Below are 72089 nucleotides of genomic sequence, written 5' to 3'. Positions count from 1 at the left end.
AGATACCCTTAATAGGCATGGACATACCGGCCTATGTAAAAAAGAATACATAAATGCCTATAGCAATCGCGTCACTGGATGCCATTGTTTAGCTGGTTTAGTCACTTGGGGTGGTGAATTTCCATGAACAAGATAAGAGTAACTTTCGGTTTCACTCCAACCTTAAGGGGGGAGGGGGGTCTCGCCCAATGTTAAATGTTTGGTAACACTTTACAATAACCATAGTTTATAAATGGTAAATAGACCATTTATAAATGGTTAATAGACCATTTATAATGATAGTTAAATATTAATAAATGGTCTATTTACCATTTATGATTGGTCTTGCTGTTTATAAATGATGATTAAACATTAGTAAACTTAGTAAACTATCTGTTTACCTATTATAAATGGTCTATTTAACCATTTATAAATGGTCTATTTACCATTATAATTGGTCTATAAGCTGTTAACCATTTATAAATGGTCTATTAACCATTTATAAATGGTCTATTTACCATTTATAAACTATGGTTATTGTAAAGTGTTACCAAATGTTTGTTTTTTTTAACAGCTTTTCCCTCTCCAGCATAAAAACTTCAAAGGAGGGGGTCTCGCCCAATGTAGATAATTGGCACTTTGGGCAGAAATACATTGATTATTTTAGCTCTTCTTGTTGCAGGAGGCTGGGTATCTGTATATCTGTTTGTCTGTCCTTTACTCATCTTTCCTGTGAATTGTTCAGGGGCAGAAATATTTTGAGAGCCATGAGCCGCTGAGGGTACAGGAACCAAACTTGCGTGTGTGACTCACGCCTCCTGACTCCCCGGCGTAAAGCGGTGGCTCAAGTGAAATCAACAGAGTGCCGCCACCAGCGGATTAAAGTGAAAGACCTCTGGTCGGAACCAGTGTCTCAGTCCCAGGACTACGCACGTGGTGAAGGTCAGTGTGTGTGTGTGTGTGTGTGTGTGTGTGTGTGTGTGTGTGTGTGTGTGTGTGTGTGTGTGTGTGTGTGTGTGTGTGTGTGTGTGTGTGTGTGTGTGTGTGTGTGTCTTCCTCATCTCATCATTTGGATCTCACAGAGTGCAGTTGGAGTGTTTGGAGGGATGTGGGGGTGTGGGAGATTCAATTGTTTACCCTGCAAAGGAGCGCCCCTCTCATCATCAGATAGGGCGCGTTTCACGTTTTGCGAAAGATCAATCCCTTCCCTTCCAGTAGATTGTATTAGATCGATGGCACAAGCACAAGTACAAAGGCACATCACGCACGGACATATGAGCAACTGCATGAAGTATTCCGCACTCGAACGCGCATGCAGATAAAAACACAACACACATGCAAATCTACTCATAGTGTCACAATGTTGGACTTTTTTTTTACCACTAGATGTCGCCAATTCCTACTGTCTGCTCCCTGTGCTTTTCCGGCCTAATCGTCTCTGCTCATCACTCACCTGCCCCCTGTTAACTAATCATCTGAGTTGTTTGCCTCACAGTATTTAAGCCTGGTCATTTCATTCTGTCTCTTCACTGAACACTGCTAACTATGTACAGATCTTTGTTCATTCTACCCGATTTGATCTTGTTGACAACCTTTGCATGTGACCTGATTCTGGATTACCCTTTTGACAAACTGTTTTTTGACCTGTTTGATTTATGGACTGAGTTTTTGTTTTTGAGCTTTATGGAAAGTATAATTTTTTCCCTCTGTGGACTAAAAACCTTAACTTAAAATCCTGTTTTTTGCTTTGCATTTGAGTCACCCTCAGTTCCTGGATTCCGCAAACCCTGACACATAACCTACACTAAGATATGTGTCAAACATTTTGTGAAGAAAAACAGTATATAATTAATGCTGCGAGCAGCATTTTACGGTGCCAAGCATAGGCCGACCAATAAACCATCAAACCTAACCCTAACCCTACCGACCATCAAACCTAACCCTAACCCTACCGACCAATAAACCATCAAACCTAACCCTAACCATTAAGACCATAGACTAACCCTAACCTAACCATAACCTAACCCTAACCAATAAGACCATACGCAGACCATAAACCTAACAATTAAGTCTAACCTAACCTATAACCTAACCAAAAATGGCCAAATTGACGGGACGCCACGAACACTCCCTTCAACGTACAGTAACAAAAAGCACGGTGTTCATTCAAGACCACACAATTCAAAATGGCCAACTTTGATGGCATGCCACAGACACGCCCTTCAACGTACAGTCACAAATAGAACGGTGTTGATTCAGCAACATTTTTTGACTGTACTGACCAAATTTGAAGCAGATCCGATAAAACCTGTAGGAGGAGTTAATTAAAATGGAACCCTGAAATGCCAAAAATGGCATCACTGTGAAATTCCATTCAAAGTGGCCAAATTTGACGTCACGCCACGGACACTCCCTTCAACGTACAGTCACAAATTGTACAGCGTTCATTCAGCACAATTTTTTGACTGTACTGACCAATTTTGAAGCAGATCCGATAAATTCCCTAGGAGGAGTTCATTCAAATACAAGGCGAAAAAGTGAAAATGACCACAAAATGGCGATGACGATTTTTGCATTTTTGGACTGTTGCTATAGCGCCACCTTTAGGCCGATTTAGATACAATTTGGATATTTTCATCTTGACCCATGTGCCTTGGACTTTCCCAAGTTTGATGACGATTGGGTTAAGTTAACCCTGCCTTTTGGCATTAAGTTAAAATTTGACAATTTTTAGCCTTGTTGTTTTGCCAATCGCCTTCATTTCACTTGAGCAGTTGGAACTTTGGGCCCCAACGGCCACTAATGCCGCTTTTCCACAGACCGTACCAGCTCGACTCGCCTCGACTTGGCCCGCCTTTTTTTGCGTTTCCATTGGCAAAAAATACCTGGTACCTAGTACCGGGTACTTTTTTTAGTACTACCTCCGTCAAGGTTCCAAGCGAGCAGAGTAGGTACTTTGTGTGACGTAAACAGGCTGCTGGCAACTGATTGACCAGCGGCTGTAAATGGGAATAATCACTCAAAGTTAAGTTGTGTCCGGTGTGGTTGGAGTCCACGGACCCACTCCCGAAGGGGACACCTTGTATTTTGAATGAATCAGCGTTTCGCCGTGTGTCGCTCCTTTCCCGGGGCTAGAGTTAAACTGTGCGTGGTTGTCCGACCGTGTGTGTCCGGCGTGGTTGTGTGTGTCCAGCGTGGCTGGAGTCCACAAACCCACTCCTGAGGATCAGCGTTTCGCTGTTTCGTTTTAGTGTCGTTTCTTTCCCAGGGCTCGAGTTTCGCATCCATCAACGTTACCATATGACAACAATAGACGCGCTTTTTATTTTATTTTATTTCCCATCATAACCTTTCCCGGGAATCAGGAAATAGTCTTGATCAGATTCAGATTTCCCAGGAATCGTGTCTCCCGTGATTAAAACCTAATGACGACCCGCCCATGTTGGAGAGGTTATTTTCTACGACCCGCCCACATTGAGGAGGTACTTATTTAGATGGAAACGCAACATGCCTGGAACCAAACCGAGGCAAGTCGAGTCGAGTTGAGCTGGTACTGACTGGTGGAAAAGCGGCATAAGTCGGTCCCGCTTAAATCAAACATTGCCTCTATGAACTGTGGCGATTTTAGTGACAGGCCACGCCCATTTCGATGCCACACTTATTTGAAAATATGTTGACTTTAACTTGTTCAGAATTTGATTCTGAACAACTTTTGTATTGGAGTCAACATCATAGGAGTCCAACTTGATGTTGATATGAGCATTTAACATTTATTATTAATTTAATATTTATGTCAGATTGAAGCTAATGGTCCATAGATGTTATGGGCTAAAGGATTTTTGTCAAAGTCAAAAAACGTGGGATCCTTAGGCAATCTACTGTTTTTAACTAAATTCAAAATGGCGGCAAATCTGGAAACCGGAAGTCATAGGTTCTTGAGGCATATTTGTTCAGCATGTGGATATGCATGTGTGAACAGAGTTTCATGAGTGTAGGTCAAACCGGTTACAAGATATGCTTGTGCAAAGTTTGCATTTTTGGACAGTTGGTATAGCGCCACCTTTGGGCCAATCATTGTAATATTTGCTGTCTGCTAATCTTGGGTCAACCTCTACAAGTCTAGAAAGTTTCATAAAAAGCATGCGAGCGGTTTAGGCTGTGTAAGTCAAACGTGTCAGAATAATAATAATAAAAAATAAGGTACACACACACACACACACACACACACACACACACACACACACACACACACACACACACACACACACACACACACACACACACACACACACACACACACACACACACACACACACACACACACACACACACACAGTCTGAAAATTCTTCCGAAGGCTAATCAATAAAATAACGCGCAGGAGGGATGGAAAAGGAACAAGAGAGAGAGACAGAGAGAGAGCGCGACTGTAGTGGTAATCAGAGCCACTCTTTTTTTATTCCTCTGATTTGTCCTGATGAGCTGATTCCAACGAGGACTTCCAAATGAAGTGCGTCATCAGCCATGCAGCAGTTTGTGTGCTCCCCCAGGGGACATCTGGGATGGGATGCTATCCGTGCTACCGATGCCGGCTCTTATCTATGGAGAGCTTTGACATCATTGTGGAAGGTTTTGGTGCTTGTGGCTGTAGAGAGATAAGCATGTTTGTGAGATGCTCTGAAAATACACCATCTCACACATTTCTTTGTTGAAAGGAATATAAATCACAAAAAGTAAAGAACATTTTATTAAAATACATATTTTCATTATTCAACCAAAAAAGTAAAAAATTCATGGCCGTATTTAGTGGAGTTGGAACATCTAAAAATGTGCCTCACATTGTTGTATCTATAAAACCCAAAGAAGAGAGCTTTGGCCTTTAATGGAGAGACCTCCCCCTGAATTTTAAAGTAAACTACTCATCCCTGCAGGAGCCATCAATGTTTCCGTCGGCATGGACACTCTGCCATAATAATTACTGGAAGGTGCTCAGGGTCAATGTAAAGATTAGTGTTTTTTTAACTGTCCCCCTGTGTGGAGCTGATATAACCATCTATAATATTTGTTTAGCTAGTCCGGGCCGGTGAGTATGATCGTTGTAATGAGCGATCTTTCCTTAACAACACTCTCAATGCAGCAGACAACATTGAGTGCTCCCCAGACTGAGCTCCACTCAACCACACATCCTCTCATCCACACATCGTGGCGGTACTCTCTCAGCCTCAGCGTCACTTTGTCGTGACATCAAAGGGAATCCGAAGAAGAGTCATCGTGAAAAGAAGGAGTTCTCGGGTACGTTGTCTATAAATGGAAGGTTTGAACCCCAAAAGCATGACAAGGAGACAGGCAGGATTGCATTGTAAGTTTAGTTTACTTAGTAAACTGGAAAGGTTGAAACCGGGAGACCAATCGAAAGACCGGAGAACAGGGGTCAAAACGGGCGGGTCAGAGAGAAACAAGACGGCTGAATGCAGTGACGCTTGGTGTGACATTCAGGCCGGGAACAAAGGGAAGTTGACTGGTATCTGACGGGCTAATGAGGAATGAACTGCAGTTGAGGAAGGGTGTGGGGAGAGAGACCAGGTAAAGGGGGTGAGATGATTGCATAGCAAAAGGGAGTGGTCGCATTCAAAATGAAAGGAGATTGTCATTCAAACATTATTTTGAGAGTGCCAGTCACATAAGTGACTGGGCAACAGCGCAAAGGAGAAAATTACTATAGGGGAATTCATGATCACTGGATCTACCTGCTGAGAACAGAAACCGGCTCTCGTGTGTGTGTGTGTGTGTGTGTGTGTGTGTGTGTGTGTGTGTGTGTGTGTGTGTGTGTGTGTGTGTGTGTGTGTGTGTGTGTGTGTGTGTGTGTGTGTGTGTGTGTGTGTGTGGGGGGGGGGGGGGGGGGGGGGTTTCTGAGAGTGAGAGAGCGAGTCCACCACTCCATCATTGCCCAGGGTGCAGCAATTACCTAGCAGGGAGCCTGCCAGTTATTACTGGCGTCTGTTGTGAGGAATTAGGCTAAAACGGCAAATAAATAGACAGAGGATGGGAGGTGGGCACCTCCAGACGCCCTTCTCCTCTTCCTCCTCCTCCTCCTGTCTGGATGGGAGGCAGCTTCTGCTTGTGCTGCCTTTCTGTTATCGGATAATTTTCGCTGCCCTTCGACGTGTTTCCTCACTAATTAAATGTGTTGCGCCCCGTCCGAAAAATGTCACAATTGATTTGTCTACTCTCTGCAAGGAGCCATTTTATTTCAGACACCAGGGGTGGGTCTTTCTCTCGGTCACACTCGCCCGCACACACAAATAACTGTGTCTACTGCTAATAATAATGATTTAAATATAATACCTGCACAGATGGTTAATGTGTGTCAAGTCAATTGCGCGTATTGTTTGCACATCAAATTAAAAACAATACATTTACTACTGATTCCATTAACTCCCTTTATGAGGAATAATGTATGCCATACAAATACACATAGAATCCAATACATACACAATGAATCCAAAATCCAAAAAATAAAGTTTCAAATGTGAAAACGTGAAAAGGGGAAGTGGGAAGGGAAGGGAAGTTTGGTTACTGCGACAGACAAAGACGTATAGGAGGACTATTGATTACGCTGACGGCCAAGCCTGTTACCCACACACACGATACCCCATAGGACTTCCATCAGTCCACCTCCTGTCTCATCAAGTAGAATGGTAACCTAGTTCTTTAAGCCGTCTTTTCAGTGTTAGAAAGAGAGCAATATTCAGGTCAATTTCTTCTCAATCGATTTGACTCTTTCCCCCTGCTCTCTGTATAGTACAAAATATGTATTATTTTTCGAGTCCTTCTATTTATTCCATTTAGTCCATTCTATTTATAAACTCAAGCCGCGATGACGGGATGAGGGGGGTCATTATCCCACAGAACAAAGGTCTGACCAGGCCCCTCAGCCCCCTCTCCCATGTCCCTGGGCTTTGACCCAGACAAGGAGCAGGGAGGCAGAGAGGGACCACCCAATTAAGGGGTCCCTCCCATTTCCATTAAAATCTTCTATACTGTACTATTATGATATAGTATGGTAATATACTATTACAGTATGAAGTATAGTCTACTTTCATAACATACTACACCAGAGCTATTATAGAGTAAAGGCTCAGTTATGGTTCCACGTCAACGCAACACAATGACCACGCAGTCTGCTGCAATGCCTCAACGCATGGTTAACATTTTTGGGATGTGCACGTCATGCCCTTGAGGTGGACGCAAGGAGGGTCTGCAAGGATGTAATGGGTCCGTAAACCTGTATGTATTTGCTTGTATAACGTTTACATTTATAACGCTGCATTGACTCTCATTCGCTCAACATTGTCTATGCTCAATATGGTGTCCACTTTACATAATTCAGCCTACCGCCGTATGTACAGCTTAATTCGTGTTGTACATATTGTATTGGTTTAAATTGTATTCATTCTAAAAATTCTAATTCAAATGATGTCATATTTATTTATTATTTTATCATTATTCTAGTTGCAGACATAGAAACACTAACCCATTGCACATTGAAAGCGATACATTTCATGACAGAGAAAATCCTATCAAAACATGCTAGATATATCTATTTAAAAAAAAAATTAAATCCAATCAGCCTTCATTGATCTCAACTGTTGAGGAGCATGCCGCTACCACCCTTGTGGATCTCTAAGTGACACCTCTGATGAAATACACGCCTGGAACGTGCTGAGCTGAGGAATAATGAGACGCGGGTCTTACAAGAATGGCTTCATTTATTGTTAGTGAGTGGACATTCAACAAGGACACTTTCATGGTGTCCTTATAGTTTGTTAACCCCACCCCCCCACCCTCTACCTGCACTCCTGAGTCAACCGTGCCTGTCAGATCACAAACACTTGTGTCCATCCCCCCCCCGACCCCCCACCCCCCCAACACACATACACACCCACCTACCCAACGCCTGTCAGAGAGCATCGTCGGGTGGTGGGTGACACGCAAGCATGTGCCATGTGACACGTTCTACAGGCCCCCCCCCCCCCAACCAAAGTCTATCCCCCCTCCCCCCTTCAGACCAATCTCTCCCACCTCCCCTCTCTTTATTAGCTGGCTGTGGCCCTCGCCTCTGATGTGATCAGCTTTGACAAGTGCCGTGCAACTATTTGTGGAGGAGGTGATGGTGGGGGTGGGGGTGGGGGGTGGGGGGGGATGTGATCCACTTGGCTCGCTGCTGATCAAATCTCCCAGAGAAGAGACTATTAACTCCGAGCAAATTGTGCCAAGTAGCTTAAAGGGCCCTTGTCTGTTCTAATATCACTGATATCTCCATTTGTTGTCAGGGTGTAGACGCACACAACATCTCTGTTTAAGTGGGTCTCTCTCTCTCGATCTCTCTCTCTCTCTTGACAGATGGAGGAAAAGGGAAGAGGAGTGAATGCGTGTCTAGCAGAGGAGGGGGGGCGGGGGGGGTTTGTTGTAAGAAAGTAAAGGGCTGATTCCACGTTGACGCAACACAATGACCACGCAGTCGCTTTTGGTTCTGCGTCGGGTTTACGTGTCGCTATGCATGTCTGTGGTAAAGAGAGAACAAATAGTTGGTCTTTGTCTGTGCATGCTATTACTTTACAAATGGTCCACTACTAGAAGTTTGGATTATGGTATGGTATGGATTCTAGCAACTTGAAAGCTGAATACTCAAACAATATGCAACAAACACAGAAGTTGGTCGTCGTTGTCCAGTCTGGTCATTACATTCAAAGTCTATGATGACCGAAAACAAAACGTCTGCACTTTCAACAGATTATTAGTGAGTAAAATAACAGTTCACGGCTATGAAGGCAAAAGTTACATGTTTTGCATTCGATTTTCTTACCAATCACAGCCCCTGCGGCTGCGTCACCTCGACGCAAGGTTACAATTTCTGGGAGGTGCAGGTAAGGCCTTGCGGTGGACGCAAGGAAGGTCCGCAAGGACAAAAGGAGTCCGTAAACCCCCTTGCGTTGCATCAACGTGGAACCAAGCCTTAACGTTGAGAACGTTTTATTTTTGTCCACATCACTTTTTGAGATTGGGCGGGGTTTGGAAAGAGTAGGGAGAGGAGCTATGGTTTGTTTCTAAATTTAGCCTGAATTCACAGATATTACATATTGTAGCTTTAATTGAATAAACCTTTGTTGAACTTCTCCTTGCACCTTAAGGCTAGAGCTAAAGCTCCCTTCCTCTCTCCAATTCAAAGCTGTTGGTTTGCATTTGTTTGCATTTTTATTTTTACACCTGTCGTGCTGTGTTACAGGTCAAATCAATAGCAGAGCTCATTACTCTAGTCATTGTGATGAGGCGTGTTTCCTTTACGCATGTCTAGGTGTGCTGTTAAGCTATTGATCATGTTCTAAACGTCTAGTTGACCAATCAGGAAGCTTGGTCGGTCAGAAACATATATATTGCTGCACCCAAACGCATTCACACACACACACACACACACACACACACACACACACACACACACACACACACACACACACACACACACACACACACACACACACACACACACACACACACACACACACACACACACACACAAACATGCATCCCCATTACAAGAAGAAAAAAAAATGCAATCCATTTAGTGTGTTAGTCCGCAGGCCGCATTCTGTTCAAAGTGTGTGACGCAGCGATTCTGTTCCCTTCCGTCCCGCCGGCCTCGGGCTAAACTCATCTGATCCCAGCCACCGTATCCCCCACCTCAGGTGAGGAGAGGGAGACGGCGGAGTGGAGAGGAATGTCACTACCGCTTTCGTCTGGCTAAACGGTTGTTATAGCAACCGAAAACGCCTAACTCGTCGAGTGTGTGGCAGCCCTCTCAGAGACCCCAGGTGTTTCTCAAAGACTCCTTTCAAGCCGGTTGTAGGAAATCACAAGAGAGGGGAAGAAAGGAAATGAAGAACAGGGACCCCGCAGTGAGATTAGCTCTTGTGCTCCGTTCAGTTAAAGGGTTAGTGCTTCGAAAATAATGGAAAAAATAGATAACTTATAGAACGCTTGTTAGGTCTATACCATCCATGAGTCTATATATAGATATATAAGCATTTTTTGTATGTTATTATAGTATATCTCTCTATCAAAAAGTCCCAAGTGCCCCCCCCCCTCCCTGTCCTGTCACTAGTGACATGACTGCTTTCCTTCCGATATATCTCCTCGGCCGTCTCATTGGCTGTCTGGACAATTTCGTTCCCGTGGTGATGGATGCCCCTGGCGTGCGTGGGAGACAGGGAGGACATTAGGCAGGTCCCAGTGGAGTATGTGTGTGTGTGTGTGTGTGTGTGTGTGTGTGTGTTTTGTTTTTGTGTGTGTAAGGATATATTTGGATCGAGAGAACCTGTCACAGGACTTTTCTGTATACTCTGATAAGTATCGTAAACCTACTGAACACAAGAATATGACAGTACAGTACACTGACACTATGCTACAAATTCACACAATGACAATACACATTCATTCTGCCGCTCGTTTTTATACACCTTCTGACTTCTCCCTTGAAATCAATATGGAATATATTTTTTTAAATACTTTACTACTTTACATAAAAAGAAGAGTTGATGAAATGAAAACATCTCAAGTTTCTTTCTCTTCCATAACCGCTGCCCCCCCCCCTCCCTCTGTAAATATCTCCGTCATTGGGCAGTGTTGCATTCACGCACCTGTGATTGACAGGCATGATTTTTCCCCTAACCAATCAGGGAAGAAATAAGCCAGGAACAGTCTACAAACTAAATGACATCATACAGAGGAGGGCGTAGAACCAGGGCAGATTCCCACAACGCATCTCACACACTAAACATATTACACTCAATGACAATCTCTCTGCTACTTACATCTATTGCCGTCAATAAATCAACAGCACCAAACTTCCAGAGGAACATTTCTTGAATGTCCATGAATGAGATCAAGGCAATTTAAAAATAAATCACTTAAAATGAAGGATAACTTTAAACTAGAATCTTTAAACTAAAACTCAAAACGTAATGAAAAAAAGTGAAAGAAATTACAGAAAATATTAATACTGCTTCATTATTAATTTAGCTATACTTTTGGTTTTAAACATATTATTAGCAGAACAATAGTATTTTGGTTTTGGCACTTTTATTTTTGGCACAACATAGCAAGGTTTTTCTAGCCTACTACTCGTACTCACCTCTAGTTGATTCTTTGTTTTGCCTCCAGCCGCCGCTGTGATCAAGTAATCATGACCTCGACTGACCCGTCTGGCTGCATGTGCTCGTTGTGTTTGTTGTGGAGAGACCTTACAGGTGTGTGAGTGATCAGCTATAATGACAATTGGAGGGCGGAGTTACTTGTGATTGGCTCTTGTGAGGTTACATACAAGGACCATAAGGGTTATGTACAAATAATCAGAATAACAAAATTCAAATTAGGTCCCTGGGTTATGTATGGTCAAATTAAAACATTGATCCTCCCAGGTAACTTTGCCCCCCCCCCCCAACCCAGTTCTCTCTATCTCTCTCTCTCTCTCTCTCTCTCTCTCTCTCTCTCTCTCTCTCTCTCTCTCTTTCTCTCTCTTCTCTCTTCTTCTGTGTGAGTTAAGCAGACCAACATGTCAGAGTTATGGATACCCCCTCAGGGGTAATTGTGCCCAAAAATATAAATGGGTGGTGAGGGGAGGTGTTGGGTATCGATTTCATTTCTCCTCTCCCCCCCCCCCCCCGCCACACACTTCTCTGCCCACCCTCCCAATATACATGAGCAGTCGTCCCTGCAGATAGATGATGCATGATACACTTCCCCCTCCTTCTGTTTTTATCAATATTTGTTTTATTCCTCTGCAGCTCGCCTGCCTGCCTTAATGACACCCCTGAGCTCCTAGAAGAGGACTCTGTGTGTGTATGTATGTGTGCCCGCATCTGTGTATGTAGGTGTTTGTATGGGGGGGGGGGTGATTGTCTCTGTGTGTGTGTGTGTGTGTGTGTGTGTGTGTGTGTGTGTGCGTGTGTGTGTGTGTGTGTGTGTGTGTGAATTTGTGAGTGTGTGTATGACCGCGAATGTAGGTGAGTGTGTGTGTGTTTGTGTGTGTGTTTGTGCGTGTGTGTGTGTGTGTGTGTGTGTGTGTGTGTGTGTGTGTGTGTATGGGGGGTCGCTTGTGTGTGTGTGTGTGTGTGTGTGTGTGTGTGTGTGTGTGTGTGTGTGTCTGTCTGTCTGTACAGGTTTGTAGGGGTGTGTGTGTGTGATTGTGTATGGAGGTTGATTGAGGGTGTTTGTGTGTATATGTAAGTGTGAGTATGTGTTTATATTGGTTTGTAGGGGTGTGTGTGTTTATAAGTGGGTGTGCCTGTGTGTTGTGTGTGTTGTATGCTAATATGTGTCTGATTGGATATTCATTCATAGTATGTATTATTTAACAATTTAAGGACCTGTAAACTTTAAACTTGTATGTATTAGTTAGCATGTGTACTTTGACCTTAAACATAGTAATCAATGCTATTTTTTGGAGTTACTCATACAATTACTCATACAATTGTGCTAATGCAGAAATAGCAGGTGTAAAGTCCCATTGCCGGTCTCTGCCAACAAGCTTGTGAATGTCCTACTCTGCTCCCATCTCAGTTAGCTTTCAACATCTTTTCGTGATGTTGAAGTGCATTCACATCATGAAAGTACATTCTGTCAACAAGGCCTACATTGTTTTTTTTGTGCTAATTGATATTTCATGATCATCATAATTCATAACCTATAAGTCCTCTGATCCGATGTGGAATGAGGCCAGCATGTGTCTGTGTGTTATTTCTCTTAAGCTCATACAAGACAAGTGAGGAAGTGGTACGCGACTCTATGCTAAGACCCGGGCCCGGTAACCCGGGGAACATCCCGGTGTGTGTGTACTGCTAGACAGCTAGGTGTCAGCAGCATATGACAGAGTGGCGATAACCTCTTTATCTGATGTTATTTATACACTTGGAGGAGCCCCGTAAAGTTAAGGGGGGTGGGGGGGGGGGGCATCTGAGTTCAGGAATCGGGGCTAGCATTGGTGCAGCTAACATAGCCTTAGGCCTGTGCCCAAAGCGCGCACACACACACACACACACACACACACACACACACACACACACACACACACAGAGTGCACGCACTCACACTGATTGAGTGACAGTCCTGGGGTATCATGCATCAAAGCAGAGAGGTGGAGGCGCTGGGAGAACGAGGTGCTGGATCAAGTTGATTCTCCATCGATGTCCTGTCTGACCCCAATTGGACTTCAAACTCCTTTCACTTCTGATGTTTCTTTAGATTCATATGAGATGCCAGTTGCTTTCATATGGATGTTTCTGTCTTCTGATATGGAGATTGATTAATACTAATGTTAATAATATTATTGTAGTTATTATTCGTATTAGTTGTAGTGAGTAGCAATAATAGTATTTAATATATATAGTAATACGTAGTAGTTCCATAGTAGTTCCAGTAATAGATTTGGTGTACATTTGCAATGTAAATTTTCAGGTAATAAAAAGCATTGATCTATTGTTTTTCTTCACTGATTAAATTTGTCTATTACGTGTGTGTGTGTGTGTGTTTACGAGCACGTGTTTGCGTGCATGCCTGCATACGTGCGTGTGTTTGGGCGTGTGTGCATGAATGCATGTGTGTGTTTGGGTGTGCATGTATGCGTGTGTGTCTGTGCGTGTTGCTCTGTTAAACAGGTGTCTGTAGGTGATGGACGACCCAACAATAATAACCCCAATCGCATTATCGTCATTAACGTGAGAATGAATAGTTGTGAAGACTAACCGAGAGGCCTGGTAGTATAGACTTGCATTATGATTGGACAGCCCCCAGTTTGTTTACATCCCTGGCTGGGAGAGTGCTTAGTGATGGGGCAAAGGTGCAAAGCAATTAGTGCGCCACGGTCAAATTAATAGATACCCGGCGATTGATTGGTCTATTTATGTGTCTTTGTAGTTGTATTAAGAAGCCATGGATTTCTGGGTAATGTGTTGAAATTAATTGTGCTCACGTTCTTGGTTGACGACTGACTTAATGCTTTTTGTATGGAAAGCCAGACATAAAGACAGAGGGGGGGTGGGGGGTGAGAGAGAGAGAGAGAGAGAGAGAGAGAGAGAGAGAGAGAGAGAGAGAGAGAGAGAGAGAGAGAGAGAGAGAGAGAGCAATGGAGAGAGAAAGAAAGACTGAGTTTTCAGAATGTTCAAATGTATCCTGTGTGTTTGTATATCCGTGTGTGTGTGTGTGTGTGTGTGTGTGTGTGTGTGTGTGTGTGTGTGTGTGTGTGTGTGTGGCTGCTTGCGTGCATGTTTTGGCGCGTCTCTGTTCCTTAAACTCCAAATGTGTCCTACTGAAAAAACACTAATACACCATCCAGAAAACACTGGACTTATTTTGAATTGCAGCCCTATAAAACCCAATCTAATCAAGTGAATATGTTCACACCGAACATCAAGTTGTGACAATATTGTATATTCATAGTATTATTATATGATTTTCTCCCTGCCTCAAATACCTTTCTGCTGTTAATGAAACAAGTTTGGTCTCCAGTCGTGGACCTGTGCTATGTTTGTCCCAAACAGGCTGCCGTAGTGCAGCAGGGGTCCCTGTGCTCCAGCTGTTGCCTCTGCAAGTGTGAACATGTCTCAGTGTCCTTCATTGTTCCATATAACAGCTGGCACGCAGGCTGCTCACACTGGTTATATACAATATCATAATAACATAGGCTTCATTAAAACCTGTGAAACATAATGAGAGGCAATAATGTATTTTTCCTTAGCTTCCTCTTACTGAGAAAAAAAGAAAAAGCCTGAGTCCTGAAGTGAAGCTGGAACCTTTGTCATGTGACCCGGGCAGCACTTCCAACTCTTTCTTCAACCATGCTGAGTAATGGGTTACCTCAAGCTCCCATACAGCACATTATCCCCACTCTTATCCAGGTGGCCTGTCAAGTCCCGCATCAACTACCAAGACCCACCTTCTCACCTCCAAACCCTCCTGTTCCTCAGTGCCTCACGAGCTCCACAGCACCTACACCCCCCCCCCCCCCCCCCCCCCCCCCGTCCCTCGCACCAGGTTGTGGACCTTTGGGGACAGATCTTCTGGGGTGGTTGCTCACACCCTAACAAACTCACACGCTGCAGAGATCCTCATATCTTGGTCCATCGCCTACTTAAAAAAAGAGGCTGACGACTCACCTCTTCAACTAAGTCTTTGGACAACCCCCCTCCGAGTCACTCATTTTGTTACTTCTCTCACTGTAAAGTGCCTTGGGGTCATTGAAAATGTGCTTCTGCTGATTATTAGAATAATTAGCAAACAAAAAACACAAACACAAAAGTTAATTTCCTATTGGCTAATAATAACAATTATAAAAATAACAATATAATAGTAACAATATTATTATTATGGTAATAATAATCATAATCCTATCACAAGCATAATAATATTAATATTAATATTAATAATAATAAGGAAGGCTCATTTGGCGTGAGATTGAGAAAGGAATGGACCCTATATATTCACCAAGCAGCCATCTTGCTTGGTGTTTTCATGTGGCCCGTGGAGTACATATGGAGTACTCTTCTCTGTTCTGACAAATACGTTGTTACTCATAAAGTGCATATAATCACACTGTGTTTCTGAGCAACAGAATGTACCGATACAGAAGAAAGACGACACCGTTAAGTGAGGGGCTCTCTTCAGGCCCGGGATGGTCACCAGTCAAAGAGTGTTCAGCGCTACAGATAGAAATATACCTTACTAAACTGTACTTAGAATACTAAAAATGGAATGGAATGTTATGTAATGTGCTGAAACTGTGGACAGACTCATATATATGTGCCCGTTTTCATATATAGTGTCTGAAATCACACAGGTTTATCCCAAACCAAATGAGAGCGAACCAAATACGAATGACGGGATGCAATGCACTGGATGTAAAAATAAAGCTGGGGCACCAGGAAGACACACAGACATACTCAATTCTCTGCATAATAAATGAAGCCAGAGTACAGAGACAACCAATAGGTTTTGTCCATTTAATGGAAAATATTTTTGGAGTCAACAGCAAACAGCTGGACCACCGCCTCCTTCCCCTGAAAAAAAGGATAATCGTGCATGTTTCTCATTGATGCCACACACACACACACACACACACACACACACACACACACACACACACACATGCGTGTGCGCCTGACATACGCATACGTACACGCACACACACACACACACACACACACACACACACACACACACACACACACACACACATACACACACACACACACACACACACACACACGTCTACAAACATCTCCATCACTGGTAACAATTCAATGTCAAGACATTTGGGTGAGTAATGCATAAATGTGCTATTGAATAAGAGGCTATATAATAAGAGTTTCTCATTTGCTATTTGCAACATATACATCAAGAAGGGTTGGGGATTATAATATATATCACTACAATATTTACACATGATTCCAGTAATGTTCGCTCCACAATTGTCATAAACTATCTGTAAGATTATTGTACATTGATACATAGTGTTCTGTGATCTCTACTTCGGTGTAGTGAATTTATCCTTACATTGCAAGACATCACACTGTTATTCGAAGAGCAACATGGAGACTTAGGCTATAACCACCATGCTTGCATGTTGTTTTTTAATTATTACAGAAATAAATAAAGAACTTGTAAAAAATGCTGGCAAAGAAAATATGGTGGGTTCAATATGTGCTACATCTGTTGGTGGCAGCTATAAGTTATTTATTTATTTATGTATACTATATTTATTTATATAATAATAATACAAATGTATTTTTCACCCCACCAGACATCTGGGGCTGATACACATATGGTTTGATTGAAATATTGGGACAGGGCAATAAAGGAAGCAAAGCAATATGAAAATAATGCCAAACAAATCATTATTATCAAGTATTCCTATTCCAAATCCCTCAAATATTCCTGCACTCATACAGTGAGAGATCTCTGGGCATTTTTATCATCAATGATCCAACCTACAAGACTAAAATGGACCCAAATGACCCTGCCACCGCAGCCAAACAAACATCAGAATAATTAAACACACAGGTAAGTTGTGGGTTTGGCAAATAGGGGATTGCTACGCATCAAAACAAATCGAATGTTGAGCTGAGAGAGAGTTGAACAAACCAAAGTGTCGCACACAACACTAATCAGGGGTCTGTGCCTTTCATTTCAAAGGGTGCATTCGTAGTAGACTCATCTCCACTAGATGAGTCTACTACCGCTGCTCTGGTCCATAGAAGGAGCAGACACATCGTCAGTGTTATGAGCGGCACGTGTTCGTCCTACGATGACGCCTCTGTGAGATGGGTCTGTTGGATGGGTGCTGGGTTCAAAGGTGACCCAGGGCATGCGTAGGGCTGAATGACTGGAACAGGGTGCTGAAGCAGTGTCAGACTTAAGGACTCCTTTCTGGGGCCGTGGCTGTAGCTCTCGGATTAGGGCTGATGTAAACTGAGACGAGGGCTGAGACGCGGCGTCAGGAGTGGAGCTTGTTCAGGTGGGGGTGGAGCTTTCATTGTTTCTTTCTTATGGATTATTTTAGTGGAGTGTATTGTTTCAGTTTGGTTCTGTATATATTATTCAAGGTTTTGGGGTTCCTCTTTGACCCTGTTCAGAACTAAAAATGTCTCAGTCGATGATCAATCAATGATCCGATAAATTCTTGGAGTTACGTCTGGAATAATGTGCAGGCCAGGACAATCGTATGATTCATTGTCATGTAAACCGGCTGTTACACAATGGATACAATAGATTGAATGTATAAATCATTTCCTGTAACATCTACAAGTACCCAACTTTCCTTTCAAGATGAAATACGATGGTACTTTATTGATCAGCCGGGACATTGGGGGAAAACCACCCTGTGCATGACTACATAAGTGTAGTGTGCACGTTTGTTTTATTGAACAGGGATTGTACATAGGATCACAAGCGGTCACCGCAGCCGAGTGTTAAATGGCAGATCTGTTACCAACTCTATCTGTGATCGTACGGCCTCCCTTACGCTCCTTAGGTCTGAACAGGGCCCTCACTGTGATGGTAGGTTTGTGTGCCATCGCTACGGGCAAAGGCTTACGGTGGGATGGGTAAGCCAGTGTGTGTGAGTTCCTGTGTGTCTGTATGTGTGTGTGTGTGTGTGTGTGTGTGTGTGTGTGTGTGTGTGTGTGTTTTGTCTGTGCCTGTGTGTTTGTGAGTTTGTGGAGTGGACTATGGCTGGTGGGCTCATGAAAGCCGTCATGACCAGTCAGACCCCCCCAAAAAAAGGATGATGAGGTTCTTGTCACGAGTGAGACTGAGTCCATATGGCCCCTCCCTTCCCCTTCCCAAAGAAATAATCATCTTCTTTTAATATTACACCGGTTTAGTGGCTGGAGAGACGGGCTTGGAGCCGGGTGTGTGTGCGGATATTTTGGCTTCTGAATATGAGGGGGGATGGGGGGACAGGGGGGACGGGGGATGGGGGTTAAATAAGTTCCAGAGCTCGGGCGGCGCCGTCCACTAATCGGCGTAGAGGATGAATCCAGAGAAGGTGCTGTACTTGTTGTTGTTCCCGCCGTGGGCCTTGCCTCCGTCCAGTTTGATGTAGACCTCGTCGCCTGGCTCCAGGTGGAGCACCACGCTGTTGCTGGCATAGTCGTAGTTCTGGTCGGCGTCCTGGGCGATGGCGCTGGCCCGTACCTGCAGGCGGGCGAAAGGGGGTTTAAGGGGGGGGGTGGGGGGGGCGAGCGGCGAGTGGAGACGAACCGCACACCGCAGAGGAGACGATGATGCATGGATGAGCAAAGGCATTCGGGCCTTTGACGTAAACGTGCGCACACACGTAGATAGCATGGATGGCAGCACCAGATTTAGGGAGCATATAGTTACCAAACTTTAGAGCATGAGCATTTCACATTTAAATCATCCCTGAAATTCTTTCCCAAGTTATAAGACACCCTTTGCCCAATGTTCTCATTATGTTTCCATGTGTCCTCATTAAATAAATAAATAAAGGCATATCTATGTAAATCAGTGCCTGATTGAATCTGTTTATTCAAATGATATGCATGGGTCTAAAATTATTACTCACATCAGGCTTTGCTGGGTTTAAATATATTATTACTGTATTATAAAGGTCATATGTTAGCATGTATGTATGTATATTTGGTTACAAAATAAATCTAATAATAATATATAAAGGAAACCGTTGGCTTTTTCCAAAAAATGTAACCGGCTTACTGACATTTGAAAAACGCATGTGTCATTCTTTTAAACATCTTACATTGTTGATCTAAAAAAATGAATAATTGTTGTGATGTGAATCGATTTTTGTGCGGTGTGTTTTCGGAACAAGGCCCCTATAGAAGGCCCCGTGGCTGGCTCACTGCTGGTGGGACTGCGATCGGCGATCCATTACATTTTATATGTGAGGCTGATGGACAGGGAGGAGACGCGCTTGGTGAAGCCGCTCTGTGAGTCGTGGGAGCTAACAGTGCCTCAGAGTGACACCGGGTATAGCCCCGGGGGATACAGATTAGATCTGATGTCTGACAGCCCCGCCATGTAGCCTTTGATCAAGAGACTGGCTGCCGAATCGTACGGGGGGGGGGGGGATAAATGTCCCCCCCCCACCAAAAACAGTGACAAGCGCGGATTAGTGTGTGTGTGTGTGTGTGTGTGTGTGTGTGTGTGTGTGTGTGTGTGTGTGTGTGTGTGTGTGTGTGTGTGTGTGTGTGTGTGTGTGTGATTGTGTACTTTTGTGTGTGTATCTGTTGGGATTGGAATAATTATTATAATTATTATTATTTTATTCATTATATTCATTATTGATGTGCTATATATATATTGATAATTATTATATTATGAGCCTAATCCTCATTTAATATTTTCTATATGTTCTATACAAAATAGATGCAAATGCGATTACGTTGGTCGTAATATTATCTTTTCATTGTGTTTTGCTACTAAATAAAAGTGGGATGAAGGATGACGTGTGACTGCCTTACGACCCGTCGGGGTTTCCGCCTCGCTCGCGCTCCCCTCGTCAATCAATCCCCAACGAGGGACGTCACGCGCCACTCCACTTTCGCTGTTCTCGATCCAGTTCGAATGACGTCCACGTGCACTGTGTGTGACTTTAAAAAATAAGTTACGGAATGGGACACCCTAATTTTTCCTATCATCAGGCGCAGTGTATTAGTGCGTGCCGTGTGTGTGCGCGTATGTGTGTGCGCGTAAACAGACAGAACGAGCGTGAGGGTGTGCGCGCGGCATGCTCCTACCTGGTTGTTCTTACACAGGTCTGCCCACATGCTCGTGCCGTCGCCCCCGCGCATCAGGACGTGGTAGGTGAAGAAATAAATCCCCGGGATCGAGCAGGTGAACTTCCCGGTCGTGGGGTCGTAGTGGTTCCCCAAATTCGTCACCACGTCGTCAAACTTCAGCACTTCGTATCCTTCGTGCTGCTTTTTGAGACCCGCGTAAAAGGCGATCTTGGGCACGGTGCTGTAGGTGGCGGCGCTGATGGCACCGGCAGCGGTGTTCGGTCCTTGCGGTCCCGGTAGACCGGGCCGTCCCGGTTCTCCCTTATCCCCCGGTGGTCCGGGAGGACCGGGTGGTCCATGCTCACCCGGGAAACCCCTCGGACCCATCTTCCCGGGCCGCCCCGTTTCCCCCTTCGGTCCTTGGATGAACGTGGGTAAGGACTCCGCGAGGCTGTTATCACGCACGGTGTCCGCCGTGGCGGTGCTCGTGGGCGACTTGGTGCCATAAGGGTCGCACACCATCCGGCACGTGCCGAGCATCTCGTAGTGCGCCGAGGTTCCCGCGGAATTAACCAGAACCGGGATGAGAATGACCAGTAGCAGCACCATGACTACCCCCAGGACCCCCGCCGCGACCAGCCGCTTCCTGCCGACCAGCCGAGTCAGCGCAGGGCGATCCGGCTGTCTGCTTTTGGGTGAAATGTTGCCGGCTGTTGAGGTATCCTTTCAGATGGAAATAAAAGTAGACCAGCTACCAAGCCGACTTTAGTCGGGGATGTCAATTAACTTTTTAAGGGCAGAACCCCTTACGTTTTGTTTTGGTCCAGATGTCTCTGTCTCTCCCTCCAATCTCTTTCCCCACCTGTCTCTCTCTCTCTCTCTCTCTCTCTCTCTCTCTCTCTCTCTCTCTCTCTCTCTCTCTCTCTCTCTCTCTCGCTCTCTCGCTCTCCCTCTATGTGTCTCGGTTTCTCCACACTTTTTAAGTGCTGATGTTTGATTATCCAACTCTCCCTGTGAGAAAGTTCAGCCCTTTTTCAGGCTGCCGTGTTTTCAGTCGTCACTGGTTTCCAAAAGGCACCGGACTCAGCATGTCTCGCGCCTTGGTAGCGGCGCTTTAAATCCGGTCCACGTGCGGGCAGAGAGACACGGCGCGCGAATGTCCAGCAACAGAACAATCCCCCTTTTGATCCAAATGTAAACCTCGGCACTGTAGCTCCAAAACAACAACAACAATAACAACAACAACAACAACAACAACAACAACCCCACTGAACACTGAACCGCAACACGTCCTTCAACACATGGACCTATGAGTCTTGACTAGTTGGCTTAAGGAGCAATAGAAAAAAGGGCTCATATCTGATGACGATCGTTGTGGGGAAAAAAAAATAAAAAATGCAATGTGTCTTTGGAGAGAGCGCAGAGGCATCTGCGCTGTGCAACACTGGTTAGAAAGGCTGAGGCGAAATGAAGGGGAGGGCAAGATAACGGCACGTCTTATAGAAGATGGAAATCTCGCAGTGCCGGTGACACCACCCACTGGCTTAATAGCTGCCCCTGAACCGTTAGACACACATGGGTGATGATGTCTGTCTCTAAAAGTGGCCAATGGTATAGGCTACATCAAACCATTTCACAACGCCAATTTAAAGACAATTGAGTGGGTTACGTTTTTGTACTGAACAAAACACCCCATCAATAAATAAATAAATAGATAAAAATAGTTTAAAGTAATATCGGTAATCGTTTGGATTTACACAGATTCGATCGGTTCGAACTACATCCAGGGCCGGTTCTACACTGAATTGCGCCCTAGGCGAGACCCCCTCCGAGCGCCCCCCTCCTGGTACGGAATTGCGGGTTTGCGTAATTGTTGAGGGGGGGGGGGGGGGGGGTTGCGGGCTGGCGTGTTGACGGGGGGCGCCCTAGGATGTTCATGTTTAATAGAAATGTTTCATTTCGCTTCTTCTTCTAATTCTATGATTAGTGGGAATTAAGGGCGCCACTAGTGGGCGCCCCCAACACACTATGGCAATCGCCGGGCCTGGCTACATCGATACGTGGGCCCCTGAATCGATTTAAAATGACCAAGAATCGGTTGATGCACCGATTTAAACATTGATTTAAACATCAGTTGAATGAATGAATAAATGAAAACTTTATTTCAGACTCAGAATAAATAGCACAAGACAAATAGCACAAGACAAGTACAATACAAAAATATAAAAAGTCAGTTCATATACATAAACATTTCAGCCAGTGCACCCTCAGGCTGGAGGTATAACAAGCACAGCTCAGAGTGGGATTTACAAATACCACAATGATACTATTCCGAGATTCCTCCAATCGTTTCGTAAATTTAAACATAAGATTTCTTAAAAGTGCATGGAATGTGCTCACTCCTGCAGTGACAAACATCTGGCTGGCACTGCCCCCTCTGGGTATTTTTAAATGGATGCGCATAGCATCATTGTACGCAACTTTCAGCCACTGCATGCTAGATTTTTTGTAGCTTGACCATAATTTAGCTCAGTAAAGCGGTGTACAATATGCTTTGAACAGGGCTACTACAGTTTGCAGCATTGTCTGTACACATCATCGTCATCATTCAACTGATCATTTATAAAATGTCCAAGGTATTTAATCCTTCTACATACATCAAGAATATTGCCAGACAGTTTGAATGCAGGGAAATTGAGCCTTTTATCCTGTTTGGTTCTACATATTAAAACAGCACTCTTGCTAGCATTGTATTTAATGTCATGTTTTAATCCATACTCAGTGCAGATATTAAGGAGTTGCTGTAGTCCAGCACTACTTGGGCTAATAATGACCAAATCATCTGCATACATAAGGTGGTTCACCAACATTTCACCAGTCATACACCCTGTGTTACAGGCTCTCAATTGCATGGACAATTCATTGACATACAAGTTGAATAAAATTGGAGACAAGATTCCTCCCTGCCTAACGCCATTCCCAACTCCAAAGGGGGCTGATATACTACCTCCCCATTTAATCTGCATCTTCTGCTGAGCATACCAGTAGATCAGAACCCTTACAATATACCCAGGCACGCCCCTTTGTGTTAGCTTCATGAATAGTTTCCTGTGGTTAACTCTATAAAATGCTTTGGAGGCATCAATAAATAAGTACAGATTAATTTTTGGCCCTGTACAGGTTCACTATTTCCTTGAGTGCATATATACACATGCCTGTCCCATGCTTTGGTTTAAAACCAAACTGATTGTCACAGGAAGAAGGATACCCAGTTACTCTATCAAGTAGGATTCTTTCCACAACTTTTGATAGTATGCTGGCTAGCGCTATTGGCCTATGATTATCCATGCAACTTACTCTCCCAGCTTTGTCCTTAAGCACTGGGACAAGCAAGATGGATAACATTGAATCCGGTAGTATGCCATGGATCATAAAACCAGTGAGGCTGAGAGCTAGGAGAGGAGCTAGCCTCAAACTGGCACTTTTTAGATGTTCAGCTGAAATAAGGTCCAACCCACATGCTTTATTGTTTGGCAGTGTATGCATGGCATCAAAAACCGCATGAGTACTTATTGTTTCAACACTCATATCAGAGTCATCCACATATGGATCACTATTTATGCAGTTAAACAAGGAGCTGTAGTGCTGTCTCCATAATGCTGCAATGTTCTCTGTACCAGAAATGCCTTCAATATTACATGGCAGGGATTACATTTGTTAAGAGCTCTCACCTCTTTCCAAAAATCAGTGGCATTATTACACATCATTTTGTTAGCCATAGAATCAGCCCTCATAACTTGCTCATTTATGGTTATGAAACACACAGCATACTTGAATCTGGCATTGGCAAGCTTTTTATGCTCAAGCTCAGGGCCTTGACTAGGTTTTCCAGCCATGTCCCAGAGTTTATAAGCTTCACGAGCCTCAGTATGATACATCGCTACATGCTCATTCCAGCTGGGTCTAATGTTAGATTTCTTGTTCTGTGTCTCATGTTTATAAAAAGGTTTACCACCATCATACAGGGCCGACACCACATTTTACCACTCTTATGCGAGTTGAGTGAAGCTTTAGCCTGATATCAACACAGCATTGTCAACTAATTTCATTCTATTTCATACAGATAGGAAGTGGGCGGATCCATGTGTGTGTGTTTATAGGACGATCCATATGTATCTAGAAACATGCGCTACGATATAGATTCAGGGACGATACATTTTTATATGGAACTATGGTATCGGTCGAAAAACATTTTTCTTTCAAACAATATGATTGGTCCAAAAAGATTTTTGCAAGCGTTCTGATTGGTCAAAAAAAGTAATTTATTTTAAGCATTCTGATTGGTCTGATTTTTTTTTTATTTTGAGTGATCTGGTTAGATTTTTCCCTCAAAATATATATATTTTTTTCAACCAATCACATCGCTCCAAATAAAGTTTTAGTTCTTTTGCCGAATCAGATCGCTCGCAAAAAATATATTTTTTCAGACCAATCAGAAGTATCTAGATACAAGGGGTGTAAAGATACGCGTATTGGTACCGACATTTTTCGGTATGGGTCTAACTGTTCAATGCACGTTTCATTTCGGTACTTACCTACTTACTTTAAATCTTTTTGGATTATCACACACTCTGTGACTGTTTTGTCTTGTCCTGATGTTTTGTGTTGAGGACCACAATGGAAATAAGTCCTGGACTTTATTGTGTTTTTATCCTCAATTATATTTGATGTCTTTTCACTTATGTTAGGCATTTGTTTGATACAATTTAATAAATCAAATCAAAATCAAATCAAATCAAATGTTTAATAAAAAAATAAAAAAACTGCTGTACTGAAAAACATACCGAACCGTGACTTAAAAACCGAGGTACGTACCGAATCGTGACTTTTGTGTATCGTTACACCCCTACTAGATACGTATTGGATCATCCTATAAAGGAGAGATGCACAATAGGTAAAAGGCTAAATTTCACAGCGGTGGTAATTGATGAATCGCTTACACTCATAAAGTGAGCCAGCCATTCGTCTTGACCGTTCAAGACAGGTGTCTGGGGAATGATCGCGCATAAGACATTGAAATCCAAGTGACCGCACGCCCGGGTTCATTAGGCTTCCAGATGTACACATATTGAGCGCGTGATGTATCGCGGGCTATGAAAATAAGCTATGAAAGTAGCGGGCCGATCATTGAAACGGCACTTCCGTCAATAATGGAGCCGCACATGATTAATTGCTGGAGAGGTCTTTAAGGGAAGCCAAAAACAAGTTGAATCTCGTCCCCACGATTAAAGGGAGACGAGACATGCACATTGTGTCTCTGTCCTATCAGGAAAATAAAGTTGCTGATACTGAATAGAATTTACCAAATTAAAGAGTCATCAAGATGCTTCAGAAGGGATGACTTGACACACATCACATACTCGCAAGTGCACGTCCCCCCTGCCCCATCACTCACTCGCACACGCACATGCACACACACACACACACACACACACACACACACACACACACACACACACTAACACATACTTAGGAAACCAGAGCAGGTTTCAACTTACTTTTGGAAAAACTAAACAAAGAATACTTGAAGGGTGTACACACACACACACACACACACACACACACACACACACACACACACACACACACACACACACACACACACACACACACACATACACATACACCTGTGTGGCACCTGTCATGATCCATTACAGCAGGGTGTGGGGTTGTGTTGGGTCTCACCAGTATCTCGGCACCCCCCCCATTAAGGTGTCAAAGTGCAGCCCCCTTAAAGACAACCAGAACCGCCCCAACACACATCCCACCCATAAATCAAGCCGGGGAGAAATCAATGGGCTTTGGTTAGCCCAGGACCTACCGTGTCCTTGGAAGGCGTGAGATGAATCCAAAGAAGAAGCGTGGGCGGATTAAAAAAAAAAAACTGTGATGGGAGAACGTAAACTTATAATTAGAAGTACAACCTAACAAAGAAAACAAGACTAAATTCACCCGAGGTGAACCTCGGTTGGAGACTATCAATTGGCGGCTATTTTTTATTCGATTCCGTTTTCAATGTTTGCATTGTTGTTATTGTTGGTGAGCAGCTAAAGTAAACAGGGCTAGTTGGAAAAGGTCACGGGCGGGCTTGTCCCTCCCTACACGCCCACTCTGGGTAATGACAGATTCCCACCAGCAGGGGCTTTTATCAGCCGGAGCTTAGCTTTTTTAATAGACCCCGACTGAATTGCGATAGAGTCTGGGTCAGATTGCCATTACTCTAGATCTCCTCGCTGATGTATGGCCCACTATGGGATTAGGTAGCAAACAGGGCTTTGTTACTTTCTTTGTCTCTTCCTTCACAACTTTAGGAAGAAAAGGATGGCAGCGAAGCAGTTTGTGAGGAACGTCATGATGGGCCCTGTTTTAGGCTTATAAAAGATGCTTCAGAACAACAGGAACACCAGGACCTCTTGCCTACCTCATCAAAACAAATGCCATCTTGAATCATGTAATGCCCTTTAAAGGTGTACATTGTAAGACTGGGCCGAATTAATCCTACACCCTCAAAGTGGTATTACGAGACATTACAGGCTGCTGCTAGCCGGGCAAAATGTATAACTTTAGTAAATATCTCAGCAACACAAGACATGGTCTTCTTTGACACAACGTCAAAACAATTCTTTACATTCTGTTGATAACTGTAAGAAGTTGTGAAAAAATGTGCTTTATTTATAGTCACTCTGCGATCATATAATATATATACACACAACTGCCTACATACTAGCACAACTCTGCCAGAAATTTATATTGGCAAGAAAACCCACATATGGTGTTTGTAAACCAAACAAGCAATTGATGAATGAGGTAGTATACTCCAATACCAGTTGCCAGAGGTATCCCTAAATCAAATGCAGCATTGCACATATTTGTCTCTGCCACTGGCTTTTAAAAATATCCAACTGAAAAAATCCCATGCCTCCCTCTAAAATCCATTTCCCCAAAACACATAACTAGTTCAGTAGCCTAGTGTTATTGAAGATTCCGGTCAATCAATTAATTTGGATCAAATTATTGGACAGGTTAATTAAAGACCTGTGACAACCACAAATACTGCTGTCAGGATGTTAAGAGAATTTCAACAAAAATGAGAAAAAAGTTGCATATGAAATATATTGCCTACCCTAGCTTTAAAACCAGTAGTCAGTAATCAAACTCAAATGTAGGTTTAACTGCCTGATTGTACACCACAATCAAGGCTTACAAAACATTCCCAACATATCCCAAAACAAGGGATAGGCCTACTTAACATTGCTGGAATATTTGATGTTGAATGCAATCGTGGACACTACAGTTGTTATAATTGAACATCTAATTAAGAATAAGATGAAGTGGGATCAGTTTTCAGATGTTCATGACAAGATAAAATGCAACATCAAACATTCTTTCTTGAGTTAACAATGTGGTCTTCATTCTATCGTCTATAGCCATCGAACTGAATGTGTAATCCGGGGGTCCAATTCAGTGGGCTGGCAAGACAAGATGGCACGAGCTTGTGTCTCTCTTTCTATGTCCCATTAGATGAGATCCACATTTCAACATTTCAACCTGGTTCATAAATGGTATAATAAATAAAGTTGTCTAACTCGCAGCCTAAAGACACTGGGTTCCATCCCCTAAGTCTGCGGCCTACCCGGAGGCATCTCCACGCAAGACTCCTTAACCCCTACCGGCTCATGAATGACCTGTATCTTAATGCAAAGTAAGATGCTTTGGATGGAAAATATAAATAATGCATGTGGAGGGGCTGTTGGCTGGGCAAGCTGTACATTGCAGTTATCAACAGAAGATGGTCCTTAGGATCATAATGACTGTAACTATTATTATTATTGTGAATGAGGCAGTGGGTAATGAGGCATTAGTAGATATCTGTATTTACTGTTGTTTGTTTACCCCTGTCATGCAAATGAGTGTCGGGTGGTGAGGTGGGGATGAGGTTGGGTAAAGGTTAAATATGGATTATCAATTTCAGGTGCAACAATACGCAATTCCCCATCCACTTGTGGATGGTGTTCTGAAGGGTAAGCATTTTAACTGAATATATGCCGGTGAACCACCATCACCTTCCTAGCCAATGGCCATGCGTCAGTTCTCGTGCATGCGTCATATTTGCATTTATCCGCCGGGAAATGCAGAGCCTGCCACTGCCAGCGGAGCAGTGAAGGGGCATACATTATGCAAATCCAATGAATTGCGCAATTAAATGACACCTAGAAAAATAAATTTTTCATTATACGTATAGGATGACCAACGATACAAAAATGGCTGCCACAAGTTTGACCCTAAAACGATGTACAGTCTTACAGGACCTCAAAAACTGCCGGGCTGGGATACGTTTGTAAGGAGCTGGCTGTGCGTGGAAGCACTGTGGTGTTATTCATGTTTGCATACACTGACCCTGATACGAAACGCTTATGCTATTTTCTCAGCGGTTCTCTGTATGATTCTCCATGTGTTTCTTCCCCACGCCGCCTCCCCCTCATTAGTCTCTGACCCTGGTGTGTGATACAGTATGTACAAGTATGTACAACTGTTGACCACAGTGAATAGCTTACAGTCTAAAATGAAGGCTACGTTGCAAAGAGGAAGCTGGGGAGTATGTAATGGTGATGATGACGATGATGGTGGTGACGTGAGAAAGGGAAAGTTAGACTGAAATGTGTGGAGAGGAGAGTGTGAGAGCCGCGTGTATGTGTTACTGTGTGTGTGTGTGTGTGTGTGTGTGTGTGTGTGGACAGGAGCCCCGTGGTGCGTATGCACTGCTCTGATGGCCAAACAGATGTGCCTGCTGTGCCCGTGATTGTGTGCGGTGTGTGAATAGGCAGGCAGGGCGGATACACACACACACACACACACGCACGCACACACGCACTTGAAAGCAGTAGCAAACATGCACATAGGGTTCTGTACTAATATACTTTGTTTTGAAATCTTTTGTCTTCACTTGCTTTGTTTCCTCTTATACCCCTTACGCCCAAAGACACACGCACTCTTGCACGCACACAGCACTCACTCACACACACACACACACACACACCAGTGACAGTGACAGTGAGAGTGAGACACAGACGTGTGAAAAGTGATTTTCGATGTAGACTGTAACAAACAAAGTTTACTGTACGGGTTGTTCCAAGAGTAAATTTATATCGGTAAGACGTCTCCAATCTGTTCTGTAGGTCTCCTACAGAACAGCAGAAATGCAATAGGAATTGCATTTGTCTTGTACCGGACACATCTGCCCTTCAGCTGGTTGTACCTGCTCCGTTAAAAGCCTACTATGCATCTCATCAAGTGGAAAATAAATATGAATTGTTGAAAATGATTGTGGGAATAGTGCCCAGCAGAATAAGGCCAGACAACGTTATGCGAACAATAATAATGCTTTATTCCAAATGATTGATACACAGAGCAAATGGTACATGTAACAGTGTATAGTGGCACGAGAGAAAAGCATGATAAATATTAATACAAAAGAATTGCAGTGATTACATTTGTTCATTTTGCAAAAAGCTTTCATGTGACGTCCGGCACAATTCAACTTCTTCTGTATTCGGTATTAATGCAAAAGAATTGCAGTGATTACAACTGTTCATTTTACAACAAGTTCTACTGTGACGGACGGTTGGGTGAGAGCGTGCGATTCTTTCTTCTTCTGCGTGCTCTTTAAAAATAACTTGTTCCCGTGAATCGAGGCTAATGTTGGGTTCCGGGTTTGTCCCAGATAGGAGGGAAAACACTCACACGCAAAAGAGAAATAGAACAATTGATATCAGTCTTTCTTACAGGAGCACACACACACACACACACACACACTCACATACACACACACACACACAGTGAAAGGAACGCTATGAAAGGAGCCGTAATTGAGTCCAGTTGGAGTAATTGAGGGGCTACAAGTGGGTATTGTATTTCAAAGATTGTAGTTCAGTACATTAAGAAATGGCATATTGGGCCAAGATGTCAGCCAGAAGGCAAAGACAGTAGAAAGAAAGTCAGCGAGAGACAATTGAACGGCAGACAATGACAAACAAAGCGACTAAACTAAAAAGGCACTAGGTTTGTGTGTGTGTGTGTGTGTGTGTGTGTGTGTGTGTGTGTGTGTGTGTGTGTGTGTGTGTGTGTGTGTGAGTGAGAGAGAGAGATTCTTCTACCCTCGTGGTCGTGACCCGACAGTTTTTGGGGGAGCTAACAACCTCTCTAAATCATGCCAAAAACATAGCTATGACACACACACAACCCACAAATGTGTGTGGGTCTGGTGGTCTCCCCGGGTAGTTAGAGCCCTCTTCCTGACATGGGCCCCGGGGTTAATCAGCCGCTGGTTGGGCCCCATGGCAGCTTGTTCCCAGCCAGACCTGAGTCAGTGCGGGCTCCGCAAGACACAGTAAGGGGCCGGCTTACAAAAGGACAACCAAGTCAAGTGTGGTCTCTGCAGTCTCTGCAACCTTCATGAAATGGATTTGCGATTTGGTTGTTTGCTCGATATGAAGTGTAGTTTGAACCAAGGCAAAGGGCAGATAGGCGTCGACTGGCTTGTGGCTATGTCTGGTAACATCAGACACTGACAGTAAAATTAAACCATGCCAAGGAATACAGCATGCTGTACAGGATATGCACGGTTAAAGAGTTGAAAATAAGAAATGGGAAACGGTGATTTACAAAATAGCGGCAGACCGGCAGAGAACAGCGACTGGTCCTTGGACCCCACGCACAGCCGGAGTACGACGACTCAAGGAGGCACCGCTGCTACAAGGACTTCAGAAAAACAAGGCAGTATAAAATGAACGATAAATAAGGACACCAAAAAAAAAAAAATTAAACAGGGAAAATTCAAAGGAAATCAAAGGGGGTGTTAAAAGGCACATGCAGTGAGATCAGGTCTAGCCTCTCCTCCTCCTCCATCCCTCCCTCATCACTTGTTCTTGGCGGCCAGCGGTTTGCGGCTGATCTTCTTGCTCTTGTCCGTGTTCTTCTTGGGGGGCTCCGGATTGGCCTGCAGGTTCCGACCGTACAGGCTGGGGGGGGGGGGGAGGGGGGGGGGGGGGGGGAGAGACAGAGGGATACGGTAAGCATACAATTAGACACACACAGACAGAGACAGAGACAGAGAGAGAGAGAGAATGATTGAGAGAGAGACTTAACAAATGTGCTTTTGATATCAAAGCCCCCTCCCTGAGAAAAATGGTATACAACATTACCAACAAGCAAATCTATGTATATATGTTTGAAAGAGTGTGTTTTTATGAGCAAGAAGCTCCCCGCCCTCTCTCTTCTACCCAGCTGAGGGCCAGAGAGAAGCCAAAAAACAAAATCAAGGATGCACACAAAGAGACAATTATTTCTAAACTGAGCCGTTCCAGAGAGGGAGAGCAGAGCAGGAGAGGAAGTGTGTGTCTGTGTGTGTGCACGCGCCGCTGCTGCGTGTGCGTGTGCGTGTGTGTGTGTGTACACGTGCTGCTTGTGTGTGTGTGTTTTGGGAAAGAGCGAGCGAGCGAGATAGAGAAAGAGAGAGGGGGTTAACACAGAGACAGAAGCACAAGGAACGGCCCTTTCCACTTCACTGAGCTCTCTCCTCTCTCTCTCTCTCTGTGAGCCAAAGCCACCCAAGGGGGGGGGTAGTGACAGAGATAGAATGAGAAAAAGAAAAGGGTGGTTGTGGTGATGGTGGTTGTCCGCCCGGGTACTGCGGTGGTAACTGACACTAATAGGGCGATCACAGTGAATGTTGACTAAGCGCCTGATCATTACCCAGCCCAACGCCAACCCTGTGCACCTGACCACACATCAGGGTCTGTATGAATGTCCCCGTGTGCGTGTGTGTGTGTGTGTGTGTATGAGCACAGATTATCTTTTTGTGGCCAGGGCCAAACCGAAAACAAGTGGGTCATTGACATCCATGCTTTATTTCAAATGGAAAGGAAAGATGATAAATACATGAAGACAAATGAGCCGTGCCCTTTGAGATCTTGAGGTCGAATTGCAGAGCTAAATGTCATGAGTTCCTTCACTTGATTTGAGAGAGCATTCAATATTTACTAAAGGAACATATGGGATGCATGCACGCACACACACACAAGTAAAGTAAATACACACAAAATCTTTTTCTGATTAGTTTTGTGCTAGATATGAAGATCTGGGGATGGGTTGAGAGAATATTAATACTAAGGTTTGAGCCGAATGCGTCACAGTTTAAATGTATAACTTCAGTGTGTGGGTCAAACCAGATGTGATGGGTGTAATTTTAGTTTATTTTTGTAAAATTAATGAGAACCACAAAAATGGTCTAATGACAAACATAACTATTTCATTTCTGGATAGGCAGCCCATCTTTGATCCTCAAGCAAACATCTATAGTCCATGGTGAGGACAGATTCCACTAGAACAGGAAGTGTACGTCTCTTACACACAGGCAGGCAGACCCAAAACCCGATAGACCTAAACCCTTTTGTTTCACCCCTGCTAACAGAATGGAGCAGTAGATGGAGTGTGGGGGGAGGGCCTGCTGTCCTCCGATGGCTCCCCAGCAGTAGGTTGTCCCTCTTGGGGAATAGGAAAAGGCCAACTCCTCCCCACTCCAATACCCTTCTCTAAATACCACAAATAACCAAACTCTGAGAAATAAGAGAAAAGGATACAATATGCTGAACTTGTACACACACACACACACACACACACACACACACACACACACACACACACACACACACTTTATATTATTTCCCCTGCAGAGCTTGTCCAGTCAGCCGTACAGTGGCGCTCCCAGAGGATAAAGCCCACTCTGAAACTCGGAAGAACCCTAAAACACCCCGTCAATATGGACTATACTAATACCAGTCAAAGTAGTGGTAGTAATTGGGCTAAGGGGGCCACAAAGAGACGACAATTATGTAAAGCTTGTTAAGTTCATGTGGGCATTTGTGTTTCGAAGTTTGCAGTTAAGATGCATCATAAAATGTACCTCTTTGTTAAATGATTTGCGACTTAATTAATCATTCACTCAAACTGAAAGGAAACAACGATTAGTATCAAAGAATATCTCCACCAGCACCTTAACTGCAATACCACTAAACACAATTTGCTCAAACACCAACTCTGTGACCACGTGACTGAACGGATCGATCAGGATGGCCACAACGCAAAGTAAGCAACTTGGGCCGATACAAAAAAATTAAGTTTCTTTGGGGGAACAAACCAACAATCAAACCCTCGCTGCCCTTCAGCATTTCATTTGACCAAGAAGAAACAAGCCCTTTTCACAGGGAGTAAGCAAAGAACATGGACCTCAATGTGAAGCTGCCTCCTTTATGTAAGAGATAATCTACAGCGAGCTGTCATTATTGCAAATTAAACCCCAACTGGGTGATTCAGGTCTGCAATGCCAAAAAATTACTTATTAAAATTATTTTATTGCTTCTGCTGAAATAAATAGTCTGTTCGATTCAACGGTTGGAACTGTGCCCATAGCAATGCTCTGGTATTCAGAAATAAGATGGTAGAATGATGTAATTTACCAATCAGAATCCAGTACTGAACAAAGCTATGTAATTAAGTGCACTTAACATTGAAAACACCATGTAACCAGACACAGCAACCAGTGCCCCAGGATGCAATGATGTTCGAATAAAGAGACAAAATATATATAAATAAAAGAGGGAGAGACAAAGAGAGAACATATATAAATATATAAATAAGAGAGAGAGAGAGAGAGAGAGAGAGAGAGAGAGAGAGAGAGAGAGAGAGAGAGAGAGAGAGAGAGAGAGAGAGAGAGAGAGAGAGAGAGAGAGAGAGAGAGAGAGAGAGAGAGAGCAACCAAAGGCAAGACCAAAAGCGGAAGTCCAAAGTGGAATCTTTTGATTGATCACGCAATAGCCTTTTAAAAAGGGAGAGCAGGATCGCTCATTTGATCGATAAACAGTCCAGCTCTGCTTCCACATGGGGCTGCTGTAGCAAGGGGGCGGGGCGCCGGTGTAATTGTGGATCTCTCCAGGCTGATGAATGGGCCTGGGAGACTACAGCGATATAGATATAGAAGAGGAGGCTCCATTAGGTGTCTCATAAAAGAGGGGGAACTAAGGAGGGATCAATGTGTGCGTATGCCTGTGGAGAATAATGCTCCTAATTAATGACACAGAGAAAGCCCTGTGTTAAAGCCCCAAATAGGGGGACTGCAGGATGGGGGTTTATTGAAGAAGGCTCCCTCTAGAGGAGCAGGCATATCAATGCAGCTTTAGTGTGTCGTTGATGGACATTAAGTGGGCCTCTTGTGGAAGTGCGTAAGGTTTGGCGCTGTGTGAGTGAGGGAGTACTGGCAGACTGGTGAGTTAAGTCCATAAACACATGATTAGCTTCCAGCAAAGCACCGGCCGCTATGATAGGCGGTCGGAATGATTTCCTGACAATGTCTATGACATTATAAAGAAAGTCAGAGATGCAAACATTTTTCGTTTTCCCCCTTCCATGTTAGCATGATAGGGATGCCTGTTCGGCTTCAGTTTCTTTGAGAACGTCAAACACAGCTGTGATCCGCTTGGAACGTCCGAGCCGAGCCGGGCTGCTACGCCCCAGGGCAGCGACTGCGCTAGGTGTGGCTTCAACCTTCAACTCCTGAGGAAAACGGGGGCAACCCCTACGCCGAAAGGCGCCGTTATGTGTTCGCCACTTCAGTGACAGCTGTTGTCTGTTCCTAATCACCTGTCAATCCCTCTCAAACCGCCGCCGTCCCAGCCTCAATCCTGAGCGAGCCGAGAGCGATGTACGTTCTTCCAGGTCTGTCCTCAAGTAACTCCGGCACACTGCAGCAGCCATAGTTCATCCCCTACCCCTCCCCCAACACACACACACACAGTCATCGCCTCCACAGTGCTGTGTTTCACAGCACGTTGCAGGTTCTCAGTCGTCGCCCAAATCCAGCCAGTGCTGTGGTGCGCTCAAGCGCCTCTGTTCGGTGCATTGGGTGAGACGTGGCGGGGGGAGAATCAAGGCTGCTCATCTCTGAATGCATGAGCGCAGCGTTCAGAATACACCCCGGTCGTGGATACAGTAGGACACAATAGGGCTGTGGCGATTAGTCGACAGACGAAAAATTCACCAAATCTGAATAATTGAATAGGTATAATCACTTAGTCGTTTCAGTCATTTATCAAGTTGAAATAACAAATGGTGCGATTTATGTTATATTCGATTCCAATATGTGGTTTGTGGATCATTCTATAAAGAAAAGTTTTGTTTTTCTCGGCTGCTTGTCAGACAAATCAAGCATATTTGAGACGTCACTTAACGTCTCTAACTCTGGTAACTTGTGATGCCATTTGCTATTATTTATGACATTTTATAGACAAAATGATTGATAAAAAAACTAATTGACTATGAAAATAATCTGTTTTTCTGCCCTGGTATACAACAATTATATTTTATATTAGGCACAGGGCAAAATGTATTAGCACTCATTCTGTTACTGAAGTGTCTGTGATAGATCATCCTGATGGGGCTCTGTGATTCATATCCCAAACCCTTTTTTTTATATGGAGGAGAGAGAGAGAGAGAAGTCTGACGTTCCCAGGGGTCTTTTGGCCGAGTCCTCTCGACTCTCCTATGTCCGCTTTTTTCTGTGTGCCCCCGCGTACCAGCTGTCCTCTCCTCTTCCTCTTTGCCTCCGTCACAGTCTGCTGTACACTGGAGATGCCAGAGCCCAGGGGGAACAGAGGATATCCACCCTGCACCCCCCGTCTCAACCTCACGCCTGGCACACACTAGACCATCTTTCAAATTTGGTAAAGGTGAGAGACCACACACCTAACGATAGATGAGGATTAAAGCAACTCTTTCGGTCTTATGTATGTGGTGCATGTGGTGTGCCAAAACAGCACACCACATGCTAATCTGTGCCGTTCCCTAACAACCCAGGCCTGATTCTAAATAGCACTAGCATTCTCGTGATCAATTGATGGAGATGGTGCTAAAATAGATGTACATGTTGCACAATAGTCTCTCCCACATGACAATTCATACACTGCATAAGGCTAGAGCCCCCTTCACATTATCAGGGCAAAAAACCTTGCCTTCAGCCCCATTCTCGTGCAGAGCAGGGACACATCAATGTACAGAAATAGAGGTTTTATGAAGATGAGTGGACTGATCAATAGGTCTTCATTCTTCCCGCAGCGAGTGTCTGCCTGATATGTTCCGAGGCCATGGAATATGTATATATATCAGTGGTGATTTCTGCACGAAATAAGACTGCAAGGGAAGCTGAGCTTTTAATTTAATTTTTGAAATTTTAGGGGAAGCTGACCTTCCCCTAAAATTTCAAAAATGAAATGGTCAAATATATACTGTTGTGTTAACATTTCATTGACTAAAAATGTGTTAGAACACGTCCATCTCGAAGACGAGTTCGTTCAGAATCAGCTGCTTATCACACGTCGACTGACTCGATTTCCTTCTCATACATTCCTGTAGCGTCACAGTGCATTTGCCTGTTGAAGCTCAGCGTCCATCCACTTCAATGGGGCTGCATAGAACAGCTTTTTTTAGTGCGTCGACGGTCATTGGATAATGCTGTGATTATGTTCCTCCCACGGACGCTCAGCGGCTCTGGGGGTGAATGGAGGAGTGGGCTGGCCTGGACGCTGGGCTTCTGCGTGATGATTGGCGGGTCTGTGAAAGACTGAGTTGCCGTTTGATTGACAGCGATTTTGAACTATAAAACGTTGCCGGAGCTCTCTTCAGTCCTCAGTCCCATCGTGGATTTTGCAAGCGAGTCGAAAGACAAAGTGCAACCTATTTCTTGAAATTTGCTTGGCGAAATTGCTAGACAATTTTCATTGTACATTTCATTTCATTAATACACAGGATCAGATGTTAAAATCCCTTGTGCCAAAATCCAAGGAAAACACATATTCAGAAGCCCCTGCCCAAACCAACCTTATAAGCACGCTGGCCACTAAGCTACCAACCAAAGGTGAAAAACACGAGACAAATGGCCCAAATAACAGCAGTAAATACAGCAGTATGCAGTAAGCAGAATTTCTTTGGGGTTATCAAGTGGGCACCCTCTTTCACAGATGTTTCGTTAAGTTAGGCCCACGACACCTCCTGAGGGCTTAACAATGAAACCAGTGTCCTGGAGTCACCCCCCTCAATGCTGCCACCACATTGCCACATTTAATGCATCTAAATACTCTCTTTCCTGCATCGTACCCCTAGCCCTACCCCTAACCCTGACCAAACAGACACGTTAGCACATTAGTCAGCTGGCTTAGCTTAGCTTGCACCCCAGGAAGTATGTTTTCTCCTTACCCACAGCCATTCACTTGCTCGTTCTGCTGCCACGGACATGTTACTAATCGCCTGCCTCAGACTTCGTCCACAAATGCCCAGTTCAGACAGCAAGCTAGTAGCAGATCTAGCCACAAACCCCCGCGCACCAATTTCAATAGGCCTTAGTCATGTACTCCAACCTCGCTGTGCTGCCTCTCCAGCCATTTCCGCATACTTCGCTTTCTTAAGCTCATTGGCTACTTCAACTCTGTCTTCCCAAGGAACTGTAAGTTGAATGATATAAACATAAACATAATAATCTTCTCCAAGTCTGACCACAATAGCATATCTGGTCTTAGCCGAGTGCTAACAATGTGTGGAGGCACAACAACCTGCTGAATAAGATCTGCTTTCATTTCCCAGGCTCCTCCATTACTTAACCTTTTCCCCCTGACGCACAAAGTTAATTTGCCTACCCTCTTTACTAGTGGCTGATGAATTAGCTTCTCTCCGTTTATCATCAACAGCCTCTGCCAAACATTTCAATACCTGGTTATGACGCCACGTATACCACCCCTGGGAGAGACGGACCTTATACCCTGATAGGATATGGCGGAGGCTGCACACACAGGAACATAGTGTTCATGTCTCATCCTGACCAAACCATTGATTTAGGTTCCGGGGAGATGGAAGTAATCAAAGGCCTCCCATAACATGTGGTACTGACCCGAAGGCATTAGCCAAATCCAAAAATACAACATGCAGGTCTCTCCTCTCGCGCTTTGCTAACTGAATTTGGTGCCAAAGCATGCTGGTATGCTCTAAGCATCCGGAGAAACCAGGGATTCCAGCTTTCTGAACCGTGGTATCAATTACTTTTCTTTTAGAAGATAACTTGACAATCTCCGAGCCACAACACTGAAGAAGACCTTCCCTTCAACATTCAGTAGACTAATTGGTCTAAACTGATTAATCTCCACTGAGTCCCTCTCTTTGGGAATATATATTTCCCCAGCCCTACGCCATGCCTTGGGAATACTCTTTTTCCAAACTATTCTCATTAGCTTCCATAGGAATCGTAAAACATCCGGTGCGCTTTTATATAATCGATAGGGCACTCCGTTAGGTGCCGGGGCTTAAGAGACCTTTGCACGTTTTATTACTTCTTGCACTTCTTTCCACCTTGGTGGGCTATCGTCGCACTGACTACTTAACTCACCAATAGGTGGGATATCAGCGGGAAGCACCATCTCTGTGAACCTCTCCCTGTCTTTGTGCACTCCCTCTAAGTACTCCTCAAGCTTCTGCTTAGGTTCCATGAGACTACCACTTTTCCTACTTTCTGCTCTTCTTAGCACTGCCAACCGCTCCCTCACATCTGCCTGTAGACAATCAATACCTTCCTTCTTGTCATCTGTAGCTTTTCTCAACTGCTTCTTAAGCTGCCTCCTCTCCTGGATGAGTCTATCTATCTATCTCTTGCTGGCTGACTACCTCATGTTGCCGTTTCGTCCTTTTCTCAACAATCCCAAATCTTTCTTTTAAATGACGCCCTTCCGGCCATTGCCACGAGGAGTGCGCAGACCCCTATTTGGACGTCAAAATCCGACTGTGAATGCTCCAGATACGATAATGGAGAGTTGTTTCAAAGTAAGGCTGTGCGGGGAGATCCGCCGTAACACTAATTGATTCAATAAATCTTCGAAGGAGTATAAAGACACACAAAAGGCGAGATATCGTGCAGACGCTTGGGAAAGGTGGTGCGGCCCGATCGTTTTTTAGGGAAGCAAAAAACGTAGTGTCCCCTGCACCGCCGGATAATGGGGCATTTACTGACAGGAGTCGGAAGGGGAAAATCGTGCGCAAAATTAGGATAATCACCCCGAAGTGTGTATCTAGCCCCATACAGACAGAGTGAAGCACGCATGCACACACACAATCACATACACACACACACACAATAAAGTTACCAACTTAGAAGTATTATATAATAAACACCAATTACTATACGAGTTCTGTCTGTATGCATGTGTCTTTAGCGTTATAGACGCCGAGCAGCCAATGGATTTTGGAAGGGGGGAGGTGACGAGGAGGCGGTTAACGGTTTCAGATTCCTGAATGTGTCTTTACGGAACCCTCCTATTCCACACAGCTTAATTAATCAAAGCAAAGCCTGCTCACTGTGTTGGCAAGTGTGTGTGTGTGTGTGTGTGTTTTAGAGATTCAGATATCGGAAGTGGGCCGTTTCACCCCTGTGGCCGTGGTGTTTGCATGTTTATGTTGCATTTTAAGAGTTGAAAGGCGTGTGTTTGTGAGTGTGTGCGTGTTCAGCCCTTGTTGGCCCCTTGATAAATGTGCTCGGATGTCATAGGCCATTGATCTGATACCGGCTTCGCGTTTTCACTTGAACTGCAGGCCAATTTAGTATCCTGCTACAAACGTGGCGCAGAAATGCTCCCGGAAATACATAGATATATAGAATACATGTGTGTATGAGATCTATGAGTGCGGTGGACCCGGAGGGAGGAGGAGAGCAGTGGGGGCAGTGAGACTGGGGCATAGTGTAGATTTGAAATAAGTTACAATAATTAAAATGTGTTACAAATGAGCACGGCTCTCGACCAATGGCAACAGACCATGGCAACAGACCAACAACACATTGCTTGTGTGTGGGTGTGTACGGTATGTGTTTATATTGTCATAAGAAGCACTTTAAGCTTTGAGTAACAGAAGAAAACGGCACAAGGACACATCAGGAGCGAGGGGTGAGAGAGAGAGAGAGAGAGAGAGAGAGAGAGAGAGAGAGAGAGAGAGAGAGAGAGAGAGAGAGAGAGAGAGCTGCATGCAAGAAAGGGAGGCAAACAAAGATGGTAGACAAAAGGAAGAAAAGCATCGTAATAAAGTTAAAATGATACATTAAGGTAGATGGAAGGGGTGCAAGGTTCAGGGGAAAACAATTGAGGAAGGAGAAAAAGGACCAGGGATGACAATTGTGTGAGATCGGGGCAAAGTTAACTAACAAAAAGTGCAGATGAAGGAAGCAACACAACAGAACCAGTGAGAGAGAGCGGAGGGAGGGAGATTGTGTTGTACTTGGCTAATGAGCTGTACGATGGATAGGGTGTAAGAGTCCAGCCTGTGTGTGTGTGTGTGTGTGTGTGTGTGTGTGTGTGTGTGTGTGTGTGTGTGTGTGTGTGGGGACAGGACTGAGGCCTGTCCTGCCCACCCTGAGCTCGAATAACGAGGAATGATGGGCTGCTGCAATCAAATGCGCGCGCGCGTGTGTGTGTGTGTTTGCCGCACACACATTCAAACCGGCACCCGTGTGGAAGCGTCCTGTCTTCGACTTCCACAGTAAAGGAATAGAATATTAAAAAAAAAGTTGGTGTTTTTTCCATTCATTTCACATTAAAAAAGGTAACTTTTATTTCTGGCGAGGCGGTGGGGCAGAGACCCACACACCCTTTTAATGCATTAATTGAAGACCCAGGTAGGGCTGTATGCCTGTGTTGATTGAACCTCCCAAAGCAGCAATCACTTTACCACGAGAGCATGAGAGACAGAGACAGAGACAGAGACAGAGAGAGAGAGAGAGAGAGAGAATGAGCGAGAGCGAGAGAGAGAGCGAGAGAGACAGCATGATCGAGAGAGCGAGAGCATTAAAGCCAGTTAAAGACTGATGCTATAGACCTGCTTCACCAGCCACGCTGTACAACGTGGTCTTCCTCCCAACTTCTCTTCATGCTGCTCTTTCCCTGTCCCTTTCAGGATGCACACACACATTAACCATCTGCCCACGTTAAAGGGAAGAGGACCAACCATAACAGTAGCAGATCAATGCAGTGTCCCAGAGGAGCCGAGGGCATCACATAGATCGGCCTATCCCAAACTCTTCTTCTAACGCGCCTTTGTGTTGAGCCTCTTTTACTTACTTATTGCAGAATATCTTTAATTCCACCTCTCAAATGTGGCCTTTCCTTCATACTGTTATTTTAAACTGTTACCATGGAAAGTGCTTTCCCCTGTAAAGCACTTTGTACTTCTGTCTTGCACGAAAGGTTTTTAATTCCCAAGCACACACAACATGCTTCTGTGTGGCCTTGAGAAATGGGTTCATCTGTGTTGTGGCTTTACTGGCATCACATGGTTTTCACTGCGGGACATTCCTCCAATACCAATACGGTATTGTGTCAGTATCTGTATTGTACCGATGCTTGCCAATTATTCTGTCTTTAACAATCCGCGACTCGGCGCCTGGGGACAAAATTGCAGCGTTGCCAGTCTGAAGCAGGACTCACGCGTGCACACACGCTCGCACCACTAATTGGCTGTTAATGATGCGGTGGTTGGAAGTCGAGAGAAAAACCCAATAGCTACAGAGGGCAGCGCTCCTTGACTGTGTGTGTGTGTGTGTGTGTGTGTGTGTGTGTGTGTGTGTGTGTGTGTGTGTGTGTGTGTGTGTGTGAGGTCCATCTATTATCAGCTCAATAAGAGAGTCTGTCCCTAAACACTGTTCAAGGGGCTGAACGCTGGCAGTTACGTCTCTTTAGAGGAGAGGAGGAATGTAATTGTACACAAAACGAGGGGCAATTACATCTTGCTGTGGCGTTAATGGCAATAAGAATCAAGATTTGCATTTTTCCTCCTACTTCGGAGTTGAAGTGCAATCTCACTGGTGTCTCATCAAGCAGCCGTTATAATGACATCTGAGATATACAGCTGACTGATTATACATCACACCTATGATTTGAATGCATGGCGGGAAAGTCAACCAGTTTTTAACATACATAATACTGCAAACGCAAGTGGGCCATAGGCTCCATCAGCATTGTGTTAAAGCATTCAGCGTGACTTAACTGACATTTACTTGCATCACATGCAAATCTTGAGTTCTTCCACATTGTCACTTTAACACGCTTGTAACCTGGGGTGGGACCAGGGGGTAATATCAAGGATGGGGTGGGACCACAGATAAGAAGAGGCAGTCGGATGGAAATACAGAGAAGATCATAACATTCCACAGAGGGAGCAATGAATAAAAGATAATGTAACGTAGAGGAAGAGTGGGCCTGAACGCATGTTAATGTGCACAGTCTACGTGGCTGAGCAGACAGGTCTGGCTTGTTGTCAGTAAACACCAGCACGCCGATTCCTCTGTCAGTAAAACAAGTGCCCAAATGAAATATGCATGGCAAATAAACACACGCACATTGACACAGACACGTATGCACGCACGCAGACACACACACCCGTGCAAGGATGACACGCATGCACAGAATAAGTTTGTACATCATATATGAGCGAGGAATATGTATGGAAGATCAGATCAGAGATAGAGATCTGGTGGAGTGAAGGTCTGGTCATATGCCTGCTTAGCAGATCTATTATGTATTCACAACCTTAACACAACAACAAAAAAATATATTTCTTGATCGAAACTTTGAAATGTCTTTCTAAGACATTTCTATGCTGTCGGGTCTGTTTGTTTCTGATGTTGTCATTTGGCCATCACGCACAGTATCGCATGACACAGCCTTTGTTTGAGTTGAAGCTCATAGATGAAGCACCCATCGGGGTGCACGCAGACTTTGGTGAGCCAGATGGGCTTTGTCTGCCAGCGTGTGTGTGCGTGGGCGTGTCTGCACAGAGAGGGAGAGGGAGTGTGAGAGAGGTGAAGGACATTTAGTCAGGTGTGAACAAAAGCTGTGACGCCACAAAGGAGGATCTCCGTTGGACGAATCTGTTATCACCTGTCTGATGACAGACCCCTGCCAGCAGCGCGTGCACACACACACACATCGCTGTCACACTTACACACACACACACACACACACACACACACACACACACACACACACACACACACACACACACACACACACACACACACACACACACACACACACACACAAGCAACTCGAATACCTTCATTAACAGAGAATCAAACAAAGTACAAAGTTTTCCAAAGGACTAACATAGTAGACTAGCCTTTAATATTTTGCCTGAAATTGTATATATTTATATAATACAATTGCCTATATAAATTGATCAAGCCAAGAGAAGTTCCTCCTAACTCTATTATAACCCGGCCAGAAAATAATTTGGCATGCTCTCGGACACCAAGAGTTTGAGAACTGGTGTTACTTGAAGTAATGATCGTGGGGGTGGGAAAGTGGTGCGGGGGGGGGGGGGGGGGGGGGGGGGGATGGTGGGGTGGGGGGGGGGTGGATTATCCGACTCAAGGTTTGACACGAGAGAGGGAGGGGAGCAAACCCGGGGGCTAGCCCAGGGTGGGGGGGGGGGGGGTGGATCCAAGGCGCCAGACGCTGCCTGCGGGAAATAAAGAAGACCCTGACTCGGATAAGGGTCTTGTGTTGTCGTGTGTGTGCCAGGAGCGGTCGCGCTCAGGGGGTGTGGCCGGGAGTGATTCATCACGGAGAGACGCTGGCCTTCTATTGACAGCCTCAAGTGACCGGGCTGGGGGCCGCGGTATCGAGTCGCACGCCACGCTCTTCATCATCGCACCTGGACAGCTGCTGAAGAGGCAGATATGACGATGACAGATCGGCTTTCGGAAATCTAAAGATCGATGGCAGCTTCATAGCGCCGCTGTCGCCGCCTTCCATCGAGTCCAGAGTGGCCGACGTTTGTATATTAACGCGTACAAAACGGATGTCACATATCCCTGGGATCACCGTGCACTGTCACGTGCAATAAATAATAACTCAAATAGGATGGAATTGTTATCATAGATTATTAATTTAAGTAATAACCTACAAGAGGCCATGGTTTGCAGTGATTTTAGACCAGCTAGGGATGTTGTCGGATTCACTTAATAAACACACGGCAACATTTATTGAAAACAAGTCATCATTCTTCCAACAAGCACTTCAGTCCCTAAAAACAGCAAAGTGGTTGCCAAGCAACATACTTTCAGATTGGCAGCGCATTAATACAAAAAATGAATTGTCATGCAGCCACAGGCAGTTTTGTAGAGTAACGTCTTTGAGCCAATCAGAATCGCGGAACAGAACTATCCGTTTTTACAATGTGTAAAACGAATGTGTGCAGTGAAGGAGAGCCTCAGAGCTTGTAAGAGCGGCCTCCTCCAAGACCTCCCTTCACGTCCACCGCCACATTCTCCTGGGCGGTGTTCAACTGCCAACCTCCGCCTCCCCGGGGAGTCTACGGACCGCCGTGTGTTGGGCGGGCTGCCGCTCAGTGGACTCCATGCAACAATATGAATACAAAACGAGAGAGGACCGAGGCTTCTGCTGAACAATCGCCTGTAAAGGCAATTAAGTGTATAGAAAAAAACTAGGAAAAAAGAAGGAAATAAAGAATGGCAGCTATAAACGTGAACCGAGACAGACACAAATGGGTGAAACGGTGCCCTGCAGGGAGCAGCTTCGACTGGCTCGGTTGGGATGAGGTAGCGGCAAGCATAAATTTCCGAAGGCTTGAGGAGAAGGAGGGTGGGGTGGGGTGGGGAGGGGGAGGGGAGGGGTGGGGGTGGGGTAGGGGAAGAGACAGAATCACTCCTGAGACGGGCTTGTACGCAATCGGCAATAACGTTGAGACATGTTCTTCTCCGATGCACGCATATGCGCGTGCATGCACACACACACACACACACACACACACACACACACACACACACACACACACACACACACACACACACACACACACACACACACACACACACACACACACACACACACACAGCGGATCAGTTCCAGAGTGTGCCTTTTTAGAGCTCAGTGGCAGGGTGAAACCCTTTTTCGGGGAAAAGACGGATTTACGTCCGTTCCTCAGAAGACAAGCCGGAGCAATAGCAGCTCTCCGTCATTAAAGTACAACAGACCCCTGCTGGCGTTCCCCTCCTGCGCGGCCATCACACCTCCAGCAGTGCAAGTATTAGATGACGAAGAGTCAGTGGAGCGCATGCCACAGTGTCATCAGCTTAGAAACAGTAATAGAAACATAAAGTTGTTTGTGGGAGTGTGTGTGGATGATGGCTGGATGAATCAGGCAGCCTCACCTTGCTGAGATTTTGATTGGACTCTGGGGCATGGTGAGGCTGCACACCTGTTGCACATTGGGTTATCGGTGCGCACAGGTTGAGCCAGCCATCACCACATACACACACTCAGGGAGAGATCTCTTGCATGGCAACATGGAGCATCAGGCCATGTATCGTTACCTCCAAACTTTACAATAAACCAGATTCAATAACCAAAGTCACCTAGGTGGAGTGTGGCAGCCACCTACGTAACTTGTAGCAAAGGACATTGTTACGTTGTTCTTTTACAAAGAAAGTGGGGAGGATTAAGCAACCACACTCCTAAATTACTTTTGTTCAAATTCTGTCCCCTTTAGTCAAAGAGGCACAATTATTTTAACGATAACCCAATTATAAAAGGCGACACCTTTTATGATGTTAAGACCATTATCATTGTGTAATTGTTCAACCTAATTGTGGTACTTGTTACTGTTAAACAACCTCCCTGAAGATTGAACTGGGTTTGTGTGTCAGGCCCGCAAATATCCCCTTTTGAAAAGGGCTAGGAAGCACTGTTCTGGTTTGTAGTGAAATATTCTCTTTGTAGACAGTTGTTCAACAGTAAAACCGCCTGAGATTACACTTGCAAGAGGTCTTGCGTGAGTTACATTTCCCTTCACTTCATGCACAACAGGACAATAAAAGGTCCACTGTGTAAAATGTAGGAGCAGCTAGCAGTGAGGTTGCAGATTACAACCAACTGAGTCACCCCCCCCTCACCCATACCTTTCCGACTATGAGGCCTGGAATGGCCTGTTTTGTGTAAGGTACCATCAGACACTTCCAAAATGATGTCATCGTCCACAACAGCATCGAGTAGCCAAGTGTTGAGTGGTTCCATGACAGATTGATGTATTGTATTTAATCTGAAGTCTGGATTAACTATAGCTCATAGTTTACAAGTAACAGTTTTAACATTAAACGGTATTACTTGTTCTGAGTTTATTTTCGTCATCAAAGTCAATAAAATAATTATAAATAAAGGAACTGTAGATCTGCAAATTGCCATTGGCTGCACAAATGTACACTTGGATTAAAAAGTGTGTGATACTCCATTCTAATTGAATCCTTTACATACGTAGCCCATGACTTGGCTACTGTAGAAACATGGTGGTGCTGTTTGTAGAAACACTGCTATGTTGCACCACCATGTTTCTACCCTATGTAAATAAAAATGGCTTATTCTAAGGTAACAAAAACACACGATTCTTATTTGCCTGGGATTATACCCGACTAGAAACATACTTAGGAATTTAAGATTCCATTTCTGCCACGTCCGTTTCGCTATTCGGTTCTAGATTCTACACACTGCACCTTTAATGCCAGTGAACTAAAGGAGGGGAGGATTTTTACTTACTACTTGTAGGTCTCGGAGCGGACATACTCAAAGACATGCGAGATGCCCAGCTGGAACTGGTCGGCGATGGGAGTGACCCAGGGGTTGTGATCGGCCTTGAAGACTTGCTTGGGTCCGGTCAGGTCCAGGTTACCTGGAGGGATGGAGGGGGGGGCGAGTACAGATAGTTACAGTCAAGGAGTCTCTACAGGGGTCAGAAAGGAGGACAAGGACAGAAACTAAAAGAAAGTGGTGCTGTGTAGATGGACTGCGTGAAAGGAGCAAAGGAGCATGAGGGAGGAACTATGAAGGGATATTTTTACTCCTCACCAAACATTCAGAAGAAGTGAGACTAAGAAATGTCACAGGGTTAGATGTGCGTGCATGCGTGCGTGCGTGTGTGCGTGTGTGTTAAACAGGGTGGCGATAGGGCGGGCGGAAGGGGGGTGTAGGGGAGATGAGGAGGGAGGCAGAGCGATAGAGTGAGAGCACCCCATGTGGTCATCTTGCCCCGCCATGGCAGGCATCACAGGTCAAAGCGCTACTGCAATTGATGCTAGGCACCTTGGGGCTAATTAACTAGCCTCTGATTAGCCTAATACAGCCTGGCTTGTCATGCAGGGAGAGGGAGAGGGGAAGCACAAGATAAAGTTTTAGACGGGCGAAACTCAGTGTTAGAACACTACCTCCCCCCCCGCCCCCCACCTAACACGGTTGACACACCGATATCACGTGTAAAAAGAGAGATGGGCAGACAGGTGCGTGCAAACACACACACGCACACACACGCAAATGCTCACATATTGCATTATTCTGTTTTGCTGGGCTAATAAACCGCAATGAAGCACAGTTCTAATTTGGATCTCTGTTCTTGCTACTCTTGAGAATGGTGACACTTACACCTGTGTTTATCCAGATCATTTTTTAATAAAGTTAATAATAATAATAATAATCCTAGCACTAATCTCAGTCACTTGGAGTAGTAGTGTTCCACCCAGACTCTGGTTTGTATACTAGTGTCCCACCTCAAAAACAACTTTTCCTTTGCTGTTCAACAAATCCTGTTTTTATGTTGCAGATATCTCCTTCAAAATGTTTTTGTCTGTGTGTGCGCCTGTGTGTTTGTGAGCATGTGTTTTAATGTGTGCACGCATGTGTGTGCCCGTGTGTGTTTGTGAGCATGTGTGCGTGCATGTGTGCGTGTTTATGCGCCTGTGGGCATGCCGTGTGTGTGTGTGTGTGTGTGTGTGTATCTCCTTCACTTCACTTTACTCCTCCCTTCTCCCAGCCAACAACCCTTTCTCTCTCTCTCTCTCTCGGCTGTCTCTTGCTCTCTTTCTAACAAGGCTGGAGTGGAGCAAAGGGCTTAGGGATCCGTGACAGTGTGGATTCTAATAAGCCCCTCCGTTGCGCGCTCTCTCTCTCTCTCTCTCTCTTCTCTCTCTCTCTCTCTCTCTCTCTCTCTCTCTCTCTCTCTCTCTCTCTCTCTCTCTCTCTCTCTCTCTCTCTCTCTCTCTCCTCTCTCTCTCTCTCTCTCTCTCTCTCTCTCTCTCTCTCATTTAACCCCCCCCCCCCTCTGCTTATTCTTTGCATTTTTGCTTTTCTTCCTCTTTGCCACATCCCTTTTATCCATGCGCTAAACAAAAAGGCACTAATAGCCAGCCGGCTAGTTTCAGTCGATATGCCTATGGCCTGACAGACCTCAGATAGGAGACAGGAGGAAACGATTAAAAGATACGTAGCGACAGCATAACAGACAAAGTGACATAAAGACAGTCCTACGAGCAGAAAGACAGAATGGCAGAACGACAGAGCGACATGGAGGGTGACAGACAGACAGAAGCAGTTGACTGAGTGGCAGTCAGCTTAGAGATTCACTGGAATCACTTTTTTCTATACTTTTTGCCATCTACAGTGTGTGTTGTGTGTGTGTGGTGTGTGTGTGTGTGTGTGTGTGTGTGTGTGTGTGTGTGTGTGTGTGTGTGTGTGTGTGTGTGAGAGAGAGAGAGAGTAAGAGAGTGAGCAGGCTGTCAAGAGTGTGCTGGGATCCCTGGTGCCCTCTGTGAAGGGGTGAGTGGGGCTCTGTAAAGTGTTCAGTCTGGGTCTCTCAGTTTCTCTCCCTCTCTCTCTCTCTCTCAGCCTCTGTCTGCAAACCACAAAAAAGTAATGCGAGTTCCCCATCTCAACGTACTACATTCCCCCATGACTCAAATCTCCAGATGAAGGAGTTGGCTGATTACGGCTGGGTAAAATGGGACTTATTTGGGAGTTAGTGAATCGTTTTGGCAGACTATTGCATCACTATGGAGTGGATCCCATTCTGGTTTTCATCAATTAAATGTCATTGTCATTTTATTAGATTTTCTCTCAGAAGCTCTGTCATGTGTATTGTATTGCTTGATGTCATGTATTTAAGTGCCACACAAATTAAACTCCAAAGTTTGCCTCTGCTGTGTCTGAGGAAACACGTCATCCATAAAAACAGCCAACTAAAGCTTTTTTTTCCTAAACGGCAACAGAGATGTAATCCACTACATCTCCTTTCATCTTAAAGGTGACATATTATACCACCAGGTGTGATTGTGATGTTGTGCTGTTACAAGCCATTTTGAAAAACCTCTTCTGACATCAAGTGGGTGTGTCCACCTAGATGTATGCTGGATAGATTCAGTAATACATCTAGGTGGACACCTAGATGTCAGAAGACGCAGATTTTCAAACGGCTTGTAACGGCTAATCACACTCACACCTGGTGGTATAATATGTTACCTTTTAAACAGCATGTTACTCTGTGGCAGCAGTGCCATTACAGCTATGTGTTCAGTGCTGTGCACGGTATATAAGTGTCCAGGGTGTGTGCTGAGTACCGAGTTCCGGGGGCAGCACAGTGAGCCTGTTGCCCTGGATGTGGAGCTCCTTGAGCTGGGCCAAGGTCCCCGATCTCCTTGGGCAGCGAGATCAGATCGTTATCTCGGAGACTCAACTAGGGGGAGAGAGACACAGACAGACAGACAGACAGACAGACAGACAGAGAGGAAGACCGAGAGGAAGAGAGAGAGAGAGAGAGAGAGAGAGAGAGAGAGAGAGAGAGAGAGAGAGAGAGAGAGAGACAGAGACAGAGAGAGGAAGGCAGAGAGAGAGTGAGAGTGGAAGAGCGAGAGAGAGAGAGAGAGAGAGAGAGAGAGACACACACAGAGAGAGACACAGACAGAGAGACACAGACAGAGAGAGAGAGAGAGAGAGAGAGAGAGAGAGAGAGAGAGAGACAGACAGACAGACAGACAGAGGAAATAAAAGCAGAATTGGGGGAAATAAATTAAAGGCACATCATGACAATGAAACCATCAAATAACAACACTAAACAGCTTTAGCAATATTTCTCATTTGGCCTTTTGTTGCCAAGTAACGGCAACAAAAAATAAATGACATGATGCATTGTGATGTACGAGCTCTATAGAGCCAGAGGAGGACAGAAAGACGGAGGGACGGAGAGACGGCGACAGCAACGACTGTTCGTTTGCTTTACTCACAATCTGGAGCTTGCTCAGTTTGCTGATGTCCGGGGGCAGCACTTCAAAGTCGTTGTCACTGAGATAGAGAGCGCGGAGGGTGGCTGTGACACAAACACAAACACACACACATTCAGAAGCCCTCGCACATCTCATATGTACTACACTCTTATTGATAGTTATTTTCTTGTTTTTATTACACTTGTTTGATAAAAACTACTTGCCGTTCTGTACATATATATTACATGTGTTATAGGGCTATGAGGTACAGGTGACAATAGATCAATGTAATTGAATAAAATACGTCTTATTAACAGCATTGTAGGCATGTGTGATAACTATGTAAAGCAGCCATATGACATTTTACTTTTTGGGCACAAATGATAAATACCTAGATTTAATAATTTAATTATTTATTTTTGGTATGGTAAGAGAGTGAGTGTGTGTGTGTGTGTGTGTGTGTGTGTGTGTGTGTGTGTGTGTGTGTGTGTGTGGTGTGTGTGTGTGTGTGTGTGTGTGTGTGTGTGTGTGTGCGCACTCACTGAGGTAGAAGAAGTTCCCAGGCAGGGAGCTCTCGTTCAGGTTATTGTAGGTGAGGTCCAGCACCTCCAGGGCAGGAAGGGACCCGAAGCCCCTTGGCAGCCCACTCAGACGGTTCATGCTGCAGACACACACACACACACACACACACAACAGCTTTCATTATAAGTGCGACACTTTCTAAACTGACAGGTCGATGGAACTACCCCTGCCTACCTCCAAGCCTTGGTCAAACCACACACCCCAGCTCGATCCCTCCGCTCAACTACCTTAGCTGGACGTCTGGTACCGCCATCACGAAGAGCAACCAAAGGTCGATCAGCTAAATCACAACTCTTCTCTATCTTGGGACCACAGTGGTGGAACAAGCTCCCTGCTGATGTCAGGACTGCAGAGTCGCTCACCAGCTTCCGCAAACGACTCAAAACCCACCTGTTCTATTGTTTGTTGTACATCCTGGCACTTGATGAACGCACTTAATGCAAGTTATATTCATTCATTGTACTTAGTTGTGTAGCATGTACTTATTTGTGTTGTGCATGCATGTTGTGTAGCATGTACTTAGTTGTGTAGCATCTGCAGTAGCTAGCTATCACTGCTGTATACGGGGAATGGGGTTAGCCTGGCGATTGTTAGTACTTGCACTTGGTTCTATGAACATCTTTACTGTACTGACGGCGATATATTGTTTCACTTCTTGTGACAAATGTACTTATTGTAAGTCGCTTTGGATAAAAGCATCTGCTAAATGTAAATGTAAATGTAAAGTGATAGGTTGTTCATTTCTCCGTCCGTCCTTCAAAAATATCAGCAACGGAAATGATGGCAGCCTTAGAAAAGAGGTTGGACAAACAGAGGCAAATTGATAATTGATTGGGCCATGGTTATTGTGTGTGTGTGTGTGTGTGTGTGTGTGTGTGTGTGTGTGTGTGTGTGTGTGTGTGTGTGTGTGTGTGTGTGTCTAGAGGTAATTGGCAGGTTGAAAGGGACAAACGAGATCATGTTCCACGGGCTTGTTGCATGTGCAAAACGAGAAGGGAATGGGAATGGGAATGGCGGCGGAGTTGAATACCAGTGCGGGGCTTAGAGTATCCTATAATGAAGCTTGTTTTGTAACGAGAGCCAGCATCTGTGTGTGGATCAACTAAATGACAACCTCGGCGCCCTAATCCCACTTGACATTGACGGTGTGCCTATAGCATGTCCGCATGTTCTTTTATAATTGCTTATTATTGTATGTTTGGCCATTGATCTGAGTGCGCACATGCACACGCAACCATCCCCCCCCACACACACACGCACAGGTTCCAACACTGGCTGTGTTTCCAACCACCAGTGTAACTGGATGGATCTCGAGTGTACAAAAAGAACAAACGAAACACAAGCAGTCATTGCTGCTGTGAGGCTGGAGGACCACCTTGGTCATTGAGGGAGGGGGGTTAGATGGATGAAGGGCCGGTGTTGGCTTGCCTAAGTGCTCACAGGGGGAGGGAGGAGAGAGTTCAGACGATAAGTCATTTAACCAGGAGCCCGCAGAGAGGAAGCTCATGTCGCCACCACTAACTGTGGGGCCGGGAAAAGATCTTTGAGGCAGCCCATACCATGCAGTTCAAACAATACCACAGGTTCCGTTTCCACAGCCGTGTCCCTTTTTTTTAAACATACACATGGATGGTATGCAAATATATTGCATTATAAATATGTTGTATTAACTAAAGGCTGGACTGCTTTTGCAGACATTTATCAGGTATAGTACACTGTAGAAATTAGCTTTTTCTTTCAATGTCTGAATTCTGTGTTTTTTTTAGGAGGACTCTCATTCAGCTGTAGCCCTTCAAAACACAAATGAACACAATCACATTCAAAACAGGTGACTCGAACAAAAGATGGTACTTGAAGAGGTGCACGGGATCGTTCAGGATGGTTATACATCATGAAATAGATCATACTTTTTTTGCATTGCTGTATGCTCACATCAATATTTAATTGCTTGTGGTTTTTTTGTAAAAACAATATGGATTTTGGGTGAAAAACCTACGATTACCGACCTACCTGGAGGTGGGCACACACTTACAAGAGTAAACTAGTGTGTCCAGATGCCCTTTAACAATATTCCATAGCAAGTGGGGGGGGGGGGGGGGGGGGGGGCTGTTATCGACAGTCCAATGAAGGGCCCTTGATAACAGTCCCCCACGGTTAGGAGTGCATCAGGTGAACAACACAGCCAGCTGACAATCTGGACCCGACCCAGGCAGCGCTTATTAAACAACAACCACGACTGAGAACAGGACGGAGACAGAGTGAGGCATCCATGCGTGAATGGACACACAATCAGACTCAAGCATAAGCAGTGCTATACACTATGATACTGTAAAGTGGCAAAGAGTTTTCCTTGACCTCCGTGCAAGCACAGCTGAATTGACAAGACTTTTCAACATTCTTGCAGAGTGCAGACTTGTGACACACATGCGTGTCACAAGTGCACATGGAAACAGGCACACCTGCACACAGACACACACACACCAAGGGACTACATGCACGGACAAAAACAGGAACACACGTGCACGGAGACACACACCCACACACAGGGAAACTGATTCAGCAACAAACAGGCATTTTCCGTCACCCTCAGCAATGTAATAGGGGTGTGGTAAGCATCCTCACCCCAGGTTGAGATGCTTGAGCTTCTGTAGGCTGCTGATCTGGGTGGGCAGCTCCTCAATCTGGTTGTTGAACATGTTGAGCACCTCCAGGTTCTTCAGATCCGAGATGTTTGCCGGTACCGCTGGGAGTGATGGGAGGGGAAAAAGGGAAAAAAGATTAGAACATGACTTGACATATGTGTTCAGGTGCACACGTATCCTTAGACATGCACTGCCTCATCATGGGCCTCTCCACTCACTGCACACACACACACACACACACAAAATCATATCCACCTTCTTATTAGCAAGACACACACACACACACACACACACACACACAAACTCCTTAACGAGCACATCATCATTATCCCAGAGGAGGGGTGAGTATTGCCTTTGATGGCTCAATTAGTTGGCGAGGGGGGGGGGGATGGTCTTTCTGGTCTGCCTCCTTGACATTTCAGATCTGCTGTGCCCTGACCATCGCTTTGGTTCTCCGTCTCACTTTCCATCCAAACATCTATTATTCATTCATTATTATACCACTCCTGTTTTTGTACCCCCCCCCCCCGCCCCCCCGTTCCTCGGACACTCTCTAGTCACGAGAGAGGGGGGAGGTGGAGATATTGATGAGGCAGATAACAGAGAAAGGATGGGGGAGAAGGTGGTGTGGGGGCAATTCTATCAGATTAGGAGGCAGATCAATGGGAGGGTGAGTCGTCTAGAGGGTGGTGTGAGAAGTGTGTGTGTGTGTGTGTGTGTGTGTGTGTGTGTGTGTGTGTGTGTGTGTGTGTGTGTGTGTGTGTGTGTGTGTGTGTGTGTGTGTGTGTGTGTGTGTGTTTGCGGGGGAAGGGGGACCCTGATGTGAATGTTGCAGAGAGGATGATGAGCATGGAGGCAAGGCCCCCAGCATACTGATGTCCGCTCAGGATGGCTCCTCTTATCACGCAGTGTGTGTGTGTGTGTGTGTGTGTGTGTGTGTGTGTGTGTGTGTGTGTGTGTGTGTGTCCTACCAAACATTATTGGTGCAGTTGAAAAAACTTTGCTGTTGCTTTTTAGCAGTTGTTGTAAGATTCCATTCTTACATGCTTTACAATAAGGAATCAGCTGGACAGCCTCTTGAGCATTGTGTTAGCCAGATTGAGATGTACATTACGACACTTGAATGGATTAAGGCTAAACAGATTAGAATCAGATTAATCAAATTATCCAGGTATGATTCTCTCCTTCAGCGATAGCAAAATGAACTGCAAAGACAGAATATTCCCTTTAAACTGTCTACTGCCTGCCTGCCCTGCCCCCCTTCTTAATTTCTTCCCCCCCTCTCTCTCCATGTTCAATGGCTTGAGGACAGAACTCTCCATCCAGAAGGGGGCTGGTATTTTACCTCGGATGTCAGAAATCAATTCAGTTTAGATTACCACCACCAACACAAACACCACAATCCCAACGTCGTCCCTCCCAGTGCCACTCTCTGGACCAAAGAGCCACAATCAATGGTGGACGGACCGAGTCACCATGTGCGTGTGTGTGGTGGCGAGGTCAAGACAAGCAGGACCCTGTGATAAAACCAAGACAATTTATGTGCCAACCTCACAATACACTGTATTGATTTCCATACAAGCTACGCTATCTAGTTATCCTTGTCTCTGACCTGGAATGTGTGGGTTCATGTGGCACTGAGAGAGAGAGCGAGAGAGAGAGCGAGAGAGAGAGAGAGAGAGAGAGAGAGAGAGAGAGAGAGAGAGACCCCCCTGTGAAAGGTGAGCAAAGACCTGCCGACATATGTGACATTTGGCCTGTGCGTGTCTGTCCACTGCCTGGTAGTGGAAGTCTGCAGGATGGACGGTAATGGGCCAGAGAGGAGAAGCAACAACATGAGAACTTCAACCTTCTCTCTCTCCCTCTCCCACCCTCTCCCTCACCCCCACCCAGCTCTTAATGAAAGACTTTCCAAATGTCACTGTAATTCCTGAGTAATACCTTTCAAAAGTTCAAAAGCCGAACACGGCCTACATCATTTATAGCTCACTTCCCTCATTTTCTTTAATTAAACAAATGCAGAAGGCAAATGGGCCCCGATTCCTCCTTAAAATAAGCATGCAGCAATCATGAAGAAATGGACCAGTAAAGGCTGAGATGTTTGGGTAAGACTAGATCTGGTGCATCTGAGCACGCTGCCCCCTGGGGGGCGGGGTAACCGTAAACGCAAGGTGATCCGTATCACTGCCAATTGGCTTAGCCAAGGTGCTTCTTGATCTGGGATATAAATAGCACCAATAACGAGAGACAATGTGTGTAATCTCATCGTGGCTTCATCTGTGTGAGTGTCACAGCTTGATTAGGGAATAGTAGCCTGCAGGCTACACAGGCCGGTCTGTCTGCTCTGAACCTCACATGAAAGTTAGTAATGGATCTTTTCAAACTGTGAGTGTCTTGGTGCATTTGTTCAGACCAGATGTTAACTATTTTGTATTTGATGTGATTTTTTTTTATGTTGTTTTATAATACCTGTTAAACATTCCAGCATGGCTAAAAGATAGTTTACTGTCTCGACTGATCTGTACTGCACTCTAGTGGTATAAAACCGAATCACACATGTTACTATTTTAAACGTCTGTATCGTTTATCCCAATTATGTAGTGTGTAAAGAGGAACATGGCTTGAGCCAACTGCTTATAAATAAAAAGAGCTACTAAAATGAACCTACCTGTGATCTTGTTGTGGCTGAGAACGAGTTGAGTGATGTTGGACAAGGTGACTATAAAAAAACAGAACACACATTATGGTATTTTACCTGTTGTACACTATTCAAGAGGTACCATGTAATACCATGTAATAACTATACAATCTACAGTTATTACACGAGTATTGTACTTTCTATAGCACGTTTTGTATACGTTTTGGAACATGTATCTGAAACTATTTGCTGGGCACATTTTCCCATGAAATTGTTCAACTTTTCACAAAGGCAGGATTTTAATAACATTATGCATTCATTTAAAATTACTAGATGTCAAATACTAGCTCATTAAAAACGTAATAGTCCTGTAATATATACAGCTGTATACCTTTACATGGTGAACCATTGAATATACTAACTCTATAATACTGTGTGTAGTTAAATACACAAATACCTAAATAGGGAATATAGCAGGATGCAGTGAGCAGGGAATGCCAGAGCTGACGTCTTCGACAGTTGCCCCGACAAAGTGTGAGCCACGGACTGCCCATTATTTCTCCAGCCCTTGTTCTAACGTTTTCTTCATACAGAACAGCACATTGACAATAAAGAAATCTCCGATAGAATCAAAGTGAATTGAAAACTTACACAGTGATGGGACGTCCAGCATGTTAGATATCCCTCTGTCACACATATCCACCTCGGGAAGGTTCTTGTCCCGACTCTCCTCCACTATCTTCTTCAGCGATTTAGACATTTTCTGAGATATATGGCGAACAATGAGTGGAGTATAAGTGTTATTTTAAGCCACACGTCGTTGGCACACTATTGCGTTTCATGAGTTAAGAGAAAGCGCCCTTAGGAAGTTATGTTTAGGATAACAGAAATGTGTTGCATCCTTAACGGTACTTTTCTAAAGCGAGCTTTCAGAGGTTATTGTTATCATTAGTGTCAACGACACGGCTTACCGTTTCAAATGTAGTGGGAAGTGCTTTTGGTTTCTAATATAACCGAATAGTAGAGTAATAATAGTATTTTATTTCCTAAACAGAGGACTCCACTACGTAGGCACGCCCAACCGGAAGTAGATCTGCAGGCTATGAAATTCTCTGAATTCCATAAAAGGGCACTTCCTGGACCAGGCCGGATCCCCGAAGGTCTGCCTCGTAGACATGTACAGGCGCCGCATTGACTGCTTCGACCAATTTTGCAACGCGTCAACTTCGCCGCCATATTGGAGAGGCAAATACTGGCCTGTAAACTAATAGAAGTAAACGGGGGAGCTGCGGTTTTCTGGATAAAAAGTCATAGAACGTTTACATTTCTCATTGGTTTTAAATTAATCGTTTTATATTCATATTTAATTATATTATATTTATTTTATTTTATAAATATTAATATTTTTACTCAACGTAGATCATAAATAATAATGACGACTCATACAAATCGGTTGAAAATATTACATTTATTTTAGGCAGTTTTATTTTATTATTGTTTTATTGAAATATAATTTCGTATGAAATTATGATAAGCATTAACGTTTTTTATTTATAGAAATGTCTCATGCGTTATTATCAACCGTTTTCTTTATAATACATTCTTTGTAGCCTATAAGCCAAAAGCCGGATCCAAAGTTTCATATTTGCACACAGTAGCTACAAAAAGTGCTCCTCTTCGCCATAGACCTCCAGAAGCTGTGCTGGCATATATTTTCCAGAACCAAAAAGTTATGAAAGCAGTTTTAAATTAATACATTTTACTTTAAATAGCAGGCTTCTGATTGTTAACTTGGCTGATATGGAGGTCAAGATCAGTCCAGCACGTTCTTAATCATTTTGATGAGGGACAACTCACAGACGTTATTACTCTGTAATGGGGCCTTTCTTTTTCAACCTTTGTTACTGAGACCACATGCTGGCATCAGGGGACAGTTATCAACTAAAACGCCATAACTCATGGCGTTGTTTGCCTCATGGCCCATGAGGCAAACAAAACTACATTTTAAGGGTCAACTGGACATGGAAGGAATTGCCAATACAAGGATATTCTGGTGCACGTATAAAAAAAGAGAAAAAGATTAACAGAGATTGTAAAATTAAATTAGACATTATCTATAAATGATATTATAAAAATCTAACAGAGTGCTAGATTTAGAGCTCACAAGTGTCTTTCAACTCTCTCTCTCTCTCTCTCTCTCTCTCTCTCTCTCTCTCTCTCTCTCTCTCTCTCACACACACACACTTCGCTTAATACTTACCCTCTGTGGGCAACACATGTTCCCTTGCCTCCTCTGGCTCCTGCAGGAGCAGCAGTAGAATGCACTGGCGTGGCCTCTGAGCCTTGGTGTTCTCCTTCTCCCACTCCTTCCAGACCCTCTTCTTCAGCGCCGTCTCCTCATGGGCTCCAATAGCCATCGTAGGACATAGGAGGTACGCATTAGATGGCAGGAGGTGCCACACCTCCTCCGCTGTCCTGACACAACACACACCTTCCCCCAGTTCAGCTCAGTGCCTAGTCCGGTCCAACCAAGCCCATACCAGCCCAGCCAAGCCCAGCCCTGTCCTGGGTGTAAGATCTGAAGAGATAGGGGTGGGTTCAGTGACAGAGCCAGATGTGGGTTTCAGACCGAACTAGAGGGCTAGGGAGTGAGAGTGTGTGCTTGTGTGTGTGTATGTGTTTGTGCATAGCCGTGTGCGTGTTTTCTTCTCTCAGTTCTCTGACTTTAGCATAGTTGTTGATTTATTTGCTTATTTTGAAGCCAATATGGATACCCTGCCTCTCTATCTTTAGCCCCAAATATTTGCAGAACAGTGGCACCATGGGTTAACCTCATGAATCCCTGCTCACTGTCAGCATGTGCATGTGTGTGTTGTTCATGTGTTGTTTGTCTGCATAAAAGTAACACCTGTCTTATTCATGTAGTAGTGTTATATCCTGTCACTATCCATTTTATACCACAGTACATGTTGTTAATGACCTGTAAAGTATAATCAATAACCATAACAGAGTCTGACATTCAATGGGTTATAATCAAGAATTCTGTATAAAATAATGTAGGCTAATGTTTTCCAAATCATTAGAATATACATTTTACATATATTCATTATAAGTGTGTTCTTATAGAATAATGTTTCTTCTGTAAAGTAAGGTCCCTCATCTATTAAGATTTTTCAAATTACTGGTGAAAACTACTAGCCAGCATGATATGCTCCTCAAATCTTAGCTTTGCCTGCATTGTTTCTAAAACCTAACTAATGGGTTGGATTGCTTATACAGTCAAGGACACACAAATTGCCCTTTCTGAAGCAGAAAAAAACTTCACAATATAACTTGTGAGAAGATAATTCAATTCTAACATGCAGATTTCTGTAGACCATAATGTATACACACACACATACATGCACACACGTAGATATGCATGCAGATAGACCCCCCCCCCCCACACACACGCACACACACACACAAACAAAGTACATAAAAATAACCGCTTATTATCAAGACAAATCAGATAGTTATGTGTTATATAATATAGTTATAGTGAGTTATGTGAATGCATATTTTGGTGGAGCTTTAAATAATATTCTCATGATTAAAAGGAAAATACTTGGGAGACTGCTGTACAAAAACACACACATGTATGGCACACACGCACACACACACACACTTTCTCTCTCCTTTCAAACACATGCATTCACACATTCTCTCTCTCTCTCTCTTTCTCATTAGGACATAGGACATTTAAGGTGTTTATTTTTTCAGTCTGATTATCCGACCTAGTCATTAGGATTCCTCCCCACTTCTCCAGCACACTTTCTCCCATGACATCTGACCTCTCCCATGACATCTGACCACATTTTACAGCACAGCTCTCTTGTAACAACCGTGTGTGTGTATTTTTATTTGTGTGAGTGAATGTGTGTCCTAATGATGTCTAAAGTTAGAACCTTTGTAACTACGTTGATTCTTTCAGAAGCTAAGAAGTTATAAGTGAAACAACATGTCCAGGTGTTGTTCAGACTGAATGGAATGCTTGAAACATGGTCCTTGTATTTGTTTTCAAATTATTTTTGTTTAACTTTATGTTTTGAAGTCATACAGAGCAGGATCAAATTCGGTCCAGTATGGAGAAGCTGTTAGACTTCTGAACAAAGCTGTAAAACAGCCACTGATACAAGAGTTTGAAGTAATTCCATGCAGCGGCAGTCAAAGTTCAACGTTTGGTTAGCTTTTTGGCTCATATGAAAATAGTATAAGATTAAACTTTACTATTCACAGGAAATGTAAGAGATGTGATAGTAGGCTCCATTTAAAAAATGCTCAAAATAGGAGCTTATGTACAAACATCTTAATACTTTTTACTCATGCAGGCCAGACCTGTGGCAAATGCTTTCGGTTGACCTTATTTTAATTCATCATGTTGGCCCAAAGTGTTGTGAAGTGTCACCTTCCTGGCAAACTACCCATGAACAATCATCTAAATTGCTAGTTGGTAATAAAGGTCTGGAAGTTACATCGAAATGTAACACCAAATGTTTTCTCATAGCAATTCCATATTAGCTATTATTATATTAGCTATACACATATTATTAAGCTATTATTATATATCATATTATATATTTTGCAAAATGCTTGGCTATACTCTACCAGTACTCTGATTAATATGATCAAGTTTAATACAAAATCTTTCTCTTTCTGTCTACTGTAACTGGTGTTCTCTGGGTAACAATGCATTCTGGGAATGAGACTTGCCTCAAGCAGTTGAGCGTCTCATATGAAAGAGCACCTCTTAAGTCGCCTAATCATACACTGCTCCACACGGCTGACCAAAAACAAGCAGAAAAAGGAATTTACTTCATTTAATCTTCAAAGTGACTGCTCAGGTATAAAAATTATAGACATTCCTTTGAAAAATGGGCTCCAGTCTGTGAGTTTTCCGCGAATCCGATTTTTGTTATTCATTACTGAGACAAGGAGCACAAGAGAAACAATTACCTCAACAAAAGTGTCTGTCCTTTTATTGAGGTCATCACAAATTCCTCATCCAAAATGCACGTATTTCCTATCATGACAAAATTTTCTACAAAAACTGATTAAAAAAATATAGCTGTTCATTATTATTAACTATTTTCTGATGACGTTGATTAAAAAAATATTTATTTACATTGATTTGGCAGCAGAACAATTTCAACAAATGTGGTTTCTTTTTCACAGAGATGAATTTAACTGTAAAGCTGTGTGTGCGTGTGTGTGTGTTTGTGTCATGAATTCTCCTCTCAGCTGCTCCAAGTGAGTCTGAATCCCGAGGGTAGGACGCTGGACTGCGCCTGGAACACGATGTAGACGTGATGGGAGGAGGCGGTGAACGGAGCGATGTTGGTCTCCTGAGGAGAAAGAGAGGGGGACACTAATCACACGTAGGTTCCGCACACACACACACCCAAAGCTCTCTGAAAAACGTGTCACTTTTTACTGAAAAAGTCTGGAAAATTTCAGAAGCAAACAAATACTAACTCTGAATTTTTTGTTTAAAGGTTCAGGGATCAGCCAAATACTAATAAAGCGGAATCTCAGGAGTGCAGAACTCGTTGTGCTTGCGGCGTTCTCTTAGCCCATCAGAAACATTGAACATTATAACCAGTGTTTGAACACTGCACGGGTAAATACCGCCAGTTCCCATGTAAGATGAATTCTGAACTGAGGGCCTCATAATCACATTTTCCCGAAACAGCCTCTTAAAACGGACCTCTTTAGTTCAGAGTTCTCCTAATACAAGGCATCTCTGTGAGGAGGTAGTCCACTCACCGGTCCGCAGTAGGGGCCCACGGGGGCCGTCGTGCTGTCCGGGCCGTCGTAGAGCTTCAGGAAGTTGTTCTGGCAGTCTCCGGGGTCGTCGACGCTGAACTGGGCGAAGGTGACGGTGACCACGCGGCCGCTGGGGGCCCGGATGCCCCACTCGCAGTGCGTCCCGTTGGGATAGGTGCCCGGGTAGTTGGGGCTGGCCACCGAGCCGTGGTCCCCGTACAGAGTGCCGCCGCAACCTGCCGAGAGACAGGCCAGACGCATCGCAGGTATATGTTACGCTAGCCTTGATTGGATTATTATTTGGTCGATGCCTTCGCGCAACCTTCCATTCTTTTTTAATGTGGTGTCAGCCGGAATGAGTCCAGAGCACTTAAACCAGACTACTGGACCAAGTCTAAGCCCTGGACTACCTATTACCTATGAGCTTACCTGTATGTACCCTTGTAAATATAAAATATAAGGTATATTTGGCTCAGACCCATGCATAAACAATGGGAACTAAATAAATAATAAATGCTACAGTGTACATGGCAAAATGATTGGCTCGGTGTGGCTCAGACGTCCGGGTGTGAACTCATCAAGTCTCATTCATGTCGTATACTCCTGATGGTAAATGTAAAAAATAACACAAAAGACGGCGGCACCTTGCGGGGAGGAGGTCCATGTGGCCTCGTAGCCGTCCCGCACGTTGCTGAAGTCGCTCTTGAAGCGCAGGTAGAGCGTGTTGGTCCCGGGGAAGACGGGGTTGGGCAGGCTGGTGCCACAGAATTTCCCTAAGAGAGGGCTGCTGGCCGTGGAGCCGTTACGGACCTAACCCAGACATCAGAGCACAACCACAAGACGCACAGATAGTGAGTGAAGCGCTTCACAAGACGCTGTGTTTGTGTGTGTGCATGTGGGTGTTGGTGTGTGTACGTGGGGGTGGGTGTGGTTGTGTGTGTGTGTGTGTGTGTGTGGTGCACCACATCCACTACCAGTGGAGAGGTGAGTAATGATGATGTCCAATTAGACACCAGGGGAGGAATAGGGGAGACCCTGTTGGTACGAAGGTCCCGGGATGGGAATTGGACCAGCACACCGGGCTTAGCACCCCTAGTCTTAATGACTGATGCTGTGGGATCTTTAGTAACCCCAGGGAGGTCCGGACCTCGGTTCTCCTAGCCACCATCACACTCTACACATACGTAAGTCGCCATTGGGGCCAGCTCACCTCCAGGTAGTCATAGGAGCAGAAGGTGTGGCTCTCTATGTCAAAGCTGTTGAAGAACAGGGAGATGGAGCTGCCCTGTGGAGCCAGCAGCACCACGCTGCAGTCTGTGTTGTGGGGGTAGACGTCGGGCCAGCCGGGGCTCTTCAGGTAGCCGTAGGCCTGCTGGTAGGTGCGGCTGCAGCCTAGGGGAGGGGAGGGTGAATACAGGGTGCTGTCTCTGTCGGGTAGCAGCCAGGAGTTACACACACACACACACACACAGGCATACAAGAGCTCATCTTACGACTTTTGATCTGCACAACTTTAATAATGATTGTATTCACTTGTTGTGTTTGCAGATCTACTAATCATACTATGTATATATATATTGTATATATATTTTGTTGATTTATCCTATTCCTAATCTTATGTGCATGCGTATTCTTGCGTGCTCCTTATTAACTTGCATATCCTTTTGAAAATAGTTTTCTAATTCCTATGAATGTCTTGAATTATCTGCCCTCATTTCACCCTCATTTCAAGATAAAAAAACAAACATATTGTATTTTCAATAATTTCACCATGGTATGCCAAGTGAGGGATGCTAAAGGTTCAGGTGTGCAACAAGGAAACCTTTGGTAACTCATAGCCAATCAAATAACAAAAGAAGTACCAACTATTTATCTAGAAGTGTAACCTTACCATAAAGGATTATCACAGACAGATAGAGATACAAATACTGTCCCTTCTGAATCTATAGCATTGTAAACTTGTGTTTTACTCGGGGCTGATGTCATCGTTTCTAATAGTACTTGAGCCTACCTGCCACCTGATAGGTCAAGCTCATGCCGTTTCCTGGCATAAAGGTGTCAGACTTGAACTGCAGACTGATGGTCCTGCCGTAGCTGTAGAAGTCTGGTACCGGGCTGTCACCGGCGCAGAACTTATGGGACTGGCCATAGTCTCCCTGGAGAGAGAGAGACACAGAATTCATCAGATTATGAAGTGTTATTGAACTTAATGTTCTATGAACCATCTTCTGACAAATCTGGTCAGATTTGAAGAAGCAATAACCTGTTAATTTTGCAACCAGGTCAGTGCAAACGTTTGGATTTTGAGTCCAAAACAAGGACAAATGCTGTTGAATGATATCGCCGCAATCCATCTTGGAACAGCTCATCACGGCCTCTCATTAAAATGAGGAGGATGATAATGACAATGATTTCCCGTGTTTCTTTCTTTCTGTAACACTTTCGTATCACTTTAATTCACTGCATGCTTTTTATTTGAATGAAGTCTGATGTTTAGTTGACCAAACCCTCCCTGACAGAAAGGCCTGAGCCCATGCGCCTCTCACCACCGGCCAGTCCTTCATCTCCAGGTAGTTGCCGGTGCAGCTCTGGCCCGGCTGCAGGGCCCAGGTCTGGACGGACAGCTTGACCGACTCCTGGGGCGGGGCATCAAGGAGCCAGCGGCAAGAGGTCTGCGCAGGGTACGCGTTGGGGAAGAACGGCGAGGTGATGGTCTGGACGGCCGTGGTTGCGTTCAGCGTGCCGCCGCATAGCTCTGTGAGTGGGGGGGCATTGTGGAACCTCCATCATTTTCTTTTTAGTATTATGGATGTCTAAAAGTACACGTATGTTGGAATATTTAACACTGCAGGCTATTGATGCACCATAAAATAATTCAGGTTCTCGGCAAATGTGGGCACGGGCGGGTTGGGTATGATGCTAAGAGACACTGATTGAGGCATGAGCTAATTAACCGTCATCTGTGATCTCCCATCTCTGGGTCACATTGACAAAGAGCACTCGATTTCTGGACAAGCAGGTGCCAAAAGGTCACCCAAGATGACCTTTGTTATGGAGCGAAGGGACAAATATCAATGTGGATGGAACATGAAAGTCTAGCTTGTGAACACTTTTCAATTCATAAAAACTTATATGTAGGAAGAATATTAAGCAACAATGCTAATTTTGTTTGTGAATTGAGTACATCCCCTGGGTCCACTGGATGGGCTAAAAACTTCAAACATTAATGAGACGTGTCTTACTGTCCATCCCCCTGTAGGTGGCGTTGAAGCCACTCTTCTGCACAACCCCGTCAGTGACAAAGAGGACGGTCAGGAAGTTGCGTGACGACACAAAGGGCATGGGGACGGTGTTCCCGCAGAAGGAGCCCACCAGAGGGACATTCACGTTGTCGCCATCATAGACCTTAAGGATACAAAGAGATAGATATCAAGAGAAAGAAGAGAGTAAGTGTGTATTGTGTGTGGGACATGGGGCAATAAAGAGCGGGGTTACCTTATAATTTAAATTAATAGGGAAATATCTTAAGAAGTCTTAATAATAATCTTAATAAAATCTTAATAATAGTAATAATGATAGTATTTTGTCTATCATCCTATATATATATATATATATTCATCTTTATTCCAACAAAGCATTATTTTGGTTGTTTTTTCCTTGCTCATGAAACTGAAAGCAGAATACAAGGTCTGTCCGTAAATGTGGTACACATGTGGTCCATTGTATATAGTAACAGCGAGCGCACACACACACACACACACACACACACACACACACACAATTTAACTGAATCTCTTCCCGTTACCTTGATGTAGTCGTAGCGACAGTTGACAGAGTTCTCCAGGTTGAAGGAGTCGAAGGTCAGGTTGATGACCTTGTTGACGGGCATCTCGATGGTCCACAGGCAGTTCAGGTACGGCTCGTAGCGGCTGTCCAGATTGGTGTCCGGGGAGCCGAACGTGCCCATGGGCATGGACAGGTATCCCCCGCAACCCTGGGCCGGACCTGCATGAGACAGAAAAATGCAAAGATATGAAGTTCAGCCATTTTAAAAGACAGGGTGCAAACTTTAAGTGAAAACAAACAAACAAAAGTAGCTTCCACTGGCCACTTTGAACAGCCTTGATTGATTGACTGAATTTGTGCCATGTTGTTTCTATATATGATTGCAATGCAAGTAAAAAGTACATTTTAAATGTATATATATTATACTATATTATATATATATATATATATATATATATAATGATATAATATATGAATATATGAATACAGTTTGAATAAAGCGTATTAATATTTGAGTTGCCTGTTCATTGAGGTTGCTGGTCTAGTGTTGCGGTGGCACACACAGGAACACACGCCATAGACACCCAGTACAGGTTTGATATGGTTCGATATGTGTGTGTACAGTGGCCCAGAAACATGATGTCACACCTTTATAACATGCAGAGGCTGCAGGATGGAGATGTTCTGCAGCAGCAAAACCACCGCACCCAGTCCCTCCCTCCCACCCTCCCTCTCTCCTTCCCTCCCTCTCTCCCTTACTCCCTCTTCCCTCCCTCTCTCCTTCCCTCCTTCTCTCCCACCCTCCATTTCTCCCTCCCTCCCTCCCTCCCACCCTCTCTCTCTCTCTCTCTCCCTCCCTCCCTCCCTCCCTCCCTCCCTCTCTCCCTCCCTCTCTCCCTTACTCCCTCTCCCCTCCCTCTCTCCTTCCCTCATTCTCTCCCTCTCTCCCACCCTCCATTTCTCCCTCCCTCTCTCTCCCTCCCTCCCTCCCTCCCTCCCTCCCTAGGCCATAACCTGGGCAGTAAGTGAAGACTGTACCGATCCTTTGTGTGGGCTGAGGGGCCCGGGGGGAATGCAGTGAGCTGGGTGAGAGGTTGGAATAATTCAAGTGTGCTACAGAGGGAGGGAGAGCAGGGAGGGTTTATGGGGAGTATATCAATGGCACCTCCTCCACCACTACCACCACCATCTTGGTCTTCTTGTTAGGAAGCAACAATCAAAGGAGGATGTGTTTTTCTTTAGTTTCTTATTTTTTGAGATGTTGATTCATATAAACGGCAACAGAAATTCAGACATTGCATCAAATAATGTAGAAATACAAATAGAAAAATACATGGTTGTATAAATAATAAACGATAACCACTTATCGTTGAGTATCCAAGAAAATGAATAATAAATAAGTAATCATATAATTAGTATACAGTCACTACTGTACAACCATACATTCAATCTACAATTCTCAAGGTGTTCCAGGATAGGCCCCGCCCCCTCACCCAGGGTCATGGAGTAGGTGGCGCGCCAGCCAATCCCGTTGACCGAGATGTCGGTGACGAACAGGAGGTACAGCTGGTTGGCAGAGGAGCGCAGGTTGGGCGGCAGGGCCGTGCCACAGAACTTGCCCAGCAGGGGCGCCTCTGTGCTGCCGCCGTCGTACACGGCGACGTAGTCGTAGCGACAGCTGGAGGACGCCTCCAGGTGGAAGGTGTTGAACCTGGGGAGGAAGGGGCAGCAGCAGCGCATCACTAGGAGGGAATCCACCGTGTTATCTGCCGCTCGGGCACAAGAGGGGCTGAACACAGGCACGTGAACTGCGTGTGTGTCTGAACAACACGCCCGAGAAATACCCCAACAGGCTGACATATGCTGGCAGATCTTTAGGGCCAATGGCAGCACTCATAAGTGTCTTAAATTGGCGACCGTTTTGAACACTGGAGCCATTAGAAGTCTCTCTCTCTCTCTCTCTCTCTCTCTCTCTCTCTCTCTCTCTCTCTCTCTCTCTCGGCGTACTTGAGGTCGAGGACTCTGTCGCTGCGGGTCATGATGTGGTAGGAGCAGTTGATGTTGTGATGGTAGTTGGTCTCGGAGAGGGCGGGGCTGCTCACTGTGCCCGATGTGCTGTTGAAGAAACCTCCACACGCTGGGGAACAGTAGGACACGCACACAAGTGCACACACACACACACACACACACACACACACACACACACACACACACATACAGACACCCACACAGGAAGACATGAGCGTGCACACACAGAAAATATCAATGGTTATAAAGTCACATTTAAATATTTGAAAAGCATAGAATTTGTGATCGTATATGAGATGGGAACACAGAGGTGAAGAGAGGCGCTAAAAGCAAATAAAGTAGATGATCAGAGCTCATAGAACTGTGACACCTAAGCCTGTATTCTTAAGCACATGTCCCCCCTGGGAACAAGTGACACCATTACATGAGCCCAGTTTGAAGCATGACAAGTGTGAAATAAGATCAGAAGCCTTGCTAAAGTTAGTGCTGGATCAGGTGCAATCTGTGACACTGCAATTTCACACAAAATGGGGTGTTATTGAATGTGCACGTTTTTTGTTTGTGTGAGTGTGCGTGTTCAAAAATCGTCATTGTCACTTCAGTTTCTCTCTCGTCTAAGTGTTGTCATGTCACTAACATTTAGGCTCAATGTATTTTCTTCCTGGAGTTGTTTTTGTTGTCAGAATGAAGGGGATGGGGGGGAGGGGGGATTCATGTTGTGTTCACAGGTTGTTATGATGTAGGCTACGGTTTCACTCTTTCAACTTCGCTCTCTCTCTCTCTCTCTCTCTCTCTCTCTCTCTCTCGTTTCCTCTTTTCCTTTCGTCCACTGCCGCGGACTATTCTCTCCATCGGGCCGCCGTGGTCAAATCCCCTCTGATTGTTCCAAAAGCGCAGCGTCCTGCCATTCCTCGCATTCCCCCCCGCCGAACGGACCACTCCACGCATTCCCCTGCGGCCGCTTGTAAACAGCCTGCACCCCGAAAACCACCCAGTCCCACGGGTAGCGAGCAGGAGGAGGATGGGTGGGTGGAGGAGTTTGAACCAACGCCGCTGGTTTTAGTGATGACGAAGCAAATAGCTTCACATGGAGACAGTTTCAGCCCGGGGGGGGGGGGGGGGGGGGGGGGGCGATTGGCCGACTCAAGGCCGTAGTTTGAGCTTAATGACGAATTAACAATGAGCAATTTGTTTCTATTCATGAGAGTGCGATCCAAATGTCAATCCCATATCAATCAGGGTTTGGTTGATGTGCAAGATTATTACGATTATTTGTTTTCTGTCTGTTTGCGAAGCACCTGCATCCGTCCCGAGGCAAAAGAGTCGAGAATAATGTCAGTGGCAAGTTGTGTCCGATAAACGCACCTCCAAACTGTACTCACGGGAGCGTGCAGTATACACATCACTCACATATGGCGCGGTACTCGGCCATGAAGCCGTTGTCGGAGATGACGTTGTCGGAGTAAAAGTTGAGCAGCATGGGGCCAAAGGTGGAGAAGGGTCCCGGGATGGTGGTGCCGCAGAGGGTGGCCAGGGGACCTTGGGTGGGGGCCAGCCCCCGGTAGATCTTCAGTCCGTCAAAGCTGCAGGTGGAGTAGGCTAGGGAGACGCAGAAGAAGGCTGTGATATATCTAGTGGTGTGAGCGAATAACAGACACGGCTCATTTTCATGGTGATTTTTGAACTTGCTACTATGTGTTATTTCTTAACTAACTTTTGTTTTGCTTGTTTCTGCTACCATTATACATGGGCCCATTCGGGCACCTTTTGCCCCCCAACCATTCCTGGGCAGAAAATATCCGATGCCATCCGATATAACTTGAGGCTAATTTGTGAGAAATGCCAGAGCAATCTATCATCTATATTTTAGTGAGTGAAATTGGCTCTGAGACTCACTGTTTTAGGTTGACTCTTTCTGGGGTTGTTCAATTCTTTATTTATTATATTTAAATCTTGCTCTCTTCTGATCTTCTCTGCTCTATAGCTTACCTACAGCAGCTTGAACCCCAGTGGTCTTACTGGCCCCAACCCAGGGTATTATGTTCAATAAAAAAACATAAACTAATGAATACACCTTACAGCCAGAGACTAAAAGTGAATGATTCAGAATTGGTACCGGCACTCGGGCAGAGCATGCACCCATACCTTCCTCTCTATCTCACTCTATAATAAAGCATAAAAATGCAAAAATAAGAATTGGTATCGGCTCTACCATCTGCCTTAACTACATCTATATTGCTCTTTTTCTTTAAATGACTGATTGCAATACATGACCCAATGGAGCACTAGGTTTCACACGGCGTTGACACGTGTCTGGGGTTACCTTCTACTTGGAAGGACCTGAAGGTGAGGACGATGATGGTGCGCTCCCCGGCGTCGATGGTGTAGTTACAGTTGGAGTGGTTGGGGTAGTCAGCCGGGTAGTTGGGGGAAACCACACGACCGCTGCGGGCCGTGAAGTTGGCCCCGCACCCTGAGGGTTGGTGCGAAGGAGGGAAGGCAGGGCAGTTAGCGTTACTGCACTCGTGCATACGTACATCCAGTCAAACATACGTATACGTACATGCATGATTATGTACATACATGCATCATACATGCATTATTCATAATTATTCCACGGCTCTTCTCAACGCTGTGGAACGCTCCGTTCACTTGCATGGGCCTTCCCGACTTCCGGCGGTCAATTATTTTTCAATAATGACCGTCGCTAAGCATATAATGACCGCTGTCAAGGTAATCTTTCGTATCACTTCGCAAGTAGTCCGGTAACTAATCAACCCCAGCGTCAACACTACGAATGCTGGTAACAAATAAATTGTAAAAAAACACAGCAGGTGAAGTTATTTTTTCGTTTTGGCAAGTAGCCGTGTAATAAGCAGGATAATGTACCGAACGCCACCGGTCATTATCAGGAAATAATCCCCTTCAGGGCGAAGCAAGACACCTCCAGTTCGCGTCAGTGTCCGGTTCGCCCTGTTGGGGCTTATTTTCCCGATAATGACCGGCGTTCTATACATTATCTCTTACATATATACACACATACACACAAACACATAATGATACTGGTTTTGAATAGGACTACTATCACTACATTCAATGAATATTACTACAAAGCTCGATAGCAAAAACACCAACAATGGTCACTTTAAACACCTGTGTATAACAGCCAATATCGTATTGTTTCAATAATGTAGCATATACCGTCGATAATATCTACCGCAAACTCTAATGTTTACACAGCATATTTATCGCATTAACATTACGTGAACTGTTTTTATTTAGTGCTGGTATTTTTGTTCCACGGATTACGCTGGAAGAACTCGACCACATGTCGTCACATGACGTCGTGGCCCACGGGAGCCTCCCTCGGCTGCCTTACTGGAGGTGAAGGAGGCGAAGAAGCCCTTGCCCGGGGGCCCGGAGGCCTGGAGGCGGGCGCTGAGGACGTTGTTGGGGGCGATGATGGGGCCCGGGGCGGTGGAGCCACACCCCGTCGCCAGCAGGGCCTCATCCGTCTGGCTGCTGCCTGACCACACCTGGTCGGGAGCACAAACACGCATGGGAGTACGGGTATGAACAGGAATACCAACACGGAGATGAACATGAACATGGATATGAACACGAATATGAACACTAATATGAACACTAACATGAATGTGAACACAAATATGAACATGAATATGAACATGGATAGAGCACGAATATGAACATGAATGCGAACATGAATGTGAAAACGGATATGAACACGACTATGAATGTGATTATGAACCCGCTTAAGAATATGAATATTAACACAAATATGAATATAGACAGCTGCATCGATATGACTGTCATTATGAATATGAATATCAAAATGAGCATTCATATAACCATGAATATAAAGAGCATGAATATGAACAAGAATACAGACATGAATATGAACCTTAATGAGATTAGGATGTCTATGACATGATAAGATGGGTCGATTATTATTATATAGACCGATTATGTCCCTTAAATAATTTACTATCATTATTCAAGAAAAAAATATTCAAGAAAATAACTGTGATTCACAGTAGTGAATCACAGTTATTTTCTTGAATTTTTTTTC

The 72089-nt window shown here is 44.7% G+C and overlaps 3 protein-coding genes across 3 annotated transcripts in view; all 3 read right to left on the bottom strand.

Moving 5' to 3' along the window:
* Positions 1-18541: 18541 nt before the first annotated feature.
* c1ql3a (complement component 1, q subcomponent-like 3a) lies at positions 18542-20982 on the bottom strand (the record flags this gene model as incomplete). Its single annotated transcript, XM_084474981.1, has 2 exons — positions 20305-20982; positions 18542-18721 (listed from the first exon to the last, which is right to left on the bottom strand). Exons 1-2 carry the CDS (start codon positions 20893-20895, stop codon positions 18542-18544), a joined length of 771 nt encoding a protein of 256 aa, XP_084331107.1. The 5' UTR covers positions 20896-20982.
* An 8731-nt stretch (positions 20983-29713) lies between these two features.
* Positions 29714-57474, bottom strand: rsu1 (Ras suppressor protein 1). Its single transcript, XM_084475613.1, is given in 10 exon segments — positions 29714-31364; positions 47031-47163; positions 49877-49940; positions 49942-49992; positions 50540-50622; positions 51061-51179; positions 53723-53843; positions 56411-56461; positions 57032-57143; positions 57352-57474. Coding segments are annotated over 9 exon segments (834 nt in total). The 5' UTR covers positions 57141-57143; positions 57352-57474; the 3' UTR covers positions 29714-31261.
* Positions 57475-61656: 4182 nt separating this feature from the next.
* Positions 61657-72089, bottom strand: part of cubn (cubilin (intrinsic factor-cobalamin receptor)) — a gene marked incomplete at both ends in the record, with an annotated part of 58673 nt that continues 48240 nt past the window's right edge. The window contains 13 exons of the mRNA XM_084475492.1: positions 61657-61764; positions 62186-62421; positions 62830-62995; positions 63396-63577; positions 64197-64341; positions 64732-64940; positions 65428-65590; positions 65991-66190; positions 67465-67682; positions 67979-68108; positions 69410-69598; positions 70323-70472; positions 71379-71535. Of these exons, the coding sequence (XP_084331618.1) occupies positions 61657-61764; positions 62186-62421; positions 62830-62995; positions 63396-63577; positions 64197-64341; positions 64732-64940; positions 65428-65590; positions 65991-66190; positions 67465-67682; positions 67979-68108; positions 69410-69598; positions 70323-70472; positions 71379-71535 (2253 nt within the window). The remainder of the gene's footprint in view (positions 61765-62185; positions 62422-62829; positions 62996-63395; positions 63578-64196; positions 64342-64731; positions 64941-65427; positions 65591-65990; positions 66191-67464; positions 67683-67978; positions 68109-69409; positions 69599-70322; positions 70473-71378; positions 71536-72089) is intronic.

The sequence above is a fragment of the Micromesistius poutassou genome (genome assembly GCF_964030765.1).
Source record: "Micromesistius poutassou genome assembly, chromosome: 11".
NCBI classification, from domain to species: domain Eukaryota; kingdom Metazoa; phylum Chordata; class Actinopteri; order Gadiformes; family Gadidae; genus Micromesistius; species Micromesistius poutassou.
The sequence above is the reverse complement of the archived record's forward strand: the minus strand, read 5'-3'. Positions and strand labels throughout refer to the sequence as shown.